At 34.6% G+C, this 72,089-nt stretch overlaps 2 protein-coding genes across 2 annotated transcripts; one reads left to right on the plus strand and one right to left on the minus strand.

Moving 5' to 3' along the window:
- The first annotated feature begins 8,514 nt into the window (after nucleotides 1-8,514).
- On the plus strand, nucleotides 8,515-13,093 carry LOC149554686 (wax ester synthase/diacylglycerol acyltransferase 5-like). Its single transcript, XM_089833511.1, has 7 exons — nucleotides 8,515-8,839; nucleotides 9,963-10,541; nucleotides 10,656-10,722; nucleotides 10,911-10,993; nucleotides 11,079-11,273; nucleotides 12,524-12,661; nucleotides 12,751-13,093. Exons 1-7 carry the CDS (start codon nucleotides 8,600-8,602, stop codon nucleotides 12,919-12,921), a joined length of 1,473 nt encoding a protein of 490 aa, XP_089689637.1. The 5' UTR covers nucleotides 8,515-8,599; the 3' UTR covers nucleotides 12,922-13,093.
- Nucleotides 13,094-42,933: 29,840 nt separating this feature from the next.
- LOC149554687 (protein VASCULATURE COMPLEXITY AND CONNECTIVITY-like) lies at nucleotides 42,934-47,164 on the minus strand. Its single transcript, XM_089828740.1, has 3 exons — nucleotides 46,780-47,164; nucleotides 45,640-45,845; nucleotides 42,934-43,563 (listed from the first exon to the last, which is right to left on the minus strand). Exons 1-3 carry the CDS (start codon nucleotides 46,873-46,875, stop codon nucleotides 43,170-43,172), a joined length of 696 nt encoding a protein of 231 aa, XP_089684866.1. The 5' UTR covers nucleotides 46,876-47,164; the 3' UTR covers nucleotides 42,934-43,169.
- Between the last annotated feature and the right edge of the window lie 24,925 nt (nucleotides 47,165-72,089).

Genomic DNA, 72,089 nt, shown 5'->3' on the forward strand with positions numbered 1-72,089 from the left:
GAAGCGGAAGGGTGTGATCTGGCTCGACCATGGGTATGTCGGTGGGTTTGAATGATAGGGCACATGAGGAGGATAGGTGTCCAACAAGATTACAAAAATCAGTAGCGTTGATATCTGAAGGGACACGGGATTCTATCAGAGCACTATCAAGGATGTTCTTGTACACAGGACTAGTGCGAAGAAAGTCTAAAATGGAGATTTGGGCTGGCATGTTCCCAAAGTGTTCCAAGATATTGTACTGGCTTTTTGATGGAGTTGATGGTGCTGGTGAAACTGGTGGGCATGCGATGTTAAATCACGCTCTTCGAGTGGTGACTGCACACTCATTGTTTGGTCCTTGGATATTGATAACATTGACAGAAGGCTCTTTCTCGGATATATAACCTATGAGGCTACCATAGTCTATATAGGATGAAGTGTGGTCATTGTTCTTCCCATGTTGTTGGTTTGGCTCGCGGTTGTTGGTGTTGTTGTTGTTGGCTTGGATAGGTGCTTTTTGAAGATTTTGGTTGTTGTGAGGAGGAAAAGCATTTTGATAGATCTGTAAGCCTGCATTGGGAGAGGTTTGGGCACCAATGGTGATTTCTTTCCGATCAATGAGGTCCTGCACATAATATTTTAGTTTCATGCATCTGACGGTAGTGTGACCTTTTACCCTATGAAATTTGCAGTACTCATTGTCTTTGTACCATGCAGCTTTGGATTGGCTTGGGTCGATTTGCTGGGTAGGAGGAAATTTGATGAGGTTTTCCTTGACTAATTTCTCAAAAAGGACATCCAAAGGTTCACCAAGGGGTGTATAGTTTCTAGGGGCAGGTTGGAATCTGGGCTTTTGTCTTGTAGCTACATTGATGACATTAGCTTGATTGCTAGACCCTTGGAAGTTGGGTCTTGGATTGTGGTTTTGATAGCTTTTGTTATTCTACTGTTGGTAGTTGATAGCTTGCTGATTGTTTGGTTGATATGGTGGGTTGGACTGGTTTTGAGGAGGACCAACAATATTCACATGTCTGGTGTCAGTGACACCATTTGTTGCAACGTGCTTGTTTTTTTTCCAATATCTAGACTTGTCATTGGAATGTGATTGATTTTGGTTGGCTTCCTTGTAAATCTTGACCACTCCATCTTTAATGAGTCCTTGCTCAAGGATCATTCCTTTCTCTTTTATATCTTTGTAGGTCTGCAAACAGTTCATGGTCATGTGGTGAGCCAAGCTAGGATGGGCATTATCAATAAACATTTTCACCAAATGGCGCTCTGGCAAGGTGCAACATATGCGGGTGGTAAGGGTTTGCCATCTTTGCAGATATTCGGGAAGGCTTTCTCCACCTTTTTTCTTAGTGTGGACAAGATCAACTACTGATAGCTCTGTCTCAACAAGATGGGCATATTGGGCTACAAATGCCTTAGACAATTCAGCAAAGTTTTTAATTGTGCCATATGGTATTCTATAAAACCATTCAAGAGCTGGTTTGGCCAAGCTTTTGGGAAAGAGACGCAAGAGGAAGACGTCATCGTATGCCACTTCTTGGTAGTGCATGTACAATTCTTTGATATGTGTGACAGGGTCTCCTTTTCCTCTAAATTTGTCAAATTTGGGTGTCTCAAAATGCTTGGGAAATGGTGTCATGGTAATGGCTCTGTCAAATGGGTAAGGATACACATTCTCAAACTTGAAGGTTTTTGGATCACTTCCCTCCTAGATGTTCTTCAAAGCTGTCTACATGGCTTCCCATTCTGAATTAATGGGTGATGGTTGGGGTGCCCCCAATGTAGGAGTGCCCTGAGGTAGGTATGTGCTAGATGGGGCAATGGAATATGGATGGCTTTGAGTTATGGGCTGGTAGAGATTGTACATGGCTTGGGCAACTGAATGGTGGATGATGGGTTGTTGAGGTGGAGGTGGCACATATTGCTGATTGTGTTGTGAGGCTTGCTGTTGATATTGGATTTGAGGTTGGGATTGAGGAACATAGGCTGGCTGTGGGATAAATGGATTGCTTTGTGGAGGTAAGGTATAAGATGGTTGTGAAGCTTGGGGAAAGGATCGAGGAGCTTGTGGAACTTGACTTTGGATTTGAGGAGTTTGACCAATATATGTGGGTTGTGCCCCCATTTGGGAAGGTGTCTGCATGGCAAAACAGGCCAAGTAATTGGTGGTTGGTGGTGGTGGATTTCCTCCTAGAAGTGCAATAGAAAAATAATTGGTAATAGGAGGTAATGGATTAGTTGGTGGTGGAGGTGGTGGGAATTGAAAGCTTCAAAATGGAACGGATGGGGTTTGATAGCTTGGCGGTTGGATTTGAAAGCTTGGTAGAGTGGTGGCAGGAGCTTGGGTCACTTGAGAGCTTGGAAAAACATTGGTAGTAGCTTGTGGGGTTTGATAGCTTTGTGGAGTGAGGGTAGTAGCTTGTGGATTTGTGGCTGATGGAACTGAGCTCCAAGGACCTAGTGGAAATGATGGAATTGTGTTCTGAGCTAAGGTAAACAAGCTAGGGGTGATGAAAGGTTGATTACTTGACCCCATGGGTGGCATCCCAGTTGTATATTGCTGAGGTTGGCCAAAGATACTAGCACTGATTTGGGAGATGGGTGGATTTGGAAGGCTGGGTTGGAGAGCAGCATCAACAATAGTGAAGGGAGTGAATGGTGAGGTGTTTTGGGCGAAGGGGGTTTGGGATGGAGTGGTATGGACCAATGCTGGAGTGGTGGTGGTTGGATTGGCTTGTGGAAGGGAGATTTCAACTTAAGTGGAGGCTGGTATGTTTGGGTCTGTTGGATCATATGGGGTGGGTTGAGGCTCTTCTTTTGGCACAGATTGAGGATAATTGGAATCATAAGAGCCTATGGGTGGTGGGAGTTGTCCAAACAATGGGTGAGATGGCTCTGATAGGGGATGAGGTCTTCCAAAGTCGAAGGCTCCAATGTTGTCCCTTTAAAAGTTAGCCATGATTGTTTCCTTGTTTTTGTCTATAATGACGTTCACCAATACTACATTTCCTAGTTGGTTCATGAAAGTTTCAATGTCAGTAAGTGATGGTATAGCATTCTCTGGGCTGAAGGATGGTTGAGTGCTCAAGGGGAGCGATGCTGTTGGATCCAAATGATAGGGCTCCATTGTTTCTTTCTTCTTCTTGCCTAAGCGAGTGACGGGTGGCATGAAAATGTAGAATGTTCCTAGGGATGAGATGCAACAATGCTGATGGATGCAAAAAGGGGGGAAGGCTTTTCTATGCAAAAGATTTCCTAGGTTGAGGCAAAGCTATATGAAAAAACCTAAGGAGGATTGGGTTGGGGATTCTAACTTCAAAGATATGTTGCGAAAGCATGAAAGGTCTGCTTTCCTATGTGCAAGTTTGGTGGTGATTGTGTCAACTTAAGGATAGACTGATGATCCTTTAGGAAGAACACAAGATTGACAACTTGTGGATCCCAACCTTTAGCTCAAGGTGATGAGGGATAACAAGTGACAAAGCTAGATTACCCTAGACAAAGCTCTGTCAAAAGGGATAACCTTGGTGAGGCTGGTGGATTTGGAAGATGTTAGGAATGGCAAACTTTTGGTAAAGTGACAACAATTTTGAAGGCTTGGATGCGAAGTTTTGGATTGTTGGCTAGATGGTTTGGTTCTAAATGAGATGGATGAGCTAAAATGCTTAATGAGAGGACTAAAGATGGCTGGCTTTCCTACAAAGATGACTCTAAAGTGAAGCTTATGCAAGAAGATGTGGAGAAACAAGGGGGTCTAATCATAGAAATCATGCCTATTTGGTAAGGCATAAGCATTGTTAATTCCTGGATGTTGGTTAAGTTGGATGGTGCGATCTAACCAGGCATCTTGAAGGGCTTTTTCAGCAACTTTGTCTTCTGTTTTGTGGAGTTTGGCAATTCGAGGGCTTGGTGTTAGTTCTTTTCTCTTGGCTGAAAGTTCTTGGTATGTCTGAGATGGCTTGAGTTTAACTTTGTGAAACTTCTGTTTGGGTTTGGGTTTGGGTTGTTCTGACATCAATTCCTGAATCTGCTTGGTTTTGAGAGATCTCGATTGTTTTGCTTCAATTTGTTCAACTTCTGAAATAGGCAGTGACTACACTAAGTGTGCCCTAAGCTAGGATTGAGCAAGTTTGGAAAACATTCATTCAACAAATAAAAAAAATCAAGCAATAGATAGGAACAACCAGATAGAAGTTTTTGATTCTCAAAATGTGATACTTGCGTTGAGGAGTGTGTATGTTTTACAAATGTTTCGATCAGTCACTTCAAACACATTAACATCCTAGATGGTTGTCTACAAGGCTGACAGTTGGTATAGCTAGGGAGTCCTCGATATACGCAAGGTACGTGAGACCCAAATCCGTAGATGAAACCAAAAAGATATCACACAATCGAGAGGAGTGGTAACCCACTTTCCCTCTTTCACTTCTCAAGGGTATAAAGTTCCTTGAGGCTTAGCCCGAGTGACAAAATCTTGATTCCAAAAGAGGTGTCTTTGGATTCACCTCCCGATTTTTATACTTCGCCGGAACGTTGGAGGTGAGGTCGTCCAAGGGGTGATGAAATCACCAAGTAGGCCTCCTAAAAAGAGAAACAAGGTTTTGGATCCTAATCTTATGCACCCAAGATGGCCTCGAAAGACGACAAGGGGAGAGAAGGCTTGGATGACCTTGGGCTAAAAAATACGTTTGTTCTTTTACCAACTGACTCTTATGTGTTTGATCTAGACTTTGCAAGCACTCATGTTTAGGAGACAATGTTCAATTCCAACTTTGAAATGCGTCAACAAAGCAAAATCGATCGAAGAATGCAAACAAGAAGAAGAGTTAGGGTCAACAAGAAAGTAAACCCGCGCACCCGGAGGCCCTCCACGTTAAGTATCTATTAATTTCCTTTAAAGCATTCAAGAGGCGGTGTGATTTTGTTTTAAGCCCAAAACAAAGATGTGTGAAACTCGATTGTCAAGCACGCGCCCGAAGGCCCTCCACGTCAATAGTTGTTCAATTTTAGTGCCCAAATGAAGTATTAGCGAACCTAATGTGCATTCAAAGAATTATCTAAGTTAGAAAAACTAATAAAAACACAAGTAAGTGAAGTTTGACCGTTGTGGAGCACTTAACACCCTCTTAGGTGGACCCATCCCCATAGATGGCGCTGAGATTGCAACCAATGGTTAAATTGATGGGTGATTAAAGAGGGTGAGTCCAACTACAAACTCACTTAAAGCATTTTTATTTAGTTTTTATAATTTAGAAAATTTCTAGAATGTAGATTCTTTTTATGTCCCAAAAGATGAAGTGTAATGATATTGCAATGGTTAGTTGATCTTTTGCATTCAAGATTAGATTTGTTGTTTTAATTATGCATTCTAAGAAAAATTTTGATTTTTATCCATGGCATTCAAGAGTGTGTTTTGAACAACATACATTTAAAGAAAAATGTGTTTAACCATTCAAGTTCATTCCACGAAAAACTTAAAAAAACATGATTGAGTTTGTTGCTCCAACCTGCAATGAGACAAAAAAAAAAATTGATTAGTCATCCGAAATATTCCAAAATGAAAGCTTAACTATGGGAAATTTTTTTAAAACTTTTTTTGTTACTTTTTCTAGGCATAGAAAACGCTTAGAAAAATCTCTACTCTATGGAACCACAAAAAGTTAAAATTTGATTTATACTTTAAAAAAAAAAAAAAACTACAAAGTGCAGAAACAAAGATGTTAAAATATAAATGCAACAAAGATAGGCGAAGATGACAGTTCATTAGGCAGAGACGCCAAACTGCAGAGACGCTGATCTGCGGAGATGACAAAGAAAGATGCGGAGACAACAATTTAGTTTGGCGGTGCAAAAAATAGGAAACTAGGCGGAGACGCTAATCTGCGGAGATGTTGATTTGCGGAGACGATAGTTTAGGTTGGCGGCGGTGGAGACAACAGTTCAGGTTGCCGATGGCAGAGACGACAGTTTAGGTTGCGGAGACGACAGAGTAGAGCTGGCGGAGACGACAATCCAGGATGCGGAGACGACAGTTCAGTGGCGGCGCCGACAGCAGAAAACCAGGCAGAGACGCCAATTTGTGGAGACGATAATTTGGTTGCGGAGACGACAGTTTGCAAGCGTAGACGCCAATCTGCGGAGACGACACTGCGCGAAAAGAACTGAAATGCGCGAATTTTTTCCAAAATTTTTTGGTTATTTTCGAATTTTTAGAGGGTGTGTCTTCTTCCTAAGTGCGTTCTTTAACCTGCAAAAACAAGAAAAACACCCTACAACCCACTCAAACAATAACCAACATTAGATGGTTAGTTTATAAGAACAAAACATAAGGTGAAATAGATGAATGAATGACCCATAGTGGGGTCCCACCGGGCGTGCCAAAATGTATATGAAAAATATGTTAGCAAGAAATACTAATCTATTAAGAGAACAAAGCATTAACTAGCATAAAAATTATAACATATATGAGAGACAAAGTGAAACCCTCAAATGAGAATATGAGCCATAGAATGGCTCTCCTAATAAGGATGGTCACTTTATTTAGGGATGAGTCTATTTGCTTAGATTTGGTATGTATGCTCAAGGTTCTCAAAACTAGCTTCAATGGAGATAGAAAATGGCAAATTGGTAGCTTTGTGAGCTCTCAATTTGGCATCATAAAGGTATGGTTAAGGGCTTTGGTTTCTCAAACTAGCATTATAACTTTAACTCAAGGATTGTGATGAAATGGCTTGGGAGGGGATTCAATTTATAGGCAAAGGGCTTGAGGGTTTGAGGGCTAAGATGCAAGGATGGGGAAAAGCTCAAGGAGGGCTAGGATGCACTCAAAGGGGAGCACATGGATTGTGCTTGTTTAGCACCAACCAGGGAGTGACACATGTCACAAGGTGAGTGGATGGAGGCAAGGGGATGGATGAGTCAACAAAGGAGGCTCAAGGGATAATATCTTCATAAAGACCCTTCATAATGGCTTGTAAGAGCAATGAATGGGCTTGTAAGAGTCTTTATGGCCTTTGTAAGAGCATTCATGGCTTAGTGGTTGGAATATTTTGGAGGGAGTTGAGATTGTTGACTTTTCTTGGCTTAGGAAAGTCTTAAGCTTACTTAGGGAATGTGACAAGGTTAGGAGGGGGGATTAGAGGTGATTTAGGATTAGACTAAGTTTGTTAGAGATATGCAAGTGGATGGCATTCAATGAGGGTGGGTGAGTTAGTGACTAAGCTTGGTTAGTATGGGTGGATGGGGTGGATTAGGCTAAAAAGGGGGTTTAGGATAGTTTAGGGGTTATTAGATTTGAGGGCTTTATTTATCAAATAAATTTATTTAATAAATGAAGATTTTGGAATTAGATAGAAGAATAGGATTAATTGATAAATAATAGGTTATTTGATTTATCAATTAGGACTATAGATGATTAATTAAATTAATCAGCTAGGGGATGACAAAAGATTAATTAAATAAGAATTTAATTAATGATGCCTTTAGAGATAACTAAATAGAATTACCAAAGCGGTGTAATCAAATTTAGGTGTCTATACTTCTATTTGTATAAACTTGTTATATTCAAAAGATTTTGATGGTCACAATGATACAAACAAATAGAATTAATTGCTATAGACAATTTTAAACTTTGAACACTAAAATAACTTTTAGATTCTAAAGCTATATACTAATATTAAACACTTTTTTTTTTTTTCAAATTTAATAATCACTCAATAACCTCCTAACTTTATTTAAGCCTAACATGATACTAAGTTTTTATTTTTAATTTTAGAAGTTGGCCTCTCCTTGTGAAAGGGAAATTAGACAAAGTTATTTATATAGCAAGTTTTAAAGGCTTATATACAAAGAGCTCAAGAGATCAAGTCTTGTTGAGTGCATGCCCTCATATCTAAAAAGGATGAGGCACGATTGTGCCCGGACAAATTTGGTGGAATGAATATCTCCTAGTCTTTAGTTCTTAACCAAAAAAGCTAGGTGACAAACAATGATTCTTGATAAAAGATCAAGGAAACATTTAATAGCCAGACAAATTTGCTAGAATGGATATCCCCTAATCTTTAGTTCGTAACCAAAAAAGCTAGGTGAAAAAAACTGAATCTCCATAAAAGATTAAGGAAACATTTAATAGCTGGACAAATTTAGTGGAACGGATATCCCTGAGCAGTTCTTAGGACTGGATATCCCTTGGTCTTTAGTTTTTAACCAAAAAAGTTAGGTGAAGAAAACTGAATATCCATAAAAAATCAAAGAAACATTTAATAGTTTAATTTGAGTTGAACCCACTCTATATGAACATTAAATGATTCACCAAATGGCTGTCCTGTACTAAATTTATTTATACCAAGTGACTGTCCCCTAATAAATTTAGGGATACCAATTCCTAGGTGTCTACTTTAATGGTACAATCAAATAGTTGTGGGTACATAGACTGCACTCGGGAAATCAGCTTTTAATGACAGTAATGGCGAGTTAGCTTGGACTAAATAAATTCTCACAACCCTCAGCTTGGTAAAATCCAGTAAATGCATAAACTACGACTACAAAATACATTAATGCTTGAGTTATATAAACATGTATTCCAAGCAAGGCATTGCAGTGAAAAGAGATGGAGAAATTTGTCAAGGGTTTGAAGAAGATAAAAACAAAGACAGATGATGATGAAGATAAAGATGAATTAGAAGAGTGTGAGCCTGTTAGTCCCTCTGGCCGTTTGTTTAAGGGACGTCTCATAAATTGTCATGTTATTTGTTTGTTTGGTTGCAAACAAGTCATCGAGATTCATGAATTCAAAAAGAATGTGGAAAATTCTCCACTCTTCAAGCACAAGCGTTTTTCTAGTGTCGTGGTAAGTCGCATGTTTCTCAAATTCAATGGAATGATTTTGGTTGTTATTGTTATCTTATTGTTAATATTATTAGATATTTCTAATCTATGATATTATCATGGGTTTCTTTAAATATGATTGGTTTTAGCATTAATTTTACATGTCCGATTTTATAATTTATTATTAGAGTGTTAAAGAATCGAAGGAACTTCTTAGTATTTTGAAGTGTCATTATAACAATTGTCAAGTGTTTTTTTTTGAAAGAGTGGTCACACTTTTTCCAGTTCAATTCTGTAATTTTAGTAGTTTGTTTTTCACTTTAGTGTATTAGATTTTTATAATTAGGAGGTTTATGTTGTTTCTTTTTTAATTTGTTAAGTATCAATATTTCAAATCACATTTCATCATTCATCGTTAAGAACTTAAAGAATTCAAGGAGATAATAATCATAATGATTTAAAAGCTGGATCTGAAATATTAATGATGAAAAATAACATAATCTAATTTAGTAGCAGCAACAATGATATTGTCTCATGTTGTCAACTATTTTGTAGTATCATAGTTTAAAATCTTGTTGTTCTGGTACTCCTTTGGTCGATTTTAGTCATTCATTTTTATCATTATCTCATTTTTAATGTTAATCAATGTCTACAATTTTTGAAGTCTTCGTCCCTGTTTTTGAATTCCAGCATTGAATTCCAGCATGAGGTTCTTGTCACATCAACTTTTAGAATCATGTTTCATTATAATGATGTTGGAGAACTGAAAGAGATGAAAAATTCTAATGTTCTAATGATAGATTATGAAGTGTGATCCAAATCATTGATACTAAAAGAATACAATGTAACTTAGAAGTAGATTTGACAAGCTTGCCAAATATCTTTCCAATTTTATGAATACCCACATTCTTTTGAATTCATTTGAGGGATTTTAGTTATATGTTGCTGTTAGGACATATTTAATGTTATTGGATTTCTGAAATTTATTGAATCGAATAGAGTTGATAGTGTAAATTTGTTTAGCATCACATGCTAGAAAACTCAAAAAGATGAAAAACCCTAATACCGTATCATGAACTAGAATCTAAAACGTTAAAATCAGCAACGACATTGTCTCACATTGTGAATTGATTTGTGATGAACAGAAGGAAGACAAGAACGGGAAGCTGAGATGGGTTCCAACAAAAACAAACATAGATGATCATATCATAGTCCCACAGATTGATCTCACAACTCATGAGAATTCTCTAGATTTTGTCAACAACTATGCTGCCAAGTTGGCCACGGCTCCTCCACTGGATCCATCAAAGCCTCTGTGGCAGCTTCATGTTCTCAACATAAAGTCAGCAGAAGCAGAAGCAACAATGATATTCAGAATCCACCATTGTTTAGGAGATGGAATTTCTCTCATGTCTGTTTGCTTTGCTTCTTCATGTAAAGCAAATGATCCCAGTTCCTTGCCCACATTACCACGCCCTGCTCAAAGACCCACCAAAAAAATCAGCATTGTTTACTTGATTTTTATGTTATTTGCAAGGTTTTTGCTCATGATGTACTATAGCTTTCAAGACTTTATGGGAATGGTGGGTATCCTTTCAGACATTATAAAGGATAGTAAGACGCCCATTAAGGGATCAAGAAAAGTGGGATCAATGCCTAAGCGTTTGGCACATATTAGTTTCAGTTTGGACGACGTCAAAACTATCAAACAAGCTGTGAATGGGGTAGAGTGTTTTTCAAAACAAAAAATTGTTTCATATTTGAAAATTTAACATGTTTTTATTTTGGAGTTTGATTGTTTTCTACTTGATACATGTTTTTAATTTGGAGCAATGCAGACTGTAAATGATGTGATTCTAGGAACTCTGGCGGCTGCCCTGGTCAGATATTTGGACCGGATATATGGTATGCATCTATCCAGCATTGTTATTTGTCTCTGCACAAATTTGATGTCTAAGAGTTTTTAGAGAGTGCAAGTAAATAATATTTTTGCACAAATATGCTGAGTAAGAGTTTAACTCCAACACACTCAAATTCACATTGTTTCTTAAAAATATTAAAAAAATATGTTTATTTACTTATATGCATTGCAGCAAGTCGGGAACAAACTCTGCCATCAAATCTCGTTGTGAGGATTTTAATCCCTGTGAATATGAGGGCGGCACCAGGCATACAAGTGAGTTATTTTTATTTTTTTAATTAATGATTATGTCCACTTTTTTTATTCTATATTTCCTAAACATAATAAATGTTTTTATCAGGAGCTGGCAGACATGGAGAGTAAAAGTGGGCAATGTCGGTGGGGTAATGATCTTGGATATTTCATTATTTCTCTTCCAATGCTTAAATATGGAGATCCTCTTCACTATGCGCAGGCTGCAAAAACTATCTGCAATAAAAAGAAATCATCCTTGGAGATGTACGCAAATAAGCTAATTGGCTACCTTCCAGGCGAGGTATGTGAAACATAACAGTAAGTCAGTTATAAGGGAAAAGTATTCATAGCTAAGTTTTATGTATTTTAAATTGTTGAATTATATATCAGATTTCAATGAAATCACTTAATTGTTTATAATTATTTTCTTTATTTTTAGATAATAATAACTTACCTTTTAACATTTATTAGTTACTAAATGTCAAAAAATATTATTTCTAAAATGTTTTGTAATACCTACTTAATAAGTTCCAATATCATGTACTAATATAATATTGTACATTGGCAATACTTATGCAATGTTACTTAAACTTTGTGAATAATATGATAAGCTAATATAATCATTCAAAGATTGTCAAAACTTATGTGCACAAATGTCCTAATGTAGCCCAAAAAACTAACTATTGAAGGCATGGGTGGCTATTGATTTCCAGTAATTGAGAGCCTAGAGGGGTCAAGGAGCATGGAGTGTGCCAATGTATCTGGTGCTCTTTCTCTATTTAGTTTCGAGATAGTACAACTGAATGTATTGGAATGTGTTGTGTACAAATGTTCCACTGATCATGCACTATTAATACCAATAAAATTGCACAGTTCATTAATGACTACCTTTGTTTCAAAAGAAGATAGATATTAACCTACTAAATAAATGTTTAGTGGATGTCTGTAAATTATAAATTAATTTCTTACTATAAACAATGTTTATGATTTAGATAAAGATTATGATATTGTGTAGTTTTTGAGTCGAACTTATTGACTCATGTTTCATGAGTAGTGATTCAGAAAAATCCATCTCTCATGAGAATAAATAGGACACTAAACAGCCATTGGATCTAGGTGATGCTCACTTAGGTGAAGCACCACGAAGTGTTGCAAATGGGGTAAGTGAGCACCACCTAGATCCAATGAGTACCGAGTGTTTCATTTATTCTCATGAAAGATGGATCCTTGTGAATCACTACTTATGAAATATGAGTCAATGAGTTTGGCTCAAAAACTACACAGTTAAATCTTGATAGCAATATGATAATTTGACTTGCTGTGGAAAAATGTCTCCTACTTATCAATAGATAAAGATGGTTTAAAGTTATAAACAATTAACTCAATTTATAAGTTTTGAATGAATGTTAAAATACATTAAAAAAATTAGTACAATACAACTTTAAACAATAATATTAGATAAAAAAATATTCACAGTTTTTTAATTGGCTCTATAGTAATAACATCGTGTGTTAAATGGCCCTGAAAAGGTTGTTATGTTTTGAATGGCAGTTGTGTGAAAATGCTTACTTCAGAATGGCTTACAACACGACATTAACATTCTCCAACACAGTAGCACCAGAAGAGGAAATTGATTTCTTTGGTCAGAGAGTTACATTCATTGCTCCCACTACGGTTGGTCACCCACAAGTAATTTTTCTACCTTCCTCACATCATTATTAGTTGGACTTTAAATAGTCTGTCTGTCGCTAACTGCCATGGATTGAATGTTTTGTCAGTCTCTGATAGTGCATTTTATGAGTTACATGGGGAAAGTGAGGCTGGTGGTCACATCTGCAGAGAATTTCATGCCTGATCCAGACCGCCTTTGTTTGGATTTTGTTGAAAGCCTTGGTCACATGAAGCAAGCAGCTTCTGCCAAGACAAATGGTTCAAAGGAGAAGCTCTGACAAAGTTACTCGATTTTTAGTGTTGTAACAGGGATTTAAATTATTTATTTAGATGGATTTTTTAAAGAGAACTATTAAGTTATATTGAAAATAAGGATTGTTCATATAGCAGTACATATTGTAGTTTTTGTTGAAGTTAAGACGGATAAGAAATATAGGATGGATTTTGTTTTCCATTGTGCAAAAGCTATAAAGAGAGATGGTTAGTTCATTTTGCTTCATAAATTGCACAGGGGTTTGCTTTTAGACAGTCGTAGTGATTAGTTCCTTTTTGTCAGATGGATCTTTTAATTCTTTTGGCATAGCAAAGTCACAATTTTATTCGGCCGGACATTTGGGTTTTAATCATATAGACCTTACATTAATGTTTTTTTTCAATGCTTTTTAAGTAATACATATACTCTCTGCTCGGGAGCTTTAGTGGTCATTTTTGTTTTTAAGGGATGAAGTGGCTTATATTAATTTGTAGTTACATTTAGTTTTAAATATAAAATATTAGAAATTTAAACATATTTAATATCTAAATTAAAAAGTACATTTTTAAATATAAATGGTAGTTGTTATGTTTAATTGAGTTTTAGTAAATCTATAACTTAAATATTAAATCAAATTAATTTAAATTTGTTTTATTCTAGTTGACTAATAAGATTTGTTTAATAACTAATAAAGATGATGAATATAATTATAAATCAAGTAAATTAATCTTCATATTGAAGTCAACTTCTTTTCCATAATTATAACCAACAATAAACATACAACAAATAAAAAATACACAATTTCATAGTACATCACTAATTAAAATATTTTCCAACTCTTGTAAAATTTATTTGATGTATATCCTCCAACTATGAACATCTATGAAACTGCACTTTTTGAGACAATTTCAAATAGTCCACATGTCATGTCTATGATTCCACATTTTACACACTCACATATCTATAGATATTTCTTCCATTAGGTTACAATTTGATGGATTTAATGATTGATATTCCAAAATCCACATTTTGTCACAACTAGGTAGAATATTGGTAAAGGTTGAGGGGTTTGAGGTAACAATATATTTGTGAAGTTTTTTATGTGCATTCAATGAATCTATTACACATGTATCCTATAATCTTTGCTTTCTTAGATATGACAACCCATGTTTCACGAGGGCACAAGTTTTGTTCATTCATCCTTCATTTTACATATTAGCTAAGGTATTTTTAACTCTCAAATTTCACAAAAATATCTTATATGTAATGTATCGGGACATAGCATTTAAGAACATGAAAAATGAGGGAAATCAATCATTTAATTTCCATCTATTGGCATCTTCGAGGGAAAGTAATCTATAGGATAACAAGTGGAATGAAGGGACACTTGGCTACATTTCATTAGCATTTTGTGAAGCCTTTTTCTTCCTAATGAGAAGTGTAATAGGTGATTCTCCCTCTCTATATCATATTGCTTTATAAATATACATCTCCACTAATATTCTCCACACCTCCAATTTATCAACTATTACTGTTTGTATGGATTTGATTCAAATGTTGAATTTGTGCAATGAATTCCATATAGTTAGTGATCTTAGATCCATAGTAAGTAGCGGCATAGCTAGACTTAGTGCCTTTTCTACGGGAAAGTGGCACAAGCTAAGTAGGTGCATAGCCAGACTTAGTGCCTTTTCTACGGGAAAGTGGCGCAAGCTAATATATGACAATCCATGGGTTGCAAAGGATTTCTTGTACTATTTCCTCCAAGAATTGAAATAAAATGCTAGTGTACTTGAGCATTTTATGAGTAATACACTTGTATTAATTGACATTGCATCCCTTGATGTAGATCCACAAGCCATTACTATAGTGGAAATCTAGTTTCTATAACTTTCTCAAAATCCTCTTTCTCCTCTCTTAAGTTTTGTATCTTTCTCTTTCTCTTTCTCTACCTCTCTTTCCCCACTCTCTCCCCCTTTTTTTCTCTCCCTCTTCTACTGAACTATGACAATTTAACTATTTTATTGAAAGTGATGTTTATAAAAGTTTCTACAATGGTCAATTTTTCTTGATGTCCTAACCCTTTGGATCTTATGACACCGTTAAACCTATTTTCCCCAATGTACAAGTCTTTTGGAGCTCAAAAACCACAAGAAACATTAAAGAAAACTATACCACTCTATTTCAAGAGTCAACTATTTGCACACGCTTCAAGTAGGAGAGGGTCTCTTCTAGATAGGGTGAATTTTATTTACACCATCTAAGGTTATAATAAAATAAATGAAGTCTGTAATATACGAGAAATTTTCCAAGTAGTGGGCATATCTAGTCATGTCTACCTCACTCCTCCATCCCTCCCACCACTCTCTCTCCTTCCCTTGAATTTTTTATTTATTGAATTCCCTTACTTGTGTATAAATTACAAACAAATATATGTTTATGATTGATTATCATAAAAAATATATGATTAATGAATCTCTAATCATAAAAAATAACACTTTAGAACTAAGAACATTTAAGCTTTCATTTACAAAAACTCGTTAGAATTTGTTAATACTAGATTTGAAAGTTCCTCATAATTGTTAAGGGGAGAGAGAGAGAGAGAGACAGAGAGAGAGAACAATCTCTAACTTCATGTGTCTCCCCAATGCTTTTTGGAGTTCCTTTGATATCAAAACTTATAAATAAGAAACATTGATCATATGTTCAAAATGACAAATATTTCAAAGGGGGGTTGACCATTCTAATAATTTTATTCTAGTTTGGATTCAAATTAGACAATGTTAATATTGCAAGAATGTTGCACATATGCATGTAGGTCCCTTATGTTGTATGTAGGGGTATCTCTTTGGTAATCTCACAAAAAGGAGCTTAAGAACTTTTCAAGTAGCATATTATTTATAGGTTCATTTTCCTTTCCTTTAAGTTTTCAGGGAGGTTGTTAAGGAGTCTTGTCATTATTATCCACTTGCATGTCATATTATTGGAAGTAGGACCTTAGAATGTGTGAAGAGATAGTGATATCCAAATTGAAAACAATAAGTGTGGCTTGAATTTGGGTAGTGGGCTTGACATAGCCAAGTTGTGTAGATTTATGTCCTTTCATTCCCCAACCATGACCAATAATTTTTCCTCCTTGTTATATATTGGCTAGGGAATTTACCCCATGTTTGAGGTTGAAGTAATCCATTTTTGGTAGGGGAACAAAATAGGACGGAGGTGTTAAAAGATAAGGTTTTTATTGCATCAAAAGATTGACCTATCAATGAATGACACAACCACCAGACTAATGGAATCCATAGGAGGCGGTTAAGCCATGTTGCAAACCCTATGAGGGACATTGACCCATTTCCAACAATTCAAACTATAACCAAGATTTTATACCACTTGTTAAAAGCTAGGGTTGTCATCACACCAAAAGGTCAACCTAGAAATGTTTGATACAACCACTAGACTTATAGAATCCAGAGGAGTCAATTAAGCCATGTCACAAACCCTTACAAGGGATGCTAACCCATTTCCAATAGGAAGAAGGTAATGAAAGGGTACATGTATATGTATAAAATAGAGGCATACATAGATAGGTTAAAAGACAATTTTTGTTAGTTGAAATATTATCATATTTTTTGCACTAGTTATTCCATTTGAAGGGACAAATGACATCATAAATGGTGATCTTCATTCAAGTGCCAATGGGGCCATAATGAAGATGAAAAAAACTATATCAATTATACTTTACATTTCAAGCCCAATAGCAACTAGGTTGTTTTAATCTCAACAACCAACACTAATAGTAATGAGGTCTTCTCAATCCCTAAAATTTTAACATTATATTCATCTTCCTTTCCCTTTTTCATTTTTGGGGCATGTAGTTAAAGGGTCTTTCCATTAGTGCCAACTTGCTAAGTAGACATTTTTTCTATGAAATAAATACTACTTTAGAGTGACAAGAGTAAATGATAGAGATGGAAGTAGGTATCAAGTTGCTACATGGAAAAAATTATGTATTAAATTAGCTTGATTTGTTTTAATAAAAATAAAATTAAGTCAATCTAAGTTTGATATGACCTTATTTATTTGTTACTATTCTCCTTTGGCTTGGTTTGCATGTAGTAAGCCTCTAAAGGGTCAAATTGTGTTGCAATGCTCAAACTTTCAATATCTATGGAGAATAGTGTTGAAGTTTATATTTTATTTTCATTTAGATACAATTACTACAAATTTTTATTTTTATTTTGATTAGTAAGAGGCCGAAGCCAAGATTAATTATTATGTGTTGTGATTAATTATTATTATTATTTATTAAGTGTGAGTGCAAGTAGATTCGAACACAAGACCTTTTCGATAAGAGGCTCACAATTTACCATTGTGTTGTAGGCTCTTGCCTACAATTACTATAAAATTGCTAGCATAAATGGACAAGAAATTATCTTCCTAAGTGTTGAGAACATGTGTTTCAACCTTGCAATCTTTTTCTGGAAAATTCTAGAATTTGTTTGTGGAAGTTTTCCACTTGTTTATATCTTGGAAAAAAATGTATAAAATACCAAAAGGTGCCTTGTCTATATTAGAATATAGGAGGGCCATTTTTAGAGCATAGTTAGCTTGTTTTATGACTTTTATGGCAGTCTAAACTAAAAGACAAAATTATGGATGAGATTTCTATTTTAACCTGGTTGTTTTTCCATCTTGAAAATGTAGATGTCAAAAATGGGTAACATGTGGCATGGTAGTTTTGCCCATGGTTTTGTAAAATAACAAGTGATTTCCAGGTTGTAAAATCATTATAAAAGGAGGGCTTGGGGAGGTGTTCGATTCATTGAATCTTTGCAAGACTGGTGCCAGAAGGAGTCTCTTTAAGTTTGAGTTATGGTGATGCACTCCTGTAAGAACTTGTATTGCAAGTGTATTGTAATCATCTTGGTTTGATAATACATTGTGTAGGCTTTGGAGGGTGGGGCTTTTCTCCCAGAAGGGTTTCCCCATGGTAATCATTGTGTTATGTGTTCATTGTTATTTTGATTATACCTTATTATGCATTTCTTGAGATCCCTATGACATTTAAGTTGAAACTTGCATAACCATCCTCTCAAGATTAACATAGGAAGCATTTTCGCACACCTTTGCTTCCTTACAAGTGGTGTCAGAGACTGGCCAATTTTGGCTCTATTTGTTGGGTATAGGATTTTTTGAGCTAATCAAGGTTTGAGTGGGAGCTTGTGTAGAGTATTTCATTTTTGTGTTGTAGGATTGAAAAGATGGAAAGCATGTCGGGGAGAATTGATGTTGAAAAGTTTTATGGCAAAAAGTTTAAGATGTGGAATCTGAAGATGAAAGATCTATTGACTAGTCGTGATCTATGGGATGCGATTAATGAGAAGAAGCCGAGGCTCGCAAATTTGACTTTAGCCACACAGTATGATGTGACAGATAGAAAAGCTAAGGGTCTCATCAGATTGATTTTGATTAATGTACATGAAGAACCTACCACGAAGAAGCTTTGGAAGAAGCTAAGTGAGATCTATTAAGTGAAATCACTTGTGAACAAGATTTTCTTGAGGAAGAAGTTGTATTCCTTGAGAATGGAAGAAGGTGGATAGATTTTTGAGCATCTTGAAAGTTTTAATATATTGGTGATTCAGTTGACCTCAGTTGGGGTGTCGATGGATGAAGAAGAAAGGTGCCAAATCTTTCTATGTTCATTGCCAAACTCATGGGATAGTCTTGTGATGGCTATAGGGAGCACATCAATTGTCTTAAAGATGAGAATGAAGGTCTCTCCTAAAGCCAAAGAGGCTTTGAGTGTTGATGAAGATCAAAAGAAAGAGGCAAGAATGAAAAGAAACATGGCCATTCTAAGTCCAAGAGTAAGGGGAGATCAAAATCTCCTAGTAAGTCCAAGGCAATTTGTTGGAATTGTGGAAAACCTAGACACTTATGAAAGGACTGCAAAGAGGAGAAGAAAAAGAAGAAGAAGAAGCAAGATTTTGATTCTGAGTCCAAGAAGGAAGATGGAGATGTTTTCATCACGGCCTTGGCCACTCATGCAGGTGACGATGTATGGTTGATAGAATCAGGTGCATCTTTTCACATGACTCCTAATAGAAACTGGTTTAGTAAGTATAAAAAGTTTGATGGTGGTAAGGTGTATTTGGGTGATAACTCAGTTCTTGATATTGTTGGTCGTGGAAGTATTCATGGAAATTTTTTGATGGTAGAATTAGAAGATTTGATGGTGTCTTGTATATCCCTAGACTAGCGAGCAATTTTTTATCTATTAGTAAGTTAATAGATGCGGGTGTGCATGTACAATTTTTTGAAGCAGGTGTGAAAATGGTGAGAGGTGTTATGGTAATAGCAAGAGGAAGCAGATTGGGTACATTGTACCAGCTTGATGCATGCACAGTTGAGTGCAATAGTACTTTTGATAAGACTATGAAGAGGTCTACTTTGTTGGAGAAGAAGAGGGTTTCTCTTTCAACAAATGGTTGTAGTTTTTGGGTACCCAAGGGTGCTTTGTCAACTGAATCAAAGTTTCCTACAGAGAAGACCATGTTATTGCACCAAAGACTTGGCCACATAGGTAAGAAGGGTCTATGAACCTTGAAAAATAAGAACCTTGTTGATGGGTCGAATGACTTCAATCCTGAATTTGATTTTTGTGAGCATTGTATCTATGCTAAAAAAAACCACATTTAGTTTTACTCAAGTTCTCATAAGTCCTCATGCATTTTGGATTTAATCCATTTGGATGTATTTAGTCCAATTGATGTTCCTTCTATTGGTAGACTAGTTTATTATGTTTCTTTCATTGATGATTTTAGTAGAAGAGCATGGGTTTATTTTCTAAGGAGTAAAGCTAAAGTTTTTAATCGTTTCAAAGAATTTAAAACAATGGTTGAGTTGTAGACTAGAATGAAGATAAAATGTTTGAGAACTGATAATGATGGTAAATTTTGCTCCAAGGATTTTGACACATATTGTAAAGATTGTGGTATTAAAAGAGAGAAGACAACTCTGTATTCTCCACAATAGAATGGAGTTGTAGAAAGAATGAACAAGACCTTGATGGAGAAGGCTAGGAGTATGTTGATTGGTGCTGGACTAGAACAAAATTTTTGGGCTGAAGCTGTAGCCACTGCCTACTACTTGATAAACAGGTCTCCTACATCAACTCTTGTTGATAATATGCCAATGGAAGCATGGTCGAGCCACAAGCCTTCACTTAGACATCTAAGATTGTTTGGTTGTGAAGCATATGCTCATGTGCCAAAGGAGAAGCATACAAAATTGGATAACAAAACTGTTAAATTTTATTTTCATGTGATACAACTATGGTGTGAAAGGATACAAGCTTTGGAATCCTATTGAACAAAAGGTATTTTATTCAAGAAGTGTTATTTTTAGAGAAACTAAGCCTTCTTCTGTTACAATATAGCTAGAACAAATAGAAGAAAAAAAATGCGATTCAACTACATACTACACTGGAGAAAGTTGAATCAAGGCCTTTAGAAAGACAAGAAATCAAAGAGAGCTCTATGAGTTTTGAATCATCAGAGGAAGTAGAGCTACCTGAAGCTGAACTTGAACTAGATCTTGTTCGAAGATCTACTAGACAGAGAAAAGCATCTAAAAGGTATGTGTATTCTCCAATCATATTTGCATTGAATGCTAGTATTGATGAACTGAGATCTGTATAAGAGGCTCTTGGTATGAATGATTCAGAGTCCTGGAAATAGCCATGGATGAAGAAATGACAGCTCTTAAGAGGAATCAAACATGGGACCTTATACCATTGCCTAAAGGATGGAAGCTTGTTGGTTATAAATGGGTGTTCAAAAGAAAAATCGGTTTAGATGGAAGCATTGACAAGTATAAAGCATGTTTGGTTGCAAAAGGTTACTCTTAGGTTGAGGGAGTAGATTATGGTGAGATTTTTTCTCCAGTAGCCAAAATGACATCCATTAGATTTTTTCTCTCTGTTGTAGCAACCTATGATCTAGAGATCGAGAAAATGGATGTGAAAACTACTTTCCTTCATGGAGATTTGGAAGAAGAAATTTACATGTCACAGCTAGAGCACTATGTGGTGAAAGGTAAAAGTTATTTGGTCTGTAAATTGAAAAAATCCTTGTATGGTTTAAAATAGAGTCCTAGGATGTAGTACTAGAAGTTTGATACATATGTGTTGAGTTTGGGATTTGTGCAATCTAAATTTGGTCATTGTATATATTTAAAATTTGATGGTGATGGTTTCCTGATTATTGCCTTGTATGTCAATGACATGTTGTTTATTGGCAAAGGAAAAGGTTTGATTGCAGAGTTAAAATCTTAGCTCTTGATAAAGTTTGAAATGAAAGATCTTGGTGCAGCTAGGCACATTCTAGGGATGGATATTTTAAGATATAGACAAAACATAAAGCTTTGGCTAGGCGAGAGTAAGTATGTTGGTAATATTCTGATAAGATTCAATATGCAGGATTCTAGACCATTGAGTGTTCCTATTACAATGGGAAAAAAGCTTTCTAGTTCATAGTGTCCTACACCCTCTTTGGAGATGGAAGAGATGAGTTGAGTACCATAACAAAGTGCTATTGGAAGTTTGATGTATGTCATGGTCTGTACAAGACCAAACATTTCCCAAGCAGTGGGAGTACTTTCCCATTATATGTTTGATCCAAGAAGAGAACATTGGGATGTAGTAAAAAGAGTTTTTAGATACTTTTGAGGTACCTTAGAGTACTCGATATGTTTTCATGGAATAGGAAACAAGCATTCCTTAGATATTCAAGGCTATGTGGATTCAGACTAGGCCAATGATGTGATAGTAGAAGATCCACTAGTGCATATGTGTTTACATTATTTGGTGGTGCAATCAGCTGGATGAGCAAGCGACAGGCTATGGTCGCTTTGTCCACTACTAAGGCAGAGTATATAGCAGCTATGCATGCTTGCAAGGAAGCCATCTGGCTCAAGAAATTGTATTAGATATATAGTTCAAATAGGGTACAATAACAATTTATAGTGATAGCCAGAGTGCAATCTGCCGAACGAAGAACCCAACTTTTCATGCCAGGACCAAGCACATTGATGTACAATAATATTTTGTGAGAGATATGGTTGAAGATGGCAAGGTGAAGTTGGAAAAGGTAGAGACTTTGGTGAATGTTGTTGATGCATTAACTAAGCCCGTGAGCATAGAGAAGTTCAGATGATGTTTAGAGTCTATGGGCCTCTTGGCCCCTAGCAATTAAGTCCATGATATTTTGGATCCCCTGACTCTTGCAAGGTTTTTGATAAGTGGGAGAATGTTGAGAATATGTGTTCCAACCTTGCAATCTTTTTTCTGGAAAATTCCAAAATTTGTTTGTGGAAGTTTTCCACTTGTTTATATCTTAGAAAAGAGTGTATAAAATACCAAAAGGTGCCCTATCCATAGTAGAATATAGGAGGGCCATTTTTAGAGCATAGTTAGCTTGTTTAATTACTTTTATGGGGGTCTAAACTAAGAGACAAAATTATGGACGAGATTACTATTTTAACCTAGTTGTTTTTCAATCTTGGAAAATTAAATGTCAAAAATGGTAACATGTGGCATGGTAGTTTTGACCATGGTTTTGTAAAACCACAAGTGGTTTCTAGGTTGTAAAATCACTATAAAAGGAGGGCTTGGGGAGGTGTTTGAGTCATTGATTTTTTGCAAGACTGGTGCTAGAAGGAGTCTCTCCGAGTTCACGTTATGGTGATGTGCTCCTATAAGAACTTGCATTACAAGTGTATTGTAATCATCTTGGTTTGATAATACATTGTGATGGTTTTCGAGGGTTGGGTTTTTTCTCCCAAAAGGATTTCCCCATGGTAATCACTATGTTATGTATTCATTGTTATTTTGATTATGCCTTATTATGCATTTCTTGAGATCTCTATGACATTTAATTCAAAATTTGCATAACTGTCCTCTCAAGATTAGCGTAGCAAACATTTCCACACACCTTTTCTTCTTTACACTAAGGAAAAATAACCCAAAACTGAACTTGAATGCATTTAAACCATTCATTCTTCCTCTCTCCATACCATATCATTGAATGTAAGATCATACAGTGTGTGGGGAAATGGTGGTGTCCAAATTGAAACTAAAAGGTGTTTATTTCTTCTAGACCATGGGTTCTAGCATACTCAACCCTTTTTTATTTTCTTCCTTCCTTCCTCCAATCATGACTAATTATTAACACTTCTTTATTTTGTATTGTCTACTTCTTTTTTTGGGCGTTTGAGATCAAAGTAATCCATTTTTGGTGGGGGAATATAGGACAAAGGAAGTTGATGACAAGGACACATATATTTATTTAGTAGAGATGAAACAAAATCTTTTTTCCCTGATTCAAATTTTTCATTATGGCTTATGTTGACACCTACAATTATAGAAAAAATTATGGGACATGAAAAAATAGAAACTCTAATTGTAAAATATATGTCAAATAGAAGGTTCCAACTGGCCTACTTTGTTGGTGCTTCTTCAAGCTTTCTTAATGGATCTAGAAAATCTTTCATAGTGCACATTTTTTTCTCTACTTATTTCACCTTCACTATCTAGTGTAGATATCAATATCCATACTACAAAGGAAATAAACTTCATCAAGAAATTAGTTATGTTAATTACTTAAGCAGTCATATGGGGATGTCCTAGGCTCATTAGGGATGTTGTATTTTCATGAATGTAAGTTGTCAACCTGGAAGAGAAGAAGAGTCGAAAGACCTAAATATTCGTGAAGTTAGTTTGTGATATCTAATGTGTTTCCTCTTTAATATTGTCTCATCTTGATTTGGTTGAAAAAAGAGAGATCATATTTCCTTTGTCTTTTCAAGAATGCTTATGCTTTCTTTAGTTTTGGATGGTTTAAAAAAAATCATTATCAATAAGGTTATGTTCATTTTTAAAACTTGATGGAGGTTTTTTATATTACTAACATAGTTAGGGTAAATTTGTAAGGAAGCTTTCCCCGAGTGAGATAAAACTCTATGTGAGTGCATCATTGTTGTTCCCTCTTAGTGATCTAAATCTAAAAATGTCTTTTGTGACCAATTCGTCATTATTGATAACCTAGAGTTGTTTTCTTCATGGATAATGATAAGGTCCCTAAATGTGATGACTTTCCTTATGAGTCTTACAAAGCTCTTTAACCTTATGTAGGAACTAATTTCATAAGGTATATCCAAAAGTAATAAATTCTCAATCTTTTGGCTAACTTATTAATGTGAAAGAAATATGAAGTTCATACCTAAGGCAAGGTACCCTAAAGATATTTTCAACTAGCAATCCATTACTCTAATCAATGTCTCCTAAAAGATCATTGCTAAAGTCTTGGTTTTGAAGATCAACCATTTGCTCCCACATATTGTTTTTCCTAAATAAATTAGTTTCATTATATCAAAATTTACTCAAGATAATATTTTGAAGTGTGGGAAGATATGGAATAGGCTTTTTGTTATATGAAGAGTGTTATTTTTTTATTAATATTCCTTTTCCAAAGCTTATAATTGATAGAGGAATACATTCTTTGAGCTTTTCTAGGGTTTTGGGTTGCACACTAAAAATTTGAGTAATCCTTGCATATCTTCCTTTGTCATACTAAATTTACTATGGGATTAGTATGGTTTATAATGGCTCTGACCAAGTAAGGCCCAATAACTAATTTTTGGGTGTTGGAGTTATTTCTATAGATTCTTATGGTGTTGTCATCAAAGAAAGACCCTTGCAAATATGTTCTATAAGTGTTTCACGAGGTATGCCCTAAGTTGTTATATTTCTTCCTATTCAGGATTTTGATGATGCCTATAAATAATTAGAAAAACATACTTTGATAGGCTATTTTGTGGGTAGAATCCCTCCTAAAATTTGTTGTGAGAGTGGGTGGCCAAAGCTCAGGCTCCTAGTGGAGTTTGACTTGATGGTATCCAAAGCCTTACCTTTTTTTTTTTTGCATTTTTCCAATCCTTCCCATGTTGATTATATCCTCTCTCATCAAACATCATTTATCCAATATTCCTTGTTGGTTTTTCAATGTTGGACTTGAGATTTTTTTGTCATGGATGACAAAAAATTGAGGGTTCCTATATGGGTCAACTTTCCTAGTCTCTCATTTTCATGTTGTCCTTTCATGCAAGCTATTTATCATTCTCTTGGTAAGGTGGTTCATCTTGAAAATAACTATTTTTTAAAAGCTCAACCTCAAAACAGAGTCTGTGTTAAGGCTAGCATTTCAAGGGACCTCAAAGAAACTATGGAGATTAAAGTGGTTGGTCTTATCTTCACTTAGAAGTTTCTTTATTAAAAAAATTCCAACACCTTGTATAGGTGTCAACTAGTACAACATAAGCTCACATATTTTTCTTAGGTTGTTCCACGGCCAAAGCCCCCTCTTAAGGAGTTTGGTTCTCATCTATTGGAAATAGGAAAAAAAGTGTAGACTATAATACAATAGTTCATAAAGGAAAGAACTCTTCTTCTTCATCCAAAAATTAATTTTTCATTTTGTCTTTCCAACCAAGACTGGAAGCTTCCAACCTCAGTTTTTCTCAGGTGGTATATGCTCTAGTTTCAAACCACAGATAGAAGGGGAAGGAGATTTCTATGGGTTCTTCTTGACCCTCTTGGCTCCATGATTCATAGGCAACATCCTCTATGGTGCTTCAAATTCCTTGTGAAATTTTCACAAAACTTTTGGGTAGGGTGTATTTGTTGGACTAACCACCAGCCTTCCCCTTTAGGATTTGCAACATGGCTTAATTGCCTCTTGTATTCTATAAGTCTTGTGGTTGTATCAGGTATTAACAGGTTGATATTTTGGTGCAACAACAACTCTAGCTTGTAACAAGTGGTGTCAGAGCTTGGTCATAGGTTTGAATTTCCTCAAGTAACGCTGAGGGGGGAATTGTTGGACTAATCGCCAACCTTCCCCTTCAAGATTCATGACATGGCTTAACCACCTCCTATGTTCTATAAGTCTAGTTGTGTCAAGGATTAACAGGCCAATCTTTTGGTGCAACATCAACTCTAGTTTGTAATAGTATTTTAGTGGCGAATATTCTTCTTTTGGAAAATTTTGATATTTCTCAAGGTTGAAATTGTGAAATATGAAGCCATTCTATGATAACCAAATCATCCATAATTATGGTGATGATAGAGTATTATGGGTAATACATCACCAATAATTTTTTCCTTTCACTCCATTTCTCATTGTATTCACCTTGAATTTGGCTGACTTGGTTATTGTAACTGCCTCCAATTTTTCCTACTAGTATTACATTTGATTCCGCGTGACTCCATCCATTTTTCCCATTGTCATTAAGCTTTGATTGCTTATGTCTGCTTTTTTCTCCTTCAACTATTGATTCCAACTTGGTGGAGTGGGCACATTTTATGAAAATTCAAAAAATGGAAAGTGAATTCTAATTCTAAACATTGTGTGCACTTTCATATTTCTTAGTCTTTTTGTATCTCATCACACAAAATTTGGAGCTCTACGAGTTTGCATTGGCATCTTGATTTGGAATTTTGCAATCCTGCAACACATTACAAAAAAATTAGAATTCTAGAGAAATTGTAAAGGACCAAGGTAGGCAATAATTTCTTTGATTCTAAACCACTACTTGAGCCTTGAATATTATTGTCATGATTCATGAATTCTATTGTCACTATCGAATGCAAATATTATTACAATATGCAATGGTAGGATGTAACCATCATTATTCATTTGTTAATTACAAATTTTCAAACTATGCAACTCTGTTATGAAGTTATGAGATTTTATTTTCTACCAACTTCATTGTAGAGTGTAGACCATTGTACTGCAATTGGTTTTGATTCCTAGTGAGAGGTTGGACAAGGGTGACTCTCTTTAGGGTTGTAAAGGGATTGAGATGTCAGAAGAGGGTGAGTCTCATAATAAAAATACTTAGTCTTAGGGAAGTGAAGGGATTGTTAGTGGAAGGCTATATGTTGACAAGGGTAAGACTTCCCAAGGAAGTGAGGGGATTGGGAGGCCATCAAAAGGCCCAAAACTTAGAGATACTACCATAAAGGATTTCTTTGGAATTGGAAATGTTTCTAGTCCATCAACTTGTGCAACTGCAAGTGCAGAAGCTAATCACAGTAGCTAACCACCACCACAAGCTCAGTTTGTCATTGAGTTAGATCAAAATGTATCAAATGAGGATCACAATGCTAGAATGACAAAAGATTTTCTAGGGGAACAATAGAATAAGAAAATTATTTTTTCCATGAAAATGCTAGGACTAAAGACAATATTGAGGTTGGTCTGAAAACAAAAAGGAATATAAAAATGGGGTGGGAGTGGGAAATGAAAAGGAGTCTTAAGTTTGACTGGGTAGAAAGGTACCGTTTAATTGAACCAATCCCAATCAATAATGAATAACCAATAGAATGTGGGTGTACAATTTTTACATAGAAAACTAAAAGAGTGAAGAAGTTGTAGCTAAGCCCTAACACTATAGAAAAGCATATCAATAAGGTTTATGAAAAATAACCATAGGTAGATAGGAAATACCACTAGTGAGATGGAAATGAAAGGAATAGTAGCTTCATGTTAAGTATTCCATAGAATATGAGCAGTATAACAAGAGAGTGGCAGTAATTGGTACTGGTAGTAGTGGAAATCCAATCAAGGTTGGGCTTCAACATGCATCCAATGATGCAAACCTAGAAAAGATTGTTCAGATGAGTTTTATTTTTCATATTCTGACCAGAGATAGTCCTATGAGAGGCTTCTTAGAATATAGTAATTTATTATCTTTTTAAAGAGTTCCTCACTATCCTATGTCACATTGGTCAATAAATGTTGGATGCAAAATGACAAACTATCTTGTTGAGGTGGAAAAGAAAAATTTACAGGAGAGAGTAAAAGAAACCAAATTCATTATACTATCCATAGATGAAGTTTTTGTGGTAGATAACACTTCTTGGGTCTATTTGCATGTCTATACTATAAAAAAACATGTTCGTTGAGTTCATCTACTCTATGTTCGTAAAATGAGGGCTAATTCAATTACAAAAAAACCATATTTAGAAGTTAAGAAAGCTTTGAATGTAATTAGTGATATGGATGACTTGGAAATTTCCAAGAAGTTAATGTGTGTTGGAGTTGATAGAGATGCATTAATTCAAGGGAAAAGGACTAATCTTTGTGCAAAATTACAAACTAGCATCACAGCTTACATGTTTGGCATACACTGCATGGCCCACCGAATGAATTTAGCATATAAGATTGTAAGCAATTTTCGTATAGTGTCAAAAGTTGAAGATCTAATCCATGAGCTCTACTCCTACTTCTACAAACGTCCTAAACATTTTGTAGATTTTAAGATTTTTTTCTGAAAGAGTGACAATAGGAAACAAGCTTCTCAAGGATGTTGAGACCAGATGGATCTCTTTGCATGTACCCAAAGAATTAGTTTTAACAAGATATCAATCTTTGATTGGATTTATATATGAGCAAGACCTCACAGAGACAAAGCTCCTGATCTATTAAATAAGTTAAGTGATATAAAGATCATGTTTACTTTAGTTATTCTTCTCTGCATGTTGGATTTAATGAAAAAAATTGTTAAGAAATCCCAAGAAAGAACTATTTATGTTCATGAAAATAGTGATTTACGTAAAATGACATGCCTAGCCGTCAATGCTCTATATTCATATCTCATAGTTCATAGCCTAATTTTTCAAAGTGGGAGTTAATTACAGATTTGAATCATTTTGAGAATTTTTTAGGATTCAATGCAAAAAAATGAGCTATGTGTGTTTGTGAAAGGATTTCAAATCCCAATGCACCAATGTAAGACAAGAAAGTGAGATAAAGTGCTTCCAGTGAGAAAGGAAGATTTTGACATGATTGTTAAATCTATTAGTGAAAAATGTGAAGCCTATTTCCTACCAACTTGCAAGTGAGATTCATGAAAGATTCCTTCAAGAAGACATTCTTGAAACCATGGGTTTTGTGTTTCCTCAATTTTTGAAATACTTTAGAGATACTCTAAATGATGCAAAGTTGTTTCATAAAAAACTTGAGGAATTGATAACATAGTTTTCAAAAGATACACATTGTAATGGACAACCAATACAAGGATTTTTAGATTAAAATAACCTTAGTAAAAAATGTAAATAGTTTGCATTGTGTATGAAACAATAGATGGAAAAAATTGAGAATCCATTCAATCTTGGTTCAATAACAAGGCTCCAGAAAATGATGAGTTAGAGTGAAGTATTGCGTAATTCAAAATTGGAATATTTTAAACTTTTTGATTTATGTTGAACAATGATATTAGGGTTGGTGGAAGATGAGAGATTTTTTAATGCATTGGGGTTTTTGAAATCAAAGACCAGATACAAACTAGAAAAAAATATGGAAACTTTCTTGAGGTTGTTTGTAACTTAGTATAATGTTAGAGATTTTCCTTATGATAGGACACTAGAAATTTAGAATTCCATGTGTGAAAGATGAGGGCTTTGTGACACTTCAAAAGTTAGTTGTCCTATTGCTAATTATGAGACAAATGATGTATCTTGGTCTCATAGTCAGAATGGAGATGAATAATTTTTTGATTTTCAATACCTAAATCAGAATGAAGAGGAACCTATTAGTAGTAGTTAGTTTTAGGATCTATAGTCCATTTGGGATATGGAAGCATCACATCTCGGATTGAGCCAATGAATTATTAAGTGATTTAGCATTTAGTTTTTAGGTATTTATAGTTCTTCTACATTTCTTGCATATTCAATCATATTACAATTACAAATTACAAAACTATAGTTCATGATTTTTTCTATTGTATTTCCAAATTCATATTTCATTTGAATTGATGTGAATAATGGTTAATAAATTGATAATTCTAGATTCTATATGTAGTTTTCTTTTGGCATAAGCTTTTGAACAATTTAATTAGCCTCACATGTTCAAGAATTTGTTCTTTTAGTGTCTATGGAAGTATGTTTCTATCACAAAAATCATAAGCAACAAAACATACATATGTAGATTTATGATGAAGAAACCCATAGATCTTCTTCCAGTCTTAACATGAGTAATCTTTCATTCTAGACTTCAAGTAGATAAACAATATACTATAGTACCCATGTCTGACTTGGTCTTAGTGTTAGAGAAGAAGGTTAATTTAATTTCATTAATTAAATTACCTATTCTCCCTTCTTAAGATTTCCCTTTATGCACTTTTTGCATTCACATTTAATAATTAATTAGTAATTATTAAATGACTTTTACCTTTTAGGTTACCCTGTGTAACTTTCTAGGTTACCGTTTCAGCTTTCGATCTCCTGTATAAGGATTGACATTTTGTAATAATCAAAATCCTTTCTTTATCTGAGAATACAATTTGCATGTTTTTAGAGCAAACCCTTGCCTGCTTTTGTCTTTTTCTTCTATGTGACAGGTTTTCTACATGTAGGTATTCGAGGGCTTTGTGAATTTGATTTTCATATTTGCTCAAATTCTTCATGGTATTAGAGCCAGATTTGCCATAGCTTGTTCAGTTTTTGGAGAGAAAGGAGAATGAGGGTTTGATAGATTAGATATGGAGTTTTTTTAGGTATTTCTTGAGAAAATAGGGGGGTTACTAATTTTTGGAGTAGCTTGAGGCCAAATAGACCTCATGGATGGACTCAAAAGGCATCAAAATCCCTATTTCCATATAAAGTTAATCCATTTTGGACAACGTTGATTTGAGAGGCAAAACTTTTTTTCCTAATAGGGCCATACGATCTTTGCATGTACTCAAAAACATGTTTTTCATCAAAAAATGCAAATTTTTTAAATAAAAAAAGTAGTTTTTGAGCCACTATGGTCAACTAACCACAGTGACACTGCTACGATTATCGTTGCGGTCACCACTTGGTAGCCGCTTAGCAGCTCCACCAGCGGCTCCGCAACGGCTCTCACTCTCCACCCCACCATTGCTGCTTTGAGCTGTGGGTTGTTTTCAAAAATATTTTTATTTATTTATTTATTTAAAATAAATCTTTTTCTTGCTCATACGGGGGCCCTATCATTTTTTGGTTGTATCTTGAGCATATGGGGGTCTTTTTTCAATCGGAAAGAATTGCCAAAAATTTGGTTCCAAGACAGAGATGATGGATCAAGATTTTTTTGGTTTTGATGTAGTTTGGTTTCCTATTTGGGAAGTCAAAGTTGGATGTTCCATTTTTCACTCCAGAGGGCATATCTTGAGCATCCAATCTCCATTTTTTGAATACATTATATTTTTGGAAAGTTGGTTCAATTCTCTTTCTAGAAATGTTGGTTTATCTTCCAGATTTTGCTCCAAGCTCTTTCTATTATGTTATTTTTTCCTTTTATTGCACTATGGTGGATATCTTGGGTGTTTTACATTTGGGGATCATTTTAATGTTATGAGATTTCTTCTTTTGGGTTGTACTATTTTTTGTAACAGCTCTTTGCCCTTTTTGATCATTTTTGATATCATTTGTAAGCATGCTTATGCAAATTCACTAAGATAAAGTTCCACTCCTTGCATTTTTGAGATCTTTCTTATCATTGTGACTTATTGTACTCACACTACATTATAAAGTTCCATGGGGTATAGTTGTTTTCCTTTTAGTGCCCTCTTCCTTTGCCAAGTGAGTGTCCCTTCCATGACATTAGCCTCATGATGTGTCAATGCCACATGCCTTTATAGGTGCTTTTCCCTATTCCTCACTCTTAATGTTCTTGGTTGTTGGTGTAAATAACTATTTCCTATTTACACTTACTTAAGATTACTTAAGTTAATGCATCATTTTATTATTTATTTATTACTCACCTAGGAGTATGTGTACTCTTGTGAGTTGTCATTATGACAACACATAAGTTTGCACCTCTTTTATGCACATGGTGTCTACAACATCTCCACTTGAGATACACCTTGTCATTCTTATCCTCTCATCTACAATGAAGGATAAGACATGTGCTTAGTTGTCATGATGCTTATTTGATCTCCTGGCTCTTTCTAGAACCATTCTAGATGCATCTTGAGAGGCCTTTATATACATGCACTCCTAGTGTGTATGTACATAGAACAATGTATGAGGACATGCTTTGATTATTGATCATACCCTTTAAGGTCTATAGTTGTGCTTGTGTTTGAGTTCTATGATCTTGGGTGAATTTTTCCCTAAGGAAAATTCTTACGTGGTATCAGAGCTATACCAAATTCTGACATGGTATCAGAGCTCTTGGAGAATCTCTTTTCACATAGCTATTTGAGACCATCTTCTTACTTCAGCACCTCAACTCATATCTGGAGTATCACAGTCATTAGGAGCGTCTAGAGCGAAAGTAGACCTCACCATTGTGTCTGGTGTGTCAATTAAGTGAAATTTGACTATAATTTTTCCTACCCTAGGCATAGTCAAAATTGAGGAAATTTTTCTTGCAAACCAGCACCTAAAGGACCGATTTGCAGAATTGGTATGATAAACTCCTTGATCATCTAAGAAGAGAGCATAAGGAAGTATTTCCTTATTTATGTTCCAACGAATTGATCTCTAACATGAAGAACAACCACCTATTAATATACTTTTGGATATCATTTATTACAGTCTCTCTTCTTCAGATTTTTATAAGGTCATTGCCAAGTTATGGTATCCATATGATCTTTGGATCTATCTTTGGGAGCTGTATGGAGACCCACACATTCCTCCATTCCCAAAATATCTTTTACCTCTAGTTGCAGTTGCATCCTCTCCAAATGAGATCACACCTCCAAATGCTCTTATTGCTCCTACGGATCCTATTCCAGCTATAGATGCTTCAGATTAAGTGCAGCAGGAAACTCCATGTCTTCCTACTTCAGCTTCATGGGATGACTTCCTTCCTGCCATTACAATTTTATTTTTGGGGTCTCACATTGAAGATGTGGGAGACACTATTGATGATATTTGATCTATTTCCACAGTGAATGATTTATGTACTTTAGTACAACAGGGTACACTTTGTCTTCCAATTCTAGCCTCAGGTGATGAATTCTTGAAAGATATTTTAGGTTTGTTCATGGAGTCACACACAAAAAATTTGGAGGACTTCTTTAATGATATTCAACTTCTCTTGACGAGGATGATCCTTCTATAGTTGTTGTGAAGGCTCAGTTTGACCCTCATGTCCATTCTCTACATGATCAATCTTCATAGGTTGGCATGATTTTGGATCCTTATGTACAACAATTGGAGGAGGTCTCTTTATCAGTTGAGGAGACATTTGGCTATATGAGACAAGTTCTACATACATCCTTGCTAGATCTGCACTCATTCTTTTTAGTACTGTTGGAAGGGGCGACCATCATCATCGACACAGGGACACTTGAGCAGATTTTTGAGCCATCACACATCTTTGAGATTCTTTCCACACGCAAGGGAAGCATCTCATATGTACCTTTGCCATTGTTTCTTCCACAGGGGAGGAACATCATTCAACATTCTTGGACCAGCTTCTACCTTGGAGTGGCTTTTACTGATCGACATTCCTCATTTTGGGGATGAAGGGACTATCTTGTTTCTCTTCCTCTTCTCTTTTATGGGGGGGACTTTTTCCTCTTAGGGGGTTTTGTCCTTCTCATTCTTGACTTTTTTATATACTTGATATATGTCATAATGGGGGGGTCTTGATTACTCCATCCATCCATCCATCTTTCATCTGTCTTTTTGGGGGAGGCTTTTTCCCATGAGGTTTTTCCTATTTCTTTGCTTTATGAGAGATTGCATTTTCATTATGTACATGGGTACCTAACATGGCCTAGTATCTGGGACCCATTATGCATTTCATCCTAGTTTTTGTGAACTTAAGTGCATTCCCCTAAGTTTCACTTAAGGTGGGGATGTTGGTGTAAATAAGTATTTACTATTTACACTTACTTAAGTTTACTTAGGTTAATGCATCATTTTATTAATTATTTATTAGTCACCTAGGAGTATGTGTACTCTTGTGAGTTGTCATGTTGACAACATAGAAGTTCACACCTCTTTTATGCACATGGTGTCTACAATGCAAGAGTTAGCACTCTAATTAAGCACATGGTGTCTACAACATCTCCACTTGAGATACACATGTGCTTAGTTGTCACGATGCTTATCTTATCTCCTGGCTCTTTCTAGAACCATTCTAGATGCACCTTGAGAGGCCTTTATATACAAGCACTCCTAGTGTGTATGTACACAGAGCGATGTATGAGGACATGCTTTGATTATTGATCATACTCTTTTTGGTCTACAATTGTGCTTGTGTTCGAGTTCTATGATCTTGGGTGAACTTTGCCCTAAGGAAAATTCTTACATTGGTTCTTTCTATTTTGCAGGAGGTATTGACCCACTTTCTCAGTTTCCTGTCACCTCACCCTTATCTGCATTAAGAGGGGTTCTTTTATTGTTTCTCATACTTCCTTGATTTGATTAATTATCTCTTCAGGCTTTGGTGTTTTATGCCATCTATATCTTCGATTTCAGTTGTTTTCCTTTCTGTGCCTCTTGATTCGATGTAGATTACAATCTTCTCTACTTGGTTAGGGTCTATTTCAGAGGAGGTTCTATAGATCAGCAGTTTCTTTTTGACAGAGTTTGCAACTTCTTCATGCTTCACTGATGTTTCTTCATGATCGCTCTTTGTTCCTATTTTTTGTAACTTTCCTCTAGTTAGAGGCTTCTGCAATCCTTTAGTGGGTTTTTAGCTATGTCTTTTTGGAGTAGAGTTTTTCCCACTGGGTTTTCTCTATTTCTCCGTTTCATAGAGATTTGGTTATGACAAGGTACCTCATCAGGTCTTATTGCTAGGACCCAAGTTTTCTTTCAGCATTGCATTGTAGTTTCCCTGCTCTTTCTGCATTGTTTGTAACTGCATTGTTTCTCATCTTAAGGGGGGGTGTTAGAGAAAAAGGTTATTTTAATTTCATTAATTAAATTACATTTTCTCCCTTCTTAAGATTTTTCTTTATGTGCATTTTGAATTCACATTTAATAACTAATTAGCAATTATTAAATGGCTTTTACCTTTTAGGTTACCCTTTTGGCTTTCAGACTTCTTTTATAAGGATTGATCTTTTGTAATAATCAACATCTTTACTTTATTTGAGAATACAATTTGCATGTTTTTAGAACAAACCCTTGCCTCCTCTTGTCTTTTTCTTCTCCATGAAAAGTATTCTACATGTAGGTATTTGAGGGCTTCATAGATTTGATTTGCATATTTTCTCAAATCCTTCACTTAGTGCTTCTTTTACATACCAAATAACTCAACCTTTCTCTAGGTGCTAGATCTCCTCTTTTCAAATCCTCTTCATCAATCAACTAAATAATAGCTTTCAGACCAATTTTTTTTTGTCTCACTAGTGAGTCATAGGTTTCACATCATTGACAAAATAATGATTGTTCCATTATAGGTTCTTCTCTTCAAAAAAATCTTATATCAACAGCCCCAGGTCTTCTATGAGCCCTACCTTGGTGCCCTTGCACCACTTCCTCAATGTAGCCTTTATACTCCTAATGTTTCTCCTTGGTCTCAATAGGGTCATTTGGATCATTCTGATTATCTACAAACCTTCCCAGGTTGACTTCAATAATAGCCTCATGTTCCACCATGTCCACATTGTCATCTTCTCCATCATAGTTGACCTCCTCTTCCTCTATGTAGTCCACATCCTCTATGTCCTAATTTTTATTTTCATCTGCTACCTCACTCTCATCCTCAAGGAACTTAAATTCCTCTGTACCCTCAGGAATGTGCTTCTTGTCATCCTTCTGCTAACTTTCTTTTCTTTCTAAATCTTTCCAATCTCTTTTTAGTAGAGGTAGCCTCTTGTTGGCCAAATTTTTCCATCATATTCCTATCCTTGCTCATATTATCCTTAGAATCATGGATGTCAACATCTATAAAGTCTTTATCCATCTTACTCTTTTTCAGGGTGGGGCCTTGGCTTCTTTGGGCACAATTTTTCCTCTTAGATGGGGTTTTGAGAAGTAGGGCTTCCTCAAGGGACTTTTTCGGGCCAAGAGAAGACAACAGAGGGTCCTTAGTTGATTTTTTCTAGGTCGTAGGGTTAGATCTCTCTTTGGTAGGGCCCCCAATAGAGATGGGGTTTAATTCTTCTATTTAGTCTACTCTTTCCCTTTCCCATGGATAAGGCTTTTGCTAAAATCTGTATGATGGTCAAACACACCTTGCTATAAAAAAACATCAACCCTTGATGGAGAGGTGGGTTGTCACTATTTTCTATGCCATACTTTAAAGAGGAAACCAAGAAGAATGGGACATTGATTTTTTCCCCATGACATAGGAAATTCAATAGGGGAATGTGGTAGGCATGGTAAGGGCTCTATTCACAAGTAAAATATTTCATAACCTAGAGGCATATAATTAAAAAAGTAGGAGAGACATAAATTTTGTCCCACCCATTTCTTGCATTCACTCTTTCCAACTTCTCATTGCTGCCGAAGAATTTTTTCTAATACATTATGTACTTTCCCTTGCTTTTCCTTCCCACCTAGTGGCCTTCACACTTCAGACCAATAGCTTTTGCACTAAGCTCCAAAATCACCCCAAACTCAATACTATTAATAGTAACAGTATCTTTATGTTAGGAATTGACAAATCTAGATGAATGCTCTATGTCGAAACCCCTCATAGCTTCAATGTAGAAGGTGAGTTCAACATCTTGGAAATATTTCCAAACTTCCTAGTTTTCTCTAGTTCCCTGTTTTATTGGAAATAGTGATTTTATTGTTATTGTACCTATTTAGATAGGGAAGCTTGACTATATAAACTATTCTTTTTGTTTGTCTCTTGTTTAACATGGTTGATCCATTCTTTCCAATATATTTGTAGAAGTCATGATATATAAATGGGTAGGCTCATTTCATTTATTTTTAAGATATTCATTTATCTCTTATAAAGTAGTTACTTTAATGTAGATGGAGTACAATTGAGATTATAGAACAACTTGTATGGTATTCCAATTCATCATGGCTACAACTATGCAACTTGTAGTTATATATGGAGGTGTTAAGTTAATAATTATATGAATTGGAGTATAGGGGATTGTTAAATTCTGGAAAGTTTGTTTAGAAACACTTCCCCATAAAAACACTATCTCCAAGTTGAATCAACAAAAAAAGATTTGGTTATATTATTTTCATTCATTTATTATTCTTTGATTTTGATTTCTTATTCATGCATAGTTTTGAAGAGTGGATATTCTTTTCTTATTTTATTTTAAGTTATTTAAGAGAAGCATTTGTTTTGTGATTGTTTTTATGGTATGGTTTATTGAATGAGAAAAACGATAATTTATAAAGACAAAGTGTGTGTCTGTGTGTGATGAAATACATTCTGCTCTAAAAACATGTCCCATAATTGCATATTGATTTTTCTTGAGAGGCTCACTAACGTAATAGATTTAGTGTGTATACAACAATTAAGGTGGATGCCTACATTTTGTTCCAAAGATTCTCTTTATTGAGTATGCAACATGTTTGTTTGATTTTAATGTATATGTAACATTATCCAAGGATCAGATATGTTTTGTAAAGGTGAAAATATGTTGAGTTGTTAAATGGATAACGGGTGTTTGGGATGGAGTATGCATGAATGTTGTTATGTATCTCCATATTTTGATAAATCATGCTATATTTTTAAAGTGTTTGATATGGAACTAAGATGTTGAATCGATGATGACAAGAAATATGTGTGCTCTAATTTGTTGAACTATGTTTCTCTCACAATTATGTATTCTTGGTAGTGTTAAACAAATAATTCCATTACTTTCCTTAGTTTTTCTTGTTTAGACTTCCTCGATGTTGAATTGGATATCTTTCCTATCAAGAAAGATTCTTGTGAATCTTAATAGCTTCGTGGTAGGGTGGTAAAGAAATCCTACAACATTCTTGCCCTTTTACGTACTTGAATAGGTTCTAGAGCCTCTATCAACTTGGATGACATGTTTGGAACATGATAGTATTCTAGTGAGAAGATCATGGTTTCTTTTAAAACTTTTCAGTTTGTCTCCTATCTTCATACTTGTATATGTACTTGTATTTCTTTAAATTTAATGGTAATTACAATTAGTGTTGACTAGTCAATATTTAGATACCTTGACTCATGTAGACTTTTCCACATTTTAAGAAGATTGTCGATGTGGTTCCTACTTTTTAAGTATATTCTTTACATTGTGTCTAACAATATGAGAAGGTGTTCAAAGTGCATGAAAGTTCACCCTCCAGGGACCAATTTTTTAAGGATTGTATTGCCATTGTGCCTTAGAAGTGGCTTTTAAAGGAGTAGAAGAGTTTTTGTGATCAAATGCTCACCATTAATTACCTTCAAGAAGCCACATTTTCTATAGTAGATGATAAGAACCCTAGACATGATGGCTTTCATTAAGAGTTTTACAAGGCCCTTTGGGACCGTTTTGGCCCAAACCTTCAAAATGTTTACTTGGAAGCATTGATTTCTTAATTATTGGGGAAAATTATTAACAATGGAAACATTAAATTCATTCCCAAAGAAATTTTTAATTGGAGGCCTATTACTTTTCTCAATATTTCCTACAAGATCACTTCAAAGGACTTATCTCTTAAGAGTTTCCATATCCTTCTTTAGCTAGTTAGGCATGAACATACTAGGTTCATTAAACCTCAATTTATTGTTGAAAACATTATTTTTGCATGGGAAGTTATGAAATGTGCTTGGAAGTCCAAATATGATACTTTTTTTTAAAATATTAACTTTACTAAAGCTTATGATTGAATGGTCTTTCATTTTGGCTATGCTTCAAGACCCTAGCCTTGGAACCAAATTTATTTAGGTTGTGCAGATACTCCTTGAGGATGCTTCTACTTGCATCACCATTAATTATTGTTAATTTGAGGCTTTTGGGCTTTCTAGATCTGTCTGTTAGGGTTATCCTCTGGCCCCTACCTTGTATTTTCTTGTTATGGAAGGCTTTAGTTACTTGCTCTCTAATGTACTATCTTCTAGTATTATTAGAGGTGTTTCCTTTCCTAATTCACCTACTCAACTTGTCAATGGGAACTTCATAGATGACTCCCATTTTACTCTCATTGCAGATGAGGTTAACGTTAGAGCTTCTTTTGAATATTTGGATGCTTTTATCTTTCCTATGGATCTATCATTCATTAGCACAAGACTATACTTTACAATCAATCCTTTTTTCCTATTGTTCCTTTGATTTCCCAATATGGATGCAAATGGATTCAACATGGGGAAATATTTCGCTTCTTAGGAATTCCTTTTTCATTTATATCTTCTCATGTGGACCTCTAGAATGTGGTCCTTGATAAGATAAAGAAGAATTTTGTCTATTGGATTATTAACTCTCTCTCCTTGGCTAGATTTTTTTTCTCTAATATTTTGGCTTCCACCCATGTGTACTATTCTTCATAATGGGATCCTTCTAAGGCCTCTTATGTGATGCTTAAAAAAACCTCCATATATTTTTTCTGGATTCATGGTTTTTTTTAGAACATTTAGGCCTCAACCATTTTCTTTGCATATGGCCTAATTAGGTGATTCACCCAAGATCTGCTTCAACTTCTCATAGATTTGGTTTTCTTTCAAGATGAAGATTTAATTCACTCCATGGAAAGATAGGAATATTGTTATTTTTACTTAGATTAGCTTTATTGACATAAGTATCTCTATGTATACTAAAGATTACAAATGTGGCATTGTGATAATGCAAATTCAAGTTCAGGCCAATAAAGTGGTCTTGGAGATTTCTCACCTATGATAGTTACTGCAGCATTGGGGTCTCTTGTACAGTTGTCAGAGTACCATTGGACTCTATTTCTATCGACCACACTCCATCTTGGGGGTGCCATTGTGGCCACAACTTGTTTGCCCACTAGTCCCAACCTTGTCATCGCTCTCCTAGTGGTGGTGGTGATGGGTGGAGGATTCGTTCAAATTCTCTACTATGTTGTGGCTTTGTCACAAGTTTGTCCTCTCTTACTATTTCCCACCCTATTCTTGATGCTTCTAGTTGGTGTGATGTTGACAGATTTCTACATGGCCTGCTACCACCTCTGCTAAGGGGTTTTCTTATCTAGCTTTGGTGATTTTGCCTCCCATAATGAAGGAAGGAGAAGATAAAGAAAAACATATTCAAGATGGGTGATCTCTTTCATACCCCACCTTTGGCCCTATTGGTTTATGGAGTGGAGATGATTACCATAATCTCTTCCCTTCATTCGACTCTTATTTTGGCCACTTAAGGTGGATTCCTTTGGATTCAACTCGCATTTGTTTTATGAGTAGTTGATGTTTTATGCTTCTAACCTAAGGACGTGTGACTATCACTGGGTGATATTGTATCCCTCAACTTTTTTGTCAATATGTTCTTTAATATTGCAAATTAATAAAGAAGGCCTATTCATAAAAAAATATGATGTCCAAATTGAATGTCATTTCATACTTTTCATATCGGGGCCCTTGTGTTTTCCCCATTTTCTCCTTAGTCTATGAAAATTTTGATTAGAAATGTATTTGCATGCATCCCCATCAATACATGTCGATGGTAAATTTTTGGGATACATAGATTCATTGTCAAGGCTACCCTTTGGCCCTCTCCTCAAGTGTTTTATGGTTCCAAAAGGCACTGGGTACTTGTAAGAAGATGATGCTTTAGCTAGGCAAGTGAGGGGTACATCATTACTTGAGTCACCTATTCAACTTGTCAATAACCATTTTATGGATGTCTCTTTTCTAACCCTCATTGAAGATGAGCATAATGTCTAGAATGTACTTTAGTGCCTTGATGCCATTTATTTGGATTTTGGGTCATTGATATAGTGCAACAAAACCTAGTTCTATATGTAATCCTTTCTTTCAATTTTATGGAAGATTATTTGGTATGGGTGGAAGTGGATTGGTCATGGTGAAATCTTTTGATATCTAGGCATTACCTTTTCTTTTTAGGGTTCTTATATAGATCTTTTAAATGTTGATTTTTTAAGAATCAAGAAGAAGCTAGCTTATTGGATTACTAAGCCTCTTTCACTAGTTGAAAAATTCTAGATTTTATTTACTAAGCTAGCTTATTGGATCATACTTGAGAAGTTTCTCATGGGCCTCTACTATTTATGATCATGGATTTCATGAAGTTTCTTGGGAGTTTCATTGCCTCTCCAAAGAATCTTGATGGTTTAGGCTCCTCTCTACTCAAAAGAAAGGTTTACCCCTTTGTTTTGAATGGATCATTTGTGTCAAATATGGAAATGATGCCTAAAAGTTTCCCTTGAAGTGTTGTGTTTTTTTAGGATATCTTTCCAATAGGCCTCATTAAAAGGGGATTGGATTTCAACCATTTTTTCCTATTAAGGATCTCATTCACATTAAACATACTTTTGTAGCCAAAAGTATTTGGTATGCTTTGGAAACTAACAAACAATGGCCTCATTTTTAGGGATGGTTTTTCTCTCAACTTACTCTTGATACATAGTTGTCATTGCTCATTGAAATTCAAGGGCTACTTCTATCCTATGTGCCTATAGTCCATGCTTTAAGATCTGACAAATATGACATGTACACCCCCAAGACATTTTTACTAGAGCCTCTATTCATCTTCATTCTTGGGAAGATATGCAAGCTCAGTTTCATCTTATTTAGCTAAATTAACAAATGTTCAACATGGTTTCGTTTACTTTGCCTTTGAATATGTTACAAATATGGGCATTAATTCTATTAATCCCTAGTAGACATATTAGTATTAATCCCTAGTAGACATATTAGCATTCATTTCTTAATGTCTTTTTCCCAATTACAAACCAAAGATTGAATATTATTGGCTTCTTCATCATTTTCCCATGGTTTAAACCTCGAGTTTTGGCAGGTGCTTCCAATCCTCTTAGGTTGTTTCGAGCCACATATTCTAAAATGCATGGTCTACTATTCTCAAGCCTAAGATGCCTCATTTTTCGTGTTGTTTTCTTTTGTAAGTCTTGTCTTTGGACTTTTGCCTAAGTTATTTAGGCTTTCCAAATTCATACTTCCCTTATTGTGGAAAACTAGAAACTTTCAAATTCCTTTCTAATTCTCCCATCATGGTCAAGATTTGTGGAGTCAGATTCGTGATTTATTTTGATCATTTTTGCCTAACCTTTTTCTTGGCATATGGTTGTTTTGGGGAATTGGTCTTGCATTCTCATCAAATTTATCTAAATTTGGCATGTTTTCAAGGTGCAAATCCAAATCTCATTATGGAAAGATAGAAATGTCGTTTTTATTTCACCCAACTCATTAAATGTTAATGTTCACTTTTTACTAAAGTGTGTATATGTAATAATGTGATTCTTTAAACTCAAGTGCCAGCATAAAAGGTTGTGTTGGAGGTGAGCCACATGCAAGATGAACATTAGGGAAATTATCCATCTAAGGTTATCAAAGTGCCTCCACTATCAGCATGAAAAAAATTCTTGACACATCACTCTTAAGAATGAGATGACTTAATGTACCCCTGGGGTATGAGAGGTGCAAGCCTTTAATCTATTGTTGGTAGTGGCCAACCAAATTTTAGTGGCATTAGAAGTTGTCCCAACTCTTCCAAGTGGTTCTTGCATTTGGCACTAGAGCTATCTCTCCCTCTAAGAGGGAGCAGGACAAGGATACAAATGAGGGTGCTATAGAAGAAGGATGATCCCTCTTTGATGTTAACCTTGACCTTGTTGATGTATGGAATCCCAAAGATGATAAAGATCCTCCTTTGCCACTCACAACCATTGCTCTAGTCGCCTGACTACTTTTTATGTGATGTTTTCTCTTTGAATATATCCTATGTTTTTATTTTTGGACACTAACCACATAGTTTTTGATCCTCTAGGCTTTGCATGTATGACCTCATAGAAATTAAGTTTGTTTTGGTCAAATAATTATAAAATACTTTTCAGAACTTAAGAAATTAATCATATATATATATATACAAGAACAATTAATTAAAATCATAAATTGTAAACTGATTCTTGTTATACTACGTGTAATAATGATCAATTAAAAATAAAAAATCCAACAAGACAGTGGGATTCCAGTTAGCCGGTTGGATGAGGTTCAGGTACAGTAATCCTTCATATTCATACCCTTCACCAGTAGAAGAACATGAGTTTGCTTGATAAATGTGAAGAAGAGCCCACCCATGCATCTGATTCAATAATAACTGTAGGACTACATGATAACAACACAAGACTATTCAGTGACATCACGTCCAAGTTGAGCTCTGTCTGGGATCTGCTGGTCTGGTGATCTGCTGTGATCCATCCATCATGTATTGCGGATTCTCATAATATTGTGTGTATGCATTTTCAGGCACAAAAACAGGCCCATCATGGGCATTTGATGTTCCAGATTGTGATTGTGTCATAGAAACATCTTGATTCTCATGCATCCACGCAGCTGATGCCTTAACAGCAGAAGCAATTGTATAGTAGATTATGTCAAGTGTGACAGTTACCAAAGACAACACTGCTCCTCCTGCAAAAACTCCACTTTTCACCACATAACAATAGCTAGAAAAAAAGGCTTCATCTTCATTGTGCTGGTCATTCAGAGCAGCTCCAGCCAAAAGGACACTGAATGATATTATAAATGTAACCCTGTACACACACATCTCAACTACATCATACAATCTAGAAATTCAAATTACAATTACAATGTAAATCCAAAGCAGGAAACTACAGTAACCTAAGTTGACTTGAGTGTTTAACTTTATATAACCTTTCTCTCCAATTGTTGTGAGAAGAAAAGAATGAAGATCTGAAACATGATTAAGGATGCATTGCCTTAGCACTTTCTAAGTTTCTGGTTATTAATACACTAAAAAATTAAAAATTCATAAAACAGTTTGCAGTATTTACTATATATCTAATGTAATTTGCTTTCCAAGGACAATTATGGGAAGAATGCAGAGTGTAATTTTATGGGATACTTCTCAGTTAATCATAAGCACAAGCCATGGAAAATCAAATGTAGATTAAACTTTCATTGTTATAAATATTTGAGAGAAGTTATACCATGGACGATGGAAGTGTTGAGAATAACATATAAATAAAATCAGAATTTATACAAACAAATACATGCACAAAGTACACGGAACAAATGAAGTTATGTAATTAGATGAACCATTCATATCCATGAAAAAGCAGGCTAATCTCTGTTTTATTAATTCCGTCTTCCATGCTTAGTTACAGTGCTATACTCATGACCATTAAACTTACACCCAACAGGGACCATCGATAGATAAGAAGTTCATGACACATTAGGGCAGGGGTTATGTAACCACTGAATTGGTAAGTCGTATCAAGGGAGAACATTTAGTTTTTTTTTAAAGCTTTTATAGAAGATTATATAGAAAAACCAATCTTGTGGCTTGATAGCCACTATCAATTATGCAGCCACTAAATTTATAAGTTATATTATAAAGAATATTTTGTTGTTTTTTAAAATTCTTAAAAGATTAGATAGAAAATACCAATGTCATACCTGGATAGCCACTACCTTCAACAAGGACTCATTTATTCTCGGCTTAAAAATTTTGATGCTCTTACAGAGTATAGTTGAGTGTGAGTCATATTAAAGAAGAACACTTTGTTTTTTTCTAAAACTTCTAAAAGATTAGATAGAAAATACCAATGTCATAGCTGGATAGCCACTACCTTCAACAAGGACTCATTTATACTCGGCTTAAAATTTTGGATACTCTTACAGATTATAGTTTAGTGTGAATGTGAGATGCTTGTAACACTCCTAAAATAAATGCAAACTGTTTTTGGAGTGTACAATATGTGAATGAGAAAAATATGAAGAAATGGAGGATAAATTCATAAATTAATGTCTCTTCTCTTTTTAGAGGATAATGAGTATTAGTAACAGGTAGTTGCAAATATGGGTAGTTATATTTTCAACTCTATTTATTGTAAGAATGTCATTGAAAAATATCAATTTATGTTTTTATATAATATGTATTTTTTCATTTCTTTATTGTTTTCATTATTTCCCTTGAAAATAATTTTGGCATGATGAGTTCAACTGAAAAATAAAAAATTAAAAAATTAATGCTTTATATTCATATGTTTCTTTGTATGAATATGTTTTCCTCATACTTTGTGAGTTTGCTTTCTTATGGTCCTCCTTTCTCAATGAATTTGTTATAGGAATTTTAACTTTTTATGTAGCACTTATAAAGCACTTTAGATTCTATTTTTCTTCAGAGTATGATTGTATAATAGTTTTTAGTATTTACCATCAATATTTGGAAACCCATCACATGATCCATCATCAAGATGCAAGAAAATCAGAGAGAATAAAATAAAGATACATCCTAAATTAACCAATGATTAACTTACTATTCTAAACCCTTCTAAAAATTAAAATGACCAATCTGAAACAAATGTACTATAAGCACTGAATTCACAGTGAGTGGTAATATCTAAAAATTAGAGAATTTAGTTGTCAGCAAGACCCAATAGAGGAAGTTAGCTGATGACTAATGAGTTGGCCCAACATCCTAATTATGAAAATAGGGTTTCATCAATATAGGAATTGGCTAACGGTCATTGCAGAGACATAAATACAATTGAAGAAAAAAGATAAGGCTCAAACTTAGAGGAGATGCACAACAGAGTACTTCGTACATTTGAAAAAAAGTTGAACAAAAAGGTACATGTACACACCAGGAAAGAACGAGGCAAATGATGGCAATGGTGGTGTTGAATGGTGCCTGATAATGAACATGCCTTCCGCAGCAGAGACAACCAGCTGCAACATTTGTAACTACCTGAGCCATCATTAGAGCCAATGCTGCCACCACCCCCATTGCAAAAGCAGGACTCCTTGGATATATGCATCTCCCACTTCCATTCACTCTCACTTCATCTACCTGTCAATCAGCTTCAAAAGTTATTTTGCATGACCTCATTTCAATTCCTGTCCATTCTAATCTAGCAGTTGCTCTCCCCAGTTTCATCAGAGTGTAATCAAAATAACAGTTTTGTCTTGTTGATCTCGCACAAACTCTTTTGAAAACATTCTCTTGGTTAGTAATACTAACCGTGAAGTGAAAGACTATACAAGAAAAACATTAATATGAGGTCTTTCAGTTATTTTGATGAAATGTGATCTAAATTGTTCATATAAAATTTCCAGTTTATTACAAATCCCTGTAATCCTATCACTCTTCAGTTTCATCAAAATTCCTAATCTACTCATAAAATCAAATTAATTATGTCTTGTTGATCTCCCACAAGTTCTTCAAATTTTCTCTTGCAAATAATGAATATGCAGTGAAAACCTATTTAAGTGAAACATTATCTATCTAAAATGTAGGCTTCAGCATGGTAAGGGTTTGTAATTCTAGTTTTTTTTTTTTTTTTTTTTGAGTCTACATCTTTCTGATGACAGATCAAATCTCTTAACACAAATATAGAATGACAATATAACAACAAACAGTTGAAATAAATTTAGGAATTCCCTTAAATTCTAAGTCTAAAAAAACCTTTCTTTCTAAACAAATCCTAATTGCAGAACTGTATTCATTATGTATTCAAAAGAATAAGCCTAGTTCAACGCTTTCAATATTTCATATGCAGAACAAACTAACAAAAGACAATGGATATTAACAATTTATAATAGTTCTTGTTGTGATTTATGTTGTTTTTCAGATGATCAATTCTATGGTCTATTATCAGGATATTTATTGACGATCGATTCTATAGTATGATCTGAAACATGAATAACAAAAACACACATAATTGAATTCAGAAACAACAAAACACAATAGCTATATAAAGTAACAAGGATATTAGAATGCTTACCTTGTTATGTTTCACTTCAGCTGCAATGCCTAATAAAAAAGCTATCATACCCAAAACACCCACTAGAATGCAAATCCATGCTACTGATTTTTTCATCTTTGGCTAAAACTCTGCAGTTTGAGCTGTCCTCAGAAATGTGAACAAGTTTTGACAATTCTATTACTGAGAGATGTTACCTGAAATTAACTAGGATCTCTCTGAGTGCAATTATATGTATATCTCTTTTAGCATGTACATATATACAGTATCTTAAGTATTTCCATAAGCTTTCATATCACAAACTTTCTAACTGAACTCTACACCACGAACTTTCCAAAATACAAACAGGAGAAGCTCAATATGCTATTCCCCATTGAATTGGAAAATCATATACTTATGGTGACTTGATTTATGATGGGCACTGAACAAATGCTTTAGAATCCACTGAGAAAAGTGATGATTGGTTAAAAGTATGTGGTTTGTAATGCACATTAAAAGATTGGAAACATATCATATCAGTAGAAGTTTGCAGTTAAAAAACATGCATAAAGTTTTGAATACACAAAAGTTATTGATTAATATGGGGCCAGATCCTATGTGCCCATTTGATTGCTGTCGATGGAGATATGACTTGGTGACAACTTAGCAAGCAAATGCCATGATAAGTGATTTGAGTTTAATCAATTACTTAAGCTCATCTTTAAACAAGTTTAGGCAGATTGCGATGCACTAATTAAAGGCTTTCAAAAAATTAGGAAGTTATAAATGATTGCTGACCTTTTGAGAAGGTGTTTGAATTATTAGTACAAATTAAAGCTAATATATAATGGCTATCAGTCATTGGTCCTTCTAAAAGGATATTTTCATGATAAAGCATGTACTCATACAATCAGTTCACACATGGACTTACATAATCATAATTTAAGCTATTTGTATCGTTACTGCTGGGATAAAGATACAAATATATAATAATCTAAATGTCTTAGTTGAAATTAGTTCCATTTAAGAAAAGTTTTTTATTAAAAAAATGTTTACTTAAAAGTTTGTTATTTAAGAAACAAATAGATAGGTGAGAATAAGGTGGGTTTTTATAAACCAAAATCAACAAATTATATATATATATATATAATAGTGAGTTGGAGAATCAAATTTTGTTGAACACATTTCTATTGATGTAGTTAAAGGTAGGAAGTCATGAGAATGATGTTATTTTCATGTAAATAACTTCATAATATAATAAGGTTGAATGTGTTCTCACATATTTAATAAATCTAATTTTATTTTCTTTAGAAAATGTCTTCCACTTCTCTTTCTATCCATATGTTGTTTGTTGTAAGTTTCTGTGTATCTTCTATTATTAAGGCATAATGAATGTATTTGTGGTTTGATCTATTGTTAGAGAGTTGTCTATTGTTGATTTGATATTGTTAAAGTATGGTGCCTGTTACTTGTTCATTTATTGTAGGTGTATTTATAAATTGTTGGTTCATTTTTTGCTAGTGTGCCACCTTTTCTTGGTGGTGCACATTTTGTTGTCCCTTTTTTGATATGGTCAAAATCACTTACCCAAATATTTATGATGGAGGATCCTCTTAAACATTTCATTGGATATCCTTCTTGCAAACATCTTGCTTGTTTTTCCTCTACTCCCCTTTTAGCTAGGTGGTCTATGCATCCATGTACATGGCCCTCTTATTGTGGTTTGAGGGAAGAGGTTTTGAGACTCAAGGAATATAATTTTATCTCATAGAATTGCTCTCTATAATTATGATAGATGTGGTAATTTTATACTTTTTAGCAATGATAGTCTATTGTATCTAAGGGAATTTACTTTTGTACTAAGTTTTTTTTGTCATTTTCTACCATGTATCATGTATTAGAATATTGTTCTTAACATCCATTCATAGTTTTGAGGCCATCTCTACCTTTTGTCAAATCCTTTGGATCTTTTCTTTTAACCCCCTTAATGAATTTGTCACTTTTTTTCTTGTTTGATTCACCTTCATAATCCACCTCTTCATTTTTGGAGTGAATCCTACTTTGTGGGCATTGGCAACTCTAGTGTCTCTTTATGGGGGCAGCCAAGGGTAATCCTGGGCTAGTTGGGTGTGGGAGAGTGATAAGAGATCATCTTGGCCATTGTTTGGATGTGGTGGCACTTCCCTTGGGAATCCGGACCAGCCACTTGGTTGAGGCAATGACTGCCATTCATATTACAAAATTGGCTAAGGATAATGGAGTTACAAAAGCTATGGATGGAGGGAGATTCTTTAAATATAGTAAGTGTCTTAATGGATCCTCTTGTCCTTCATGGACTATTGAGATTATTATAAGGGAGACTATTGATATCCTACATACTATGGAAAAGTATTATATAACACATGTATATAGGGAATTGGATATGGTAGTTGATTCAATTGCAAATGTGGCAGCAAAGTGTGATCAAAAGATGAAAAGGTGGGATAATACTAATCTGCCCAAGGTTTTCATGTCGAGCATTGTTTACGACATTATTAATGAGAAGGAAGGAGAAATTAGTAATAAAAATGGAGGTACATAGAAGTGACAGATTGTTGATTATGATATACTAGAAGTGGAGTAAGGATGAGATATGTAATTATCTCTACTTTATTTCACATGCTTTCTGGGCATTTTTTAGAGAAATAGTGTGTATTTTCATATATCAATCTTTGATTTTTGGCACGAGTATTGTTTTCTATATCTCTCTGGTGAGTAAGGATTAGAATAAGAAAATGGGTGGACAAAGAAGGCAGCAGGAACCCTCAAACTATGAGAAATGGAGACAATGTACTAAGGTTTGGGAGATCTTAGAGAGGGGTGGTTTGACTACTTTCATGGAAAGACTCCATGGTGGGAATACGTCAGTTGTTTCTAAGAAAATGGAATAAAGGTATGCTGAATGTGGGAGGATGGAATGTTAATACCACTAAAAAACTTATTTCCAAAGTGACTAACATTCCAATTGTGGGCAGAAAATTCTATAGGGATAATAAATTCTCCAACACAACCATTGAAGAGTTTCTCAAGGAACTGTGTGAGAGTGAGGCCTTGGTCAAGCTAGCTTGAACGCAAACTTATTTTCAGCTCGACTGTATCAAGAAGATTTGGTATTTTATTCTGCATGCTATTTGACTATTATATTACTTTGGATGGTAGATTCTATAAGGTTTTTTCACACTGATTTTTTATTCTGAATCATTTTAGGCATGGTATCAAGATTTCTATACCCTTCTACCTCTATTCTTCGTTGAATACTAGAATTAATGGTATGAGAGAAGAAAGCTTTACCAATCCTCCCCTTCATGATGGTTTAATTTTTCTTATCTATGAGTACATTAAAGTTCATGTTGCAGGGAAATTTATTGACATGAAGGGTGTGGAAGATGATGATGATGAGGAGTCAGAAGAATACCAAGATTTATCTTAAATTGAAGATAGTGAGGACATGTATTTGGAGGGGGATGGTGCTCCCAAAATCAAGGGGAAGGGAAAGGGGTCTTCTCCCAAGGCTTGTATGTCTACTAAGAAAAAATTAAATCTTTTCTAGGTAAGAAGAAGAATACAAAGGCTGTAGGCTATGATGATGATTACTATGATGAGGATGAGGATATGGAGATGATATTGAAGAGGTGGGATATAGTAGGAAGAAGTTGATGAAGGGTGCTCCCCTTAATACCATAAACTCATAACATAAACAAAAAAATAATAGCAAATGCAAGAATAAAATATGGACTTCTTATTTGCGCCACAAATGCGGTATTATGAAATTCACAAGTACAATATTCTAACCCACATGGGTTCCTTCATTACAATAATCTGCAAGACAAGCTACGAATTATCACCCAAAGTTGTCCTAGACAATGTTCAAACCTTTCTTAAATAGGCAACTTTATGCCACCCAGGAAGGTTCTAGACAATTAAACTTAATACCTAGGGCCAACAGACCCTAACAATACATATAGAGTCATCCAAATACATCTTTGACAATTATTTTAGATATTTCAGGTAGCCCAACTTTAGAAAGCCATAACTCTCGAACCATTGCTCCAATTGGCTATTATAACCACTTTTCAGAAATACCAACTCCTGATCTATAGGCTTGGAATGGTGCAAGCACCCTTCCATCGAGTTTTCAGACCTCATCTGGGCACTTTAAGGCCTCCAACTATGAGCCTGAAAATTTTTGTGCAAATTTTTCCACTGAAGATCCATAATAACTTCTCTAATACTTAAGCTAGAGCAATGAGATTTTTATGGTAGGTTTACAACTCTAAAATGAACCTTCCTATAGAAAATGAGAACATTTCGAGCTTGTATGAAAAACTTAATAAAAATAGCAAGCTCCGAAAAATAACAACCCCCTATCTACTAGTCCTTATTAAAATAGAAAAGACTAAAATAAAAATATTTTTGGCTGATACAAGATTGCTTTTACACCTAGGATGCTCCTGCATCAAAAGCATTGGAAGGGATTAGAGAGAAAGTGCTATGGTGGCAGACCAGACAGTTTCTGCTATAGGAACTAATAGGATTAAATATGCTACAAGAAGTTATGCAGAAAGTTAATGACATATTTTAAAATTTTAATGTTTGTAATAAAGTCCTATGATGTGGTGGCATAAATGGAATAGTGATTTTATAAGCTCTCCAATTATAGCCACTTAGAAAAAAGTTAATTTCAGTTTTATGTTGAGTCAATTTTCTTTAAGAGTGTTTTTGTGTGTTTGATAATTAAAAGACCAACTATGAAATTGATAGCAACAAAAAACTTCCAACAGTTAGAAAGAGTTGGCAGAAAATTCTCACTTCTAACTGATTCCAATGATTTGAAAAAAAATGGCTTTTGATTCTAGGTTGTTGACATTTCATATTCTGAATGGAAAGAAAGAGAAGGAATGAAAAGAAAGCTGATTTAGAATGTAATTTGGGAGCGATCAGATTTAGCAAGAACGGAATAGAGATTTTTTTCTAATTTTGTGAGTCTATAGTCATGGATGTGTGATTTTCTTTGTTTTTTTCATAAATTGATATTTTGAATTCTAAGAATATATCAATGGTTTTGTTTTAGAATGGCAATGTACTGATCTGTTTCAAATCCAAATGAAAATTTCTGTTTTGAAGTTTTTTATAGGAAATTTTGATTTTCCTGAATCGTGAATGTAAACTTTAGTTGTTTTGAGAGTCACACCAGTGGATGGTAGTCTATTAGACTCTCTACTATCTATTTTATTAGATCGTAGTGAGCTATGTATTATAATGTTTTGTTTTATTTTATTTTATTCCATTTATGCGAAAGAAGTTTTAGTGGAGGCAAATGAAATTGTGGAGAAGACAGCCATAAATAATGTAGATGTATGTGAAGTTGGGAGAGAAATCTCAACAATGATAGATGTAAGTTGTCCTTTGGAAGGGCAAGAATACAAAATACAACAAGAATAGAAAATGTAGCAAGAGCACAAAGTACAACAAGAAGAAGTGCAACAAGTAAATTCTAATGAGAACAATAAAGAGGAAAGTCCTATGGGATTTGAGTGTGATAAAGTTTTGGTTGGAATATTAATGTGTCCTTTGAAAATAGAGATGAGTACAATGTTGGAAGGTACTCCTATGAAAATGAGTTTAGAGGCAAATGATGAAGCCTTAAAATTACATGGTGAAGTGAAATGCCAAGAGGAATGACATGAGGATGAAGATAAAGAATGTGTAGCAACAAGTTTTGAAGAAGAATCTAATTTATGGGAAGAGTTTACATCCATCATGGGATAATGACAAAGGCTTGGTGGTAGTGTGGAGACTCAACATGAAGAAGTTTCCAAAGAAGAAGTATCCAATGATGTTATGGACAAAGAAGATGAGGCTGAAAGTGTTTATGACAAGGTAATAAATTCTGATTATGTTTATGAAGAAGTATCTCTATGTATGGAGATATGGCATGTTTGTGAGAACAAGAAAGAATAATTTCATTGATGAGTGTATTTGGTGGAGTTACAAATGTATGTAGTTGTAGAGGTCTTACATGTGATAAAGTTGTTACTAGAAATTAATGATTAGCAACAAATAGTTTTCATGTCATAAAACAAAGACAAATCAAAGATTAAGATGAAGAAGGAAGACAAATACAAGGGAGACAAGGCCAAGAAAATACAAGATTGCAACTGGAAGATGAGTATAAGCCTAAAGTAAAGACGAAATGTTTTTTTTTCTAATATATTTTTTTTCTAGGTGTTTTTAAGAAGACTTCAAGGAGACAATATATTAAGTATCTAGTAAAATGGAAGAACAAACCTGCAATAGAAGATATTTGGATGGATGAGAAACAACATAGAAAGCATGGTTCATCACTAAAACATCTCATCGCTAGAGGACTTAGGATTCATTCTATAGGGGATTACGCTATAGTGGCAGACCAGAAAGTTTTTACTATAGGAACTAACAGGATTAAATATGCTACAAGAAGATATGCAGAAAGTTAATGTCATGTTTTAAAATTTTAATTTTTGTAATAAAGTCCTATGATGTGGTGGCATAAATGGAATAGTGATTCTATAAGCTCTCCAATTATAGCCACTTAGGACAAAGTTAATTTTAGTTTTATGTTGAGTCGGTTTTCTTTAAGAGTGTTTATGTGTGTTTGATAATTAAAAGACCAACTATGAAATTTATAGCAACAACAAACTTCCAACAACTAGAAAAAGTTGGTAGTAGATTCTCACTTCTGACCGATTCCAATGATTTGAAAAAAAATGGCTTTTCATTCTTTGTTGTTGACGTTTCATATTCTGAATGGAAAGAAAGAAAATGCATGAAAAGAAAGCCAATTTAGAATGTAATTTGGGAGAGATCTAATTTAGCAAGAATGGAATAGAAAGTTTTTAATTTTTATTTATTTATTTTGTGAGTCTATAATCATGGATGTGTGATTTTCTTTGTTTTTTTTGAATTGATATTCTAAGTTCTAAGAATATATTGATGGTTTTGTTTTAGAATAGCAACATATTGATCTATTTCAAATCCAAATTAAATTTTCTATTTTGAAGTTTGTTATAGGAAAATTCAATTTTGCTAAATCGTGAATGTAAACTTTAGTTGTTTTGAGAGTTGCATCAATGGATGGTAGTCTATTAGACTCTCTATGTTCTATTTTTTGGGATTGTAGGGAGCCATGTATTATAGTGTTTTGTTTGCATCTTTTGTTAAATTTATTTAGTTATCTCAATTTGCAATTGTGCAGAAGACATTTTATAGATTCGGTGAATATATTCATATATTCATCAATATATTGAAGGTCACATAGTCAATATGTGATAAGGGAAAAAATTGTTTATATATATACGGAACATGCAGAATTTGTAAGTGCCTGAATATTTCATAATCGGTGGTTGGGTTATGCTCAAGTTTTAAATTCAAGCAAGCAAAAAAAGTGGTGTAGATTCAAATATGAGTAAATGTTATTTGATAGTCAGTTTGCAATCATTTTGATGTTTCATTTTTAGTATTCAAAGATGACCAAGTCATCCATTTATTTTAATATAAACGAGGAAGTGGTTTGTTTGCACTAAGTTGATGTAGGAAACCGAAATGTGGCGACAAAAGGTTAAGAAAGTTCCCGTTGCATGTTAGTTTATTAGTGGGTAATTGAGGAAGTCAGTTGGTCAACAATCTGAAGGATTTAATAATCATTCCTGAAGGTGTATGTACACCTCGATGCAACTTAGATGAGTGATTAATTTCCTCCTAAGTTTTACAAGGTGAGGCTCTACATTAGAAAGAAGAAGAAGAATCGTCCAACCATGAAAACCCTTAGAACCCTCATGGCCAAGAAACATGCCAAATTTGTTATCATGTCTAATGATTAGGATGAGAAGTATATGGATATGGAAATTGGTAATGAAGAGGAGGGTACTAGAAAGAAAATTTATCTTGTAAGGAAAAATTAGAGAATTGGGAAAGGTGATATTGGAGTCATCAAGGTCTCAAATTCCCCATTAAATCTAATAAAAGACCAATACATGGATGCTTGTCCTAGTGAGGAGATCAACTAGAACACTAATTTCACCTAAGTTACTCAGACCTAGGATACTAATGCGAACCAAGCTACTATGATTATTCCTTCTAAGGGAGGAAAGATAGTCTAGAAGAATATGAGTGTGAACTTGGTGAAAATTGACATTGCTGGAGAAAAAATAAATCTTATGGTTGGTGAGGTGAAGCTAGGAAAAATTGAACTTGAGGAGATTATTGATCCTTCTATGCCAATTCTTAGTGACTATAGCAAAGAGGAAAATACATGGATGTGTTGAACAATGCCAAAAACAACATATTAGATAACTTTAGATTAATCAAATGGAACTTATTTCACCAGATTATGGATTTGAATGAAAAGGTGGGTACCCTAGAGGGTATAATCTTTAATCAAAGCATCCCTGACTCTATTGAGAAGGAGAGTCCTATAATGGGTTTTGTGATTGATATGGCATCTTTTTACAAACTAGAAACCAAGGTGCTTGAACTAGATAACAAGGTGAATGACATTGAAAGCACTCTCAGAGGCATTTTTGATCAGAGCTACACAATCCTTAATGCATCTAATGAGTACCTCAAAATTATCATTAGTAAGTTGGAGAATGATGTATGGGATAAGGTCATTGTTATTAATCCTGAGGATCAAGGAGGTGCTACTGATAGAAAAGAGAGGCTTGTTAAAAGAACCAAAGCCAATACCAAGAAGATGGTTGTGCCTACCTCTACTAATGTTAGTCAACTTAAAGATGTTGCAAAGAAGATGCATCACCTTGAGCTACAAGTTGCAAATCTCCTAAAAAATATGGTTGGGGTCTTCCTAATGTCCTAGTGTTGTCTATTTTCTTTTGTGTTTTCAGTTAGTTGGTTTGCATGTTGTTCCTTTTTGGTTGTGTTTTTTTTGTGTGTTGGCTTTTTTTTTCCCCTATCTTGTCCACTAGGCTTATTTCTTAATCTTTAAGGTTGTAATGTAAAAGGTTTTATGGGCCACTTGAAATCCTATTTTGTTAATAAAAAACTCTAGGGAGTCTAATGTCAATATAAATTGTGTTGGCTAATGGGGATTACTCTAATGAAATTAATAGAGAAGAAAGGGAGTTAAGAAATAAGTGAAAATAAGTTGGGAGGGAGGAGATCTTCTAGAAACAAAGATGCAAGATCCAATGTCTTATTGAAGGGGATATGAACACTACCTTCTTTCACAAGCCAGCCTTTGAATAGAAGAAGAGAAACATTATTTCCAAGCTACAAGATGATAATAACAATGATCTTATAGAGGAAGTTGATTTAGTGAATTGGGCTACTAAATACTTTTAGGATATTTACAATCATCATGTCCTTCCACCAAATCGGAGCACAAGCAAGGAAATTCTAAGAACTATTACCCAAGTAGTGGATGAGGATATAGACCAAGATTTGGTCAAGAAAGTGAGTGTGGAGGAGGTGAAATAAATTATTGTCTCCATGGGGGATTTCAAGGCCCCAAGCTTGGATGGCTTCCCACCTACCTTCTTTTAGGAATTCTAGAAAATTATAAAATATGACCTCACTCATGTGGCTAGAGACTTTGTAAATAAAGGGGGATTCTTGAAAGAGCTTAATCAAACATAAATTGTCCTAGTTCCTAAAATTGGTCAACCAACCAAGATGGAGGATTTTTGGCCCATTAGCTTCTATAACATGGTGTATAATATTCTTTGTAAACTACTTGTCAATTGATTGAAGCCACTCTTGGACATGCTCATTAGCCCATCTCAAAATGGTTTTGTCCCTAGTTTCCATATTTTGGATGCAATTATTACTTCTCATGAAGTCTTGACGAACTCGGGCATGGAAATGAAATTGATTTCTCAAAGGCATATGATAAACTAAGATAGGAATTCCTATTTGAAATCTTGGCTAGGTTCAAATTCAAGGAGAAATTTATCCTCCTGATAAAGGAGATCATAAATTGTTTCCAATTTGTTGTTCTCCTTAATGGAATTCCTTGGAAGTTCTTTCATACTACTAGAGGGATCAGACAAGGTGACCCCCTTTCCTCCTACTTATTTATCATTTTTTATGAGATCCTAGGGAGAAATCTCATGGCTATGGATGAATAGGGATAGTTAAAAGGCATTAAACAAGCCACTACCCTCCCCCCCTGAGGTTTTACAATAATTTGTGGATGATCAAATCTCTATGGAACTTCTTCAATTAGAGAGGATAGGTGATGTAAGGAACTCCTTGACTATTATGTTGAGGCCTCTGGACAAAAAATAAACTGTCATAATAGAAAGTTGTACTTCTTCAATACTGAGAGAGACCATCAAGTTCGGATAATAAGGGAGTTAAATTGGCAAATGGATACTCTTCATGAAACTTATCTTGGGTTTCCCTCAAGTATGCCAACTTAATTGGTATTCAACATTTAATTATTGAGGGTAAGTCATAGTTCATTATTGAGGCAGTTAAGAAACAAAATAAAATTAATTGGAAAGTTTCCACAATAATCAATGGTGTCCATACCTTTATATTGAGATTTTGCAAAGTAGTCATTCAACATATTTACAATGAAGGCAACTAGGTGGTTGATGTGCTCACAATGATTGGTCATAAGATGGTTGACACATGCAATTGGGTTAATATTGATGGTCTACCACCTAATATATAGGCCTTAGTGATAAAAGAAATAAATTAACTTTTAGGGGGTTGATCATTAATTATTATAAGTGTGTCACCTTTTGGGTAATCATTATTATGGCTTCCTTTTTAAAAGGTGATATAGGCTGAAATAACTCCCATAAATTTAGAAAGACAATGATTGGCCTTAGAAATTGTTATCAACATTTAAGGGCTAAAAGCACAAACCTTTGTCACCTTTTATAAAGGAAAAGGATATCAAAACTTAAATTGTTCAACTTTAATGATAGAAAAGGGACATTTGTGTTTAGAATTTGAAGATGATGTAAAACTAATGAAATGTGTAAAATTGGATGAAGTTTATGCTTGTAATTTTTTATTTTTAAATTGAGTGAAAAATTTATCATTTTAAAAAATAATTTAAAGTCTATTTTTTAATTTTTTTAAATGCTGAAAATATAGAGTTTCGTTCCTACTAAACAAATATATGAAAATGATCATATTTTGGTCTAATTTTAAACTATGTTATAGTTGACATGTATACTTAGTGGACAAACCAAACAAAAAAATGATTTTGGACTTATATGTTTCAAGTTATAAGTGTTCAAAGTCAAACTTATAAAAAATTGACAGTTCTTTTTTCCTACCAAACTTTTTCTATCAAATCTATATATATTTTAAAACAAACTATATATTCTTGAAGATGACTCTCTCCTCTAGAGGTACACATAAAGTTTTTATTTTTTGAACATGATTTAGTATTTTTTTTCTTGTTTTGAACAGACATCTTCTTGAATCTTAAAAGACCTACTTGTAATATTTTATAAATATAACATATTGTAAATAATAAAAAATACTACCAAATTTATATGACCATAATCTTGACTCCAAAATCTACAAAATGCTATTTTTAGTTTTTAGAAAAACTTCATTTTGTATGGTGAAATTAGTATTGAAAGTGAAAAGTACTGAGAAATTGCATTTTTTGCTTGTGTGGCTACCACTTAGGATGACACATAGACAGTTATGGCCGAAACCCTTTCGGTCATAATAGTTTTGGCCGTAACCCTTGTTGGCCCAAGAAAACGACTAGTAGTTACATTGGTTGTTTCATTTAAAATAAATTGGTTTTAATTTCAATTTATAATAACTGCACAATAAATTGTGGAATTTAAAGGAGTATTTTCAAAAATAAATATTTTTTGAAGTCATGTTTATCAATTATTTTGTGGAGTTTAATGAAAATTAAAAAGGATCATCAATAAGGAATTCTTTTTCACCTAGTTATTTTCATGTACGCTGACTAATACATCTGAGGCCATTTTTTGACCATTATTGGTCAAAATTTTGACCCACTTTTCGACCAAACTTTGACCAACTTCAACCAACTCATTGGTCAAAAAAATTTTGGTCAAAATTTCGACCAATACTTTGGTCGAAAAACTTCAATAGCCATAGTGCAAGTTTTGCCTAGAATTGGTCAAAATTTTGATCAATGAAGATATAAATTTCGACCAATGATGGTGGAAAGTATTGGCCATGAAAGGAAGAAATTTTGACCAATGAAGGTAGAAATTTTGACCAATAAAGGTCAAAAAGTTTGACCAATGAAGGTAGAAAATGTTGACCAAGAAAGGTAGAAATTTTGACCAATGAAGGTAAAAAATTTTGACCAATGAAGGTAGAAAATGTTGACCAACAAAGGTAGAAATTTTGACCAATGATGGTCGAAAAGTTTGACCATTGAAGGTAGGAAATGTTGACCAAGAAAGGTAGAAATTTTGACCAATGAAGGTCAAAAATTTTGACCAATGAAGGTAGAAATTTCTACCAATGCCTGGGTGTAAATTTTTTTTCAGGCATTCTATAAAATAGTTCACATGCTTTGCATATGATATGACATTTTGCATGCATCTTGCAGTCTCTCATCCGACTGATGATGGATTACGGAGAGTGATCTGAAATGATGACACTAAAAAAAATACAATCAAATCCAAAATGAACTTGCATTACAAATGGATTGTGGAAACTTGATATTGTTGATTTTGCATGCATGTCTACCAGGACAATCACAACTTAATTTTGTGATTGTCCTAGTAGACATGCATGCAAAATCAACAATATCAGGTTTCCACAATCCATTTGTAATGCAAGTTCATTTTGGATTTGATTGTGTGTTTTTTAGCATCATCATTTTAGATCACTCTCCATAATCCATCATCAACCAGATGAGAGAGTGGAGGAGGCATGCAAAATGTCATATCATACAGAAGGCATGTGAACTGTTTTATAGAATGCCTGAAAAATATCGACAATAACTAATCAAACTATTGTAATCACCGACAGTAACTAATATGCTTCTTCATTAATATGCCAGATACAATAACCAAACTTGGCAACTATGCACAACAAGTTATACGCTAAAATCATTTAGGAGATACAAAATTTGAACAACCATATGTTAAGATTCTACAATTTGTATCACTTGCCTGAGTCTGATAGTTGAGATTAAGTTCATCATCCTCCCTACAGTATGTTCCGATGGCTTGCACATCCACAAAAGTTCTAGCATCTTGAATTTGTAGAATAAGAATTGTTTCGTAGCGAATGGACATGATTGACAATAAATCATCATATAAAAAGACTCCTGTGTGAAGCATGAATAGCAAAGGAAATGAATATGGGTGATAGGGAAGAGAATTCAATAATAGAGGCTTTTAACTTTAGTTATATATAGTCATGATATGGGTAATGCACAACTGCCTCCTGGATTCATGTTACATCCCACAAATGAAGAGCTCATAACACATTATCTCATTAGAAAAGTTTTAGACAAAAATTTCACAGGAAGGGCCATTACTGAAGTGGACCTCAACAAGTATGAGTGTTAGGGAGGGTTCAATTCCCTCCTTTATTATTTACTGTGCATATAATCTCACACACCCATTTGATCTCCAATGATATGTACTGAATGTTGAGTGTTTGTGCTGAGTGCTCGAAAACCATCCATTTAATGCCTTCATCTGTACAAAATGTCTTTCTAGTTTCTTTCTACTCGCACGCCCATTTTATTTCATATGATCTTTTGAAAATTGTGTCACTTTAAGCTCTCAACTATTTCCTCTTGATTGATCATCTCATAATTGTTGAATGAGAGCTTTAGGATAAGCTATAGGCATCCATCAAAGCATAAAGGATTTTGTCAGACAGTGTAGATGAAGTAGTAGCATTTGTCTTGGGAGACATGCTTGCAAAATGGAAGCATAGATAAGTCATGTGAACTGTTTGACAAGATGCCTGAATGTAATGTTTCTCCATGATGCTCCTGATTTTCCAATTTGAATATTGCCAATTTTTTAAACACAAGTTAACTACGATTCAATCACCTTTGATTACTATATCATCCATATTAAAAGCATCATCTTTATCATATGCTATTGGTGTTGATCATATGCAGGACTGAACACTTGTGAATAACATTTAGTGGTCAGAATCCACCTTAATGAAGGCTACACCCAAGATTTTCAAAGTAGATTCAGGTGCTGAGAATGAAAAATCACTAAAACATAGCTATATAGGAGCTTGGAAAACCTTAGGAACAGTCCATTACAGCTTGCAAGACCAAACATGACCATCTTCATCCTCACATCTAAGGTTTATCAAGCCAAAAAAAGTGCGTAAATGTTGAACAAAATCTGAAAATGTTTTTCTTAAATGGTATACTCTCAATTAAGCATCTAGTTGTTATATGCTGTTAGTTTTTCCTTGGACTAAAAGCTTCAATGAAAAGATAAAACTTAGTAATGGAGTCATGTTTCCCTAGCACATGATCCAATTCATCATTTAATGCAATACCCTGACCAAGAAGCTCCTCATTCCATGACATGCATCTTGTTCCATGACATGCACCCTCCCATCAGCATATCCAATCCAAATTCTTGTTCCTAAAGTACACAAACATTGAATAGCGGCAGATGAATGCATGAACTCCTGAATACAATTACCCTGGCAATCCCACTGCACAAGCAATCCATTTGCATATCCAGTCCAAATCATTTGATTGCTTGATGCTGCATATCCAGTCTAATACATCTTGACACTTTCCTTAACAGAGTTTACACTATCGTTTTCTATACATATATTAGATTACAATAGTAACATCATAGAACAAACTGCATATAATAAGACACTAGATACTTAAATAGTCCACACAAGAAGGCATCAAAAGCAATAAAAGACAATTTTGAAAGGTTCACAATGATGAGTTAACGTGCATGGTTTGCCTATACGCAATATTGCATTAATTGTTCACAGTAGACAAAATATATGTGTATTGTTAGGTAGCTTCTGCCTAACAAAGCCTACTCTTAAGTTCCTATAATAAAAAATTGTATGGTATGCACTCATGAAAATATCTCCAAGAATCCTGAAAAAAATCAATGTTTACAAAACTTACTCTAAATCTTTGTTTTCAAATAGAAAAGAAAAATTACATGGCACAACATACCATGTCGGACCTAGTGGTGGAGGAACATCCACGCCCACAAATCTGCTTAGGCACCTAGCCGCATCACCTTCACCAACTTTTAGAATGTACTGCCAGCCACAATTGCCATCTTATTATTTATGTAGACTACAGAGTTCCATGATGTCCAGTTTACTCTAGCTAATTCAATTAATTAGAAGCAATTTACATTCCTCATCAACTCTGAGATACTGAAGATCAAATATCTTGATCTGCCATCACCAATACAAAATATGATTGACCTGCATGGACATCTAGCAAGTCATAGAATGTTTGTGCCACATAAGATCCTTCTGTTTCCACAAGAAATAGCTAATGACCTTATATTCTAAAATTTAAAGAAGTGGCTATTCCAACATTGGAGATCCTGAATCGATATATGCTTCCTACAACACCCACATGGAATGGATTAAAATATTTCTTAAAATAGTGAAAATTAAATATGATACAATAAATCCATTTAGAAAAATGAAACATATACTATGAAAATTAAATAGAGATCCTAGTGCACTTTTCAGTTGTCTTAGCATTGAAACATCTATTGACAATGAGTATGTGACTTGGTCATATAATTTCAATCTTATTTCTAAGAGTAAAAATGCAAGGGAATGTTAACTTCCAATTTATGGATAGAAGGACAACCTGTCAATAGAGTTCTAGGATAGATTTGGAGAATAGTATACAAATATGATTTATGGATAGTAAAAAGGATTTGTAAATGGAGTTTAAGGTTATATTTGGATCATAATATATAAGCATGAAGTATTAGCCATTGATCTATTGACACATAATCTTTATGATAGATATTGACTTGTACATAAGGATGTTATTCAAAGGTGTGCATCTATGTATTAAATTTCTATTAAAAAAAAAAAGGACTATGCCCATGTATTAGACCTTATTTGATGCAATTTGATGAATCAGTGTGAAAGAGGGAAGTTGGGACTTGGTGTGAAGACAAAGAACCTTTATTTGGACTAGAAGAACACTCTAAAGTTGGGAGTTTGATCCATCAACCCATATCATGGCCATTTTCCTTGTAGACCAAGCCTAAACTTGCTAATTAGGCCTGAGTGCACAGTTGGGTTAATGCATGCTGGAGTGGAGTAAAGGTTCTAAAATTTGGAGTCTTTTAGCACTTTGAAAAGGGTATTTGAAACTAGTCTTAGATTGCCAAGTCCTTTGTAACAAAATTAAGTGGTTGGTGAAAAATAGTGTTGAGAGACCTAATTGCCTACTAGGTTTGTGCTATCAATGTTCATTATTTGATGGCTTCAGAGATTCTAATCAGTGGTATTCCTTGTTTGGATCATTATGAATGTGTCTTAAACCATCTCTGGTGTTTGGAAGTCATGAAGTCTCAAAATCCAACTTTTTTCTACTTTATGAAACAAGCCTAAATGCTGCATTCTTATTTGGGTGTTGAAAACAATCAAGCTACTAATAAATCTGATCACTATTTGGTATAGTTTACTTGTGTTAGATGTTTTCTAGGCCCCTGCTATTGTTAGAAGGTTTAAGGGGGTTGAAACCACTTTGTTTTAAGTTGAGTGTGGAGGGAGTCTTGCTTGGTGCAAGGGAGAAGAAGTTGGGGTTCAGCCTAATGTGGAGTATTGGGTTGTGAAACCTATTGGACAGTGGTAAACATCAATATAGTCCCTTTTGATGTGAACCAAACACTGAATAACCCTATGGTGTTAAGGAAATTTGGAGTAGCAACTTGATTTTTCTTGATACCTCTAAGGTTCTTAGACTTGTTTGGTGCTTCCAAAGCGCTGCCTTTGCATCATATTGTGTAGCCTGTACTCTTGAAAGCCTCTTGTCCACCATGTTTTTCAATTGAAGGCTTGTTGGTTGTAGTCCAGGGGGCTTCAAATCATTCCAATCTACAAAACCAAAAAAAAGGGAAAAAATATGGTTTTGGCAATACATAATATTTACAAAACCAACTCCAAATCATCACTCTATAACCTAAAACTAATCTGAGTTCATGTTTAAAAGAACTATTCATTCCTACTAGCTTTTTCAAGAGCCTTAGATATTCACAAAGATAACCCATAGGTTTTGGTTATGGACTTGTTGGCTACCATTTCTTTACCTTCAGTTTGGGACCTATTGAGAACATCCATGATAGAGAGAGAACCATCAAACCTCAAGGGCATAGTAGTATAGAATGGCCCCCCTCCACCTTGTCTGTAGCTGTGATGAGTTATACTTGAAAGAGGATCCCTACCCCCTAAATGGGTTGAGAGGGAGAATGCAAGCCAGCTATTATTGTTAGTGTTATTCATGGATTTCACTAGGTCTTATCACATAGACCACAACACTTCAGCACCGGTGTAAAGAATATAGCCAATATGCTTATGATTTCATTGCAAAAACTTCATCTAACTTAGAGAATTTCATACGTTAACCAATGCAAGTTAATCAATGATTTCATTTCCAATATTGTGTCAATGCAAATATAAGACAATTCTATTTTAAGAATTTGTTTATATGTCAAGTTAAAATTATAAAAAAAATGCATCTAATACATGATACAAACATGCATGGCCAATACAAGGAAATAAAGAACATAATGATATTTTCCCAAGATAATCGACTTCATGTCCAAACATGCATGAAGAAAAGTTATAATACCAGCTACTGCAGAGCTGCAAATCAATTTAGGTTTTTGATTAGCAAGACACGAAACAAATAAATAGAAAAAGAGTGCAAAGAACCTAGTAGGACAATTATATAGGTAACAAGCTGCTAAAGTTCCAACATATCCAAATCAATATAAAACAAGTGCAAAGAGTGAAGAAAATTGAATACAAGCATATGGGTTCAGAAGTTTGCAATTTTAAAATCTTGCTTCAGGAATGCAATATGTAGGTACTTACTATGACAACAAAAAGCGGTCTGAATGATATGGACTTAGTGTTAACAACCCTTTTCCTAAATGAACCAAACCTTAAGCAATGTGGACCTACAATATATCTATTTATGTTAGATTTCTTGAATTAAGATTTGTTAGACATTGTTAAACTTAGACAATAAAATTGCAGCATCAACATTAATAATTGGCAATATAGCATACACAGAATATAAGGCTGGGATCTTTGTAATAATAGCTCGATAGATTTCGTAGCATGTTAGCTCATTGATCATTATTTGTTCTAGCACCAATTAATCCTAGAGCCAGTCTTGCAATCTATAAATACACATTGTTATTTAGATTGTCAAATTTTAAGAAAATTCATAAGAAAAACCTATTTGGTGGAAATTGGAAAGATTACAGAGAAATATTATAATGAATACCACTCACCATACCAACTTCTGAATCGGTATCATGATTAAGCGTACTCAAAGTATCCATCACATTGACCTAATATAGATGTTTACATGTTAGATTTCAGCAATAAACTTCTATCACATAAATAATCAAGCAAATTAAGGGGCCAAGAATTGAGTATTTAAGCAAACGAAAGGACAAAACAATGAACATTACTTTTGGATTTGATATTGACAATAGGCCTAGAGACAATGGGACTGCTCTTCTAATATTCTGCGCTCCATACTATAGGAGATGCTCCAAAGAATGAATTGCCATTTCAAGTCCTAGTTCTTCAGCCATTGCAACTAATGCAATTCCAATTGAAGGAATGTTCTTGAAGAACTATAATGATAGTTGGTTGCTGACTAAGAACAGGCCCTGGATAGACACTAGTCATATTAAAAGTAATTTACTTTGGGATTGAAGATGTTTGGTGATCAAATGTATATGGGGGGATCAATTATGAAGTGTTTATGCAATTATTTTGTTCTGGTGATATGGTTAGAGGTCCTGTTGAACAGGCCCTAGATTAGTGACCCCAAAACCAAGGGTTTGGTGGAAAATGTGTTGTGTAAAGGGTAGAACCTTAAAATCTTGAAAATTTATTGTTTCTCAACCCCTAGAAGGACTGTTTCACCCTTTGGAATCATAGGGTTGAGTGGAGTTGTGGGTTGCTATGTAAAATTGGAGAATTAGGCCTAGTGTGGATAGGCTAGGGGTATCAGATCTTGGGTATGGTCCAAAAGAGTTGATATTGAAACTTAGGGAGGATGTATATATCCCAAAAGGGTATCTCAATCAGGTTTTAGTTTCCCTAGTTGTTTGGGAACTATTGGAGAGAAATCCAAATTAGTGACTGGTGAGGGCTACTAGCTTTAAGGCTAGATATGAATGTTGGGTAAGAGATTAGTTGTCCAAAATGAATGGATGGATGGAAAATTTTTGAAAGGCCATGATGAGATGATTCACAAAGGATGAATGAAGGTTGAAGCCTTGGAAGAAGTTATAGTGTTTGGGAAACTCTAAGTGCACTTGGGGTAGCTTGAAAGGTAAGTCCTTGAGGGGACATTGGAGTAAAGAGTTGTTGCTAAATGAATGGATTTTCTATCTCATATGAAGAAGATGGATACCACACACCACCTCTGCATCATAAACTAAGAGTGCATTGTGCTTGTTATGACACTTGGGAATGTAGTTTCTTCATATGATGCATTGGTCTTGGGGATCAATCTCGATTGGGTGTCAATGTTGGGATTTCTCAACAAGAAGTAATGGAGCTGGTTGGGATTCACTGGAGTGACCTTGGAAGATATAAGGATGAAAGTTTCAGACTTTTAGGTGTTATTCACCATTTGACTAGTCGCTTTGTGTCCTTGTTTCATCTAGAGATTGATTGGGACAAGATTCTCAATAAGGATTGGAGCATTGATCAAATTGGTACACTTGAGATCATTGCTTGGAAATCCTTGGTGAAGGAAGGCTCATTCCTTTAATTGTGAACTTATTGGTTAGTTGTAGACCAGCCACACTATTCTATAGTTTTCTGTAATAGTAGAGAGTTGGCAAGTTCTTCTTGGCCAAGGCAGGGAGAGTTCATAATCTCAGACTCGTGCATGCTTCTTCTAGCCACTTTTGAGGCAATCTAGACTAAGGCATTACTCAAAATTCATGCTAAGACTATAGGCCACTCCTATGCTTCGAATAGAGTGTTGAAATTGGTGATATCAGAATGTATTTCACAAATTCATGTTATGGGCAGCAGTAGTCGTGGATCATTTTAGACCTACCACATGCGAAGTGTCCATTTTATGTTAGTTTGAGCTTCACTTGGTTTCAAAAATACTATAATATTCTCTACTTAACAAGGCCAACCACGTGAAGGTGGAAGCTCATCTAGCCTCACCCCCTTCCCCCTAACATCAATCTAAAGTACCCATTATCATCTGATTACATACTTCATTGATTCATTCATCCATTTATGAACTATAACATTCAATCAATACAATCACATAACATTCATTAATATGATATCAAATTTATTAATACACAATACTAATCAAGACTTCATTAAGACATAACAATATTCATTAACATAAGATAAAAATTAGTATTAATACGCATCATTCATACATAATTACTTAAAACAAATTTCTTTCATTATCCAACAAGGTTTATCAAAGAAGATTTTTAAAACATCATTTCTTCTTTTTGTTTTTATGAGCTCTCTTAAGAAAAATGCTCATAGGAACATCTCTATTTGCATCATTCTCCTCCTCTTCTAGCACATGTAATGTCAAATTATGATGGCTCCTTCTCTTTGGAGGAGCAGGAGGCTGCTGCACTAAAGGGGGCTCTGTTGCAAGAACAAGTGAATAGGTTAAATTGCCATACTCTTTTTCTTTTTTTAACTATTACCAGTCTATAATTAAGTACTAGTACAACATAACATGCATTTTTCTTACCTGACAATGCCACATCATGTACATTAACATTTTGATCCACCGCTACGTCAACATGTTGAACACTTGGAACATGTTCCACTCCTTCAACATGATGTTCAACATGCTCTGAAATATTCAAAAAAATATTATCATGAGAGATGGATTCTTTTTGAGCACTGTGCATGAAATATGAGTCAATAAATTTGACTCAAAGACTACACAGTTAAATCACGATAGCAATATCACAATATTTACTCTATGAGATTTATTAGAACAAATGATCTATCAAAGTACACAGTTGGAAATCATAATCAACTACTGATCAAAAGCTTAAGATCCCTATTTTAAAATAATGAATATGTTTCAGCAACTAGAGATAATCTTTAAAGTAGTGATGTTAGAGAAATAAGAACAAAACTATGTGAATGTTCCAAATCATTTAATAAATTGCCTTGCCAATCTATAAACCTGGTTGTCATTGCTCAAGAATACCCTAAATACATAATACAAGAAATGCAAACTACTATGATTTAATAAACAACAAATAGCCAAGAGAAAAGTCTTAGCTCAAACAAAAAAAATCTCATGTACACTGCAATGGAATTGAGCAGCAACACAGAGACACCTTTTAGTGATGAAAACTGTAGTTATGGATTTAAAATATTTATCATTAGCAAAGCTTCTTATGATTTTGTCCACAATTATTTTTAAAGATATGTACTTTTTCAAATCATACATTAAAATAGCCTCACCGATCTGAAGATCTGGAGGTAATGGCTCACAAACTAATATCAATACTTTGTGTTTGATATGCAGTAAAATAATATTTGGGTTGCGTTGTGGAAGTCAACGACTATGAGTAAAATGTATTAAGGCATATGATCATATATTCCAAAGTTAACCAAATTGACATTTTTGCCAAGTGAATGAAACATGATATGTCTCAATTCTTTGTAGAGTTTAAAACTATTTAATCTATAGCCACAATAAATCAAAATATTTTTGGTCTTCTCCTGGCAGGGTATTCTGATATAATGTACAGGACCATAACTCTTGCAATTGAAAAGGTTACACTTAATGCACCTGTTCGTCATCAAAACCCAATTTTTCTAATTGGAAACTACTAACAGAAGCTCTTCATTTAGCTTAGATTGCAAAAGAATCTTCCTCTGTGAAGGTGCTCTCAAGGTAAATTCAACAAGGTCTTGCAACCAAACCAACTATGTCATTTTGTTCACATCTGTACTGTAAACTTGGGAGCATCCTTTGCTAAAACAACACATAATCCTAAGTATGATCATTGCTTCTTTCAAATATTACTTAACCCAAATCAGAAAAATAGTAGACAGTAAGGAGAGATAACAATTTTCCTTAAATCATGTTATATTTTTGTTACCATTTGCTTCATAGTGATTACAGTCTGTTATCCTCTTTCAACTATGACCAATATTTGAACTTAGATGGTGTATATTCAAAAAGACTCTCGACGACTATAAAGTATAAAGATACAAACATCTTAAAGACTGGGAAGTCAAGTCTCTCATGTCATTTGAGATGCATATTCTTGAGGATGCTAATAAGTGGTCTTTTATTATATTTTTATTAGCATGGAACCCTCACTTGGAGAAAAGTTTGAAGAGGTTGTAGTCTTTAAAAAATACATTTTCTAAAAGATCTGCACAATGAGCATAGAATATATGTTTGGATAAGACCATGCTTGGACAATAAATGGAAGGAGAACATTTCATATTTCTGATTGCATAATTAATTTCCAATAGCAAATTAATACCTCCACCACTATAATGCACATTATGGCCTTCATCACGAGTAGGTTCTGTGGTAGGATATGAAGGCTATAGTAAAATGTTATGCACATTGTTATGTAGTCAATTTACGTTCAAAACTAATACTGAAAAAGAAAAGGATCAACTATTCAATTTCATTTACTTTTCATCTAACCAATTTACCTGTGAGATATCATTTGGTGAACTGGATTCTTGGGCAAGGCTTACAGAATCTTTGCGTAGGTGTGTAGCCATGACTTTATAGCCTTCCTTCAAGGCACATTTTCTATCTTCATTTGTGACCTCCACATTGAATTTTGTGCCTTGTATTTTTTGCTTAATATCATCAATTTTGTATGTATGGTTTCACTAAACAAATTTTTTTGCAACATTATATTAAAAAAAATTATTTCATATCATTGCTCCTACTTACAACTCAAGACTGGAGATTCATATAGCCACCAGAGCCAAGTTTGTGTTGGCCAAACTTTTCTAGTCTCGCTTTTGTAGCCACGGATGTGTCCTGCAATCTATGAACAATTTCAAACATCTTAGATTATATATTTACAAATATGAATAATTAGTGCATGATTACGATGTACTTAATACTATCATGACATACCTCTTTTTTCCCTGTGCTTCTTCATTATCTCTATCTTCACATAGCCTTTTCTCCTTTGCATCTTCTACTATTTCATTCCACTCCATTGGTAGAATCATAGCTGGACGGTCGTACTTTGGGTTATCCTTAAGAGCCCTTCTATATTGATCCCTCACAATCTTTATATGCTTTGCTGCTCTTTTGAGAAGTAGGCCACTTAGGCACCACAATATTGCCACATAGGCACTACAATAAACTTAACCATTTCTATTGGTTGGAGAGGCTATGGTGAATTAAACTATATTGTTGTGAAGGAAGAAGGTATGCTCATCAAAACCTTATTAGAGTAGCTGGAAGTATATTAGTAAAGTTCGCAATAAATCTTCATGTCAGAATATTTTCCATGAAGAATTGGGCTGCTAATAACTTCATAGTCCACATGTTCAGTTGATGGTATAAATAGCTATGTAGTTCGTACTTCTAGCCATCTTAAGCTAGGCATTACTTTCTTATGTCAATCATATTGCCTGAATTGGGCATAGCAAGTTAGCAAGAACAAGACACATCAAAATCCTTTAAGAGCACTCAAGAGTCCTTGCACTAATTGGTGGATACTCACTGTAACAGCTTGGTCATCCATTGCTATCTAGGATCTTAGTCATCCATTACTATTTTAAGAAAGATATTGGCAAATATTGTAGTTTGATGTGCACCAATATGAGGGATTAGAAGATAAGGAATCATATTAAGAAGTCAAATGATATGAAGGTATCATGTCGATACTAATGATAAATGAATTCAATCAAATAAAACATATTCATATGGAATTATTGACTAAGACCACTCTTAAAGAGGAGAGATCCACTTTTAGAGTAGGCCTCCAGTATTCATCATTTACCTTGACATCCTAGTAGGTGCTTCCAAGTCTACCAAGACTCAAACAAATATGTTGCCATGCATCCTCTTTTGAATAGGGCAGCCAAAACCATATGTCTATAAAGGGCTTTCACAAGCCCACATCTTTGATAAATGGGATATTTAGGACTTCCATTTTGCCTGTAAGTCGGGCATGCTTAATACATAAAGAAGAATGCCAAATTACTTGAGGAAGAATAGATACATATATACTTGAAGGTGCTTTCCCATGATTAGCTTCTCCGAGAATGCTCCCACATGCATGGCTAGCAAATCTCCCCAAAGTGTTGGAAGCATTTAGTTGAACATAAGCATGTTTTTTATTAACTGATTGAAAGGTCTTTATTTTCTTCTAATTTTCTCCATAAGTTGATATTCCTTGCAAGGATGGAATTGACTGCACAATATCTAAAAGGCAATGCTTTTGACTACTTATTTTTAGAGTTATGTCAGATGTGTTACCATGACAAGTTAAAGAATCTAATGTTTGACCTATAAGATGTATACCTCATGCATTAGCTAGATGATGTTCAGTTAAAAATAGAAGGCATACAACAGACACAATTGACATGCCCAACCCAACATGCTACCATTTCCCATCTCAAAAGTATAGTGAATTAGAAATAGAAACTTGCATTCTGGAGGGATCATGTGAAAGCTAGTTGCAAAGCTTTTGAATACAGTTGATGTTTGACCACCAGTTGAAGTCTTAACAAGAGAAAACCTTAACTATTGAATGGAATTCCTATGCACTAATGATACTCTTGCTGTATATGATGAACTAGTTTTCCAATGAGTAGAATGTGATGGGAGCCCCTCCTTTGGAGAATCTATTACTTTTCTTAGATGATTATCCTCCATTGATGGATAACCTAAAGTGTCTCACAGATGCAATGGAGACTTTGAAGAAGTGATTTCATGGTTAAAATAATACTTTGTAGCTAATGACAATTTATTAAAATATTGGATCCTTGTAGGGTTGAGAGTGGATGTATTGACTCCATAATTGTGTCCACCAGCTGGGGGGCTTGAGCCAGTCTACCATACATTCTTATGATTTGGTTCAGACATCAACCTAGTGTTA

This window comes from Cupressus sempervirens, chromosome 5 (assembly GCF_028749045.1).
Source record: "Cupressus sempervirens isolate cs-2001-9-10 chromosome 5, ASM2874904v1, whole genome shotgun sequence".
NCBI lineage: Eukaryota > Viridiplantae > Streptophyta > Pinopsida > Cupressales > Cupressaceae > Cupressus > Cupressus sempervirens.

Excerpts from the sequence above, each read along its gene's own strand:
- LOC149554686 (XM_089833511.1), top strand. The coding sequence starts at position 8,600 with ATGGAGAAATTTGTCAAGGGTTTGAAGAAGATAAAAACAAAGACAGAT. Across the intron at positions 10,723-10,910 it reads ATATTTGGACCGGATATATG|CAAGTCGGGAACAAACTCTG; the intron begins GTATGCATCTAT and ends TATGCATTGCAG. Across the intron at positions 12,662-12,750 it reads CTACGGTTGGTCACCCACAA|TCTCTGATAGTGCATTTTAT; the intron begins GTAATTTTTCTA and ends ATGTTTTGTCAG.
- LOC149554687 (XM_089828740.1), bottom strand. The coding sequence starts at position 46,875 with ATGAAAAAATCAGTAGCATGGATTTGCATTCTAGTGGGTGTTTTGGGT. Across the intron at positions 45,846-46,779 it reads CTGAAGTGAAACATAACAAG|GTAGATGAAGTGAGAGTGAA; the intron begins GTAAGCATTCTA and ends GCTGATTGACAG. Across the intron at positions 43,564-45,639 it reads ATTTGCCTCGTTCTTTCCTG|GGTTACATTTATAATATCAT; the intron begins GTGTGTACATGT and ends GTGTGTGTACAG.